The 72,089-nt window shown below is 39.3% G+C and overlaps 2 protein-coding genes across 2 annotated transcripts; both read right to left on the reverse strand.

Annotated features, from left to right (window-relative positions):
- Window positions 1-1,028: 1,028 nt before the first annotated feature.
- Window positions 1,029-2,126, reverse strand: LOC143880700 (AT-hook motif nuclear-localized protein 20-like; the record flags this gene model as incomplete). Its single annotated transcript, XM_077383674.1, has 1 exon — window positions 1,029-2,126. A coding segment is annotated over one exon (885 nt), but the record flags the coding sequence as incomplete, so codon positions are not given.
- Window positions 2,127-9,650: 7,524 nt separating this feature from the next.
- LOC143882329 (bet1-like SNARE 1-1) lies at window positions 9,651-31,141 on the reverse strand. The gene is made up of 5 exons (XM_077385868.1): window positions 30,985-31,141; window positions 27,064-27,214; window positions 10,255-10,311; window positions 10,094-10,153; window positions 9,651-10,006 (listed from the first exon to the last, which is right to left on the reverse strand). The coding sequence occupies exons 1-5, from the start codon at window positions 31,074-31,076 to the stop codon at window positions 9,917-9,919; spliced, it is 450 nt and encodes a 149-aa protein (XP_077241983.1). The 5' UTR covers window positions 31,077-31,141; the 3' UTR covers window positions 9,651-9,916.
- Window positions 31,142-72,089: the final 40,948 nt, after the last annotated feature.

Consider the following 72,089-nt stretch of genomic DNA (forward strand, 5'->3'; position numbering starts at 1 on the left):
AGCGGACCAGCCGTCGTTTTTGACTCATTTTAACTTCTCTCCCTTCTTTCCATCAGCAAGAGAGTAAAAGATCCTCCCATTTTCCTAGTTTTAGAAATCTCAGGTTGCGGGAGAGATTTTTAAAACCTGATTTTCTTGCTTAAAATCTAAAAAACACTGCCAGGACAGCACACAGCAGCCTGATCATGAACCCTCTTTTACACTGATTTCAAACTAAAAACCTGATTTCTAAAATCCGTGTATCCAAACGGCCCCTTAATATCTGGATTGGTACTATCCAAGCATTCTAAGTGGGTTATGATACATACAAGGAAAAGAGGCTACAGATATTCTGGCTAAGCAGGTAGAAGAGTCAAGACTCAGCAAATAGTGGGAAGAACACTATATATAATTACTAAATGAGTTCCCCCAATCACCATTAATTCCAAATAGAAAAAACCCATCTCAAAATATATAAAAAAAGATAAAATAGCTTAAACCCTCACTTCAAATAGGACAAACCCATCTCAAAATACCCACAAAGAAAAACAAACAAACGGATAAGAAAAAAATATAAATATGGATTATATAGCTTAAACCAATGTAATTCTTTATTTTCCCCCCAAATCCGCAGTCTTGATTACTGTCTTTTCTTTATTTTATTTTATATATAGTAATTTAAAAAAGAAAAAAGAAAGAACCCAATGGAGAAAACAACAAGAAAAAAACCTCACCATCCGCTTGTATTCCAAAACAAAAATAAGCATAATATCTCAACAAGGTTTATATGTAGAATCCATGCTTCTTTGTTCCCCCCCAAATCCTAGGTCTTGATTACTATCTTTTTGTTATTTTATATAGTAATTTAAAAAAAAAAAAACCAATAGGAAAAAGAAGAAAAAAACTCACCAGCTTGTATTCCAAAATAAAAATAACCAAAATTTTTCAACAAGTAAGATTTACATCAAGAATCCATGCTGATCTCCTCTTCTCTTCTATTATCCTCTCCTTCAATAGCATAGAAGAGAAGTTATAGAAGAGAAGATATATAAGATTTACTGTCTTTTGATTATTTTATTTAATACTTCATAATTTAAAAAAAAAAAACCCTTCCAATAAACATAAAAAAAACTCACCAGCTTGTATTCCAGAATAAAAATAAGCATAATATTTCAACAAGTAAGATTTACATGTAGACTCCATGCTCCTTCCTCCTCTTCCTCATCCTCCAAATAATTCTTCTTCTTTCTTCTTTCTTTCTTTCAATAAGGTGGGCGAGCATGAGCCCACCCATAAGCATCATGGCTCAGCTGCCCACCATTAGGAAGCAAATTCGGCGGCAGATTATAAACAGGCATCGAAGGGTCAGCCAGCCCCTGGGGCTGCCCTCCACCCCCACCCCCAATCCCCTCCCCACCACTCAAATTCCCTTGCACTCCTCCTCCACTACTCCCTGCCTCTTCCCTCTCCTCCAAAGGCAACCTCTCATATGTCGCATTCGCAAAAGTCGCCGCCACCACCATCACCGGCCCCGCCGCTATTAGCGTCCCCACCACACTCCCTCCCACCACCTGCCCCTGCCCTCCCGCCAAATAAACCGTTAACCCGGTCGACCCAGGTGGGGCCGGTCCAGGCAAGAACGAACCAGTCAATGACAAAATCTCAAACCTGCCATGTAAAGCCACCACCGCACCCGGAGCGGCCGGTTGCCGGAGCGTAACATTCGCCACCGATCCACTCCCACTCAAAACACAAACTCCACGTTGCCTTCGCCGCGCGAATTGGGCCACACACTCCGCCACATCAGCGCCTCCGGCCACCTCCATGACGTGACTACGTAGAGCGTTAGGGCTATCCCGGGTCACGAAGATCGGCGGTTTTGGTTTGTTCTTTGAACCGGGCGGTCGACCCCTAGGCCGACGGGTTCCAACCTCGACCGCACCCTCTCTCGGCTCGTCCCCGTTATCTCTCTCTTCATCTTCATCCCCACCACCGCTACCGCTGTTGGATTCACGCTCGCGTTTATTTAAGGAGGAGCCGGAGGCCGGGTCGACGACTCCCGGTAGCCCCACATGGCCGGTCCACCACCGGTTAGCCAGTTTTCCGGTCGAATTTTGATCACTAGAGATGAAAATACTAACAACCCACAAAATTTGTCAACTTGTTTGTGTCTAGGGACTTGTCTTTGTAATGGAATAGATAAGAAAACTAAGAAAACAAAACGCAATATCAAAGGAAAAAGAGGAGAGTGAGATGGGTTTTATGATCCAAATAGGAGAGATTGAGAGAAGATAGGAAAGAGGAAAAACAGGAAGAGAGTTCCTAGGTTGAAAGGATTTCTTTCTTTCTTTCTCTCTCTTTGTTTTACTTTCTCTTTGAAATTAGGGTTTTGTGGGGTCGAGTGCGCGTGAGCAGGTGGAGAGCACGACGTTTTTCTCGCGCCCCAACATATCAACGAATGCCGAGAGAGTAAGCGGAGAAATAATTATAAACTATACAAATAATAAATTATTCGAAGCATAGTGGGGTGAATGTCACACGACCAAGTTGTTTATAATGACACTCCTTTCTTTATTTTATGTTTTTTCTTGAGATTTGCTAGCGAGCATCGCAGAAAGCATTTCACGGGCCAGCAGTTGCATGTGAGAGCAGATGAATGCGAACACAACTCGGACTATTGTCTTTGACCCCACATGAATGAGATGATCCTAGCACCTTCATCCACAAAACCTCATTTAGAGTTCAGCAAAGAAAATCTTAACCGTTAATTTTTTCTAGGAGTTAACGAAGCGATTTGATGTGTCTGCTCGCATGGGATCAAATTCATGTGGATTGGCTCTTGATTGACTTATTGTCTACATGACCAATTGTCCTAATTTCACATTTATGTTATGGGCTCAAAAACGATCTTGGCCGTCAAAACTTGTTTACAATTTCTCAATGTGACGTGAGGAATAAAAATAAAGGAAGTGATATATTTGCTCCCTTTTTTCTACCTCAGGCCACCCCCTACTCTTTTGCACTATCATTTCCCTAAAATAAAGAGTACCATTATTGAAATAAGAGTGGGGTTATCAAGTCTCTCCTTTTGAACGTGAAGGATTAATTTTTTGTTTTTGACCCTACATCTTAACCACCACCTCCTTCATGCCTCCTTTGCTTCACAGCGACATGCAGGGGCGGAACTACGTATAGCTTTGGGGGGGCCACGGCCCCCCCAAAGATTTGCAAAATCATTAAAAAAATCAATTGTTTCCCACTTTCCCCATCTCCCTATGTTAAAAAAAATCCCAAGGGGTGAAAATATCAATTCCCCATCTCCCTGTGTTAAAAAACAAAGATTTGCAAAATCATTAAAAAAATCAATTGTTTCCCACTTTCCCCATCTCCCTATGTTAAAAAAAATCCCAAGGGGTGAAAATATCAATTCCCCATCTCCCTGTGTTAAAAAACAAAGATTTGCAAAATCATTAAAAAAATCAATTGTTTCCCACTTTCCCCATCTCCCTATGTTAAAAAAAATCCCAAGGGGTGAAAATATCAATTCCCCATCTCCCTGTGTTAAAAAAAAATCCTGTAGAAAGCTTCCTTTTTGGTTTGACGAAACCCTACCTGCAAAAAAAAAAATTTTACAACTAGTCCGGCCCCCCCGGGTGTAAATTCCTGGTTCCGCCCCTGGCGACATGTACTTAAAGAGGTTGGCCTGTTGTTTACTAACCTTCACCAATATGGCCTTTGGAACTCAATTCATGCTAGAGAAATAATACACTGTCTGTCCTTATTTTATACAAGAAAAATAAAGCAAAGAGTACTGGTGCGAAGTAGTTTTGCAATGATCTAAACCATTCATCTGTTGGTTTCCGTCATAGATGGGTAGACCCACAAAAATCTTCTCGAGTAGATGATCCTAACCTTTATAGTTGTAGGGTGTAAAATGAACGGTTCATATTAAAAAATCAACAGTATAAAGTTTTTAATATAAAAAATGGGCGAGGAGTTAGGATTGTCGATGGAGGAGACATTTTGTCCATGATTCATTAATTGTAGGAAGACTTCCCTGCTTGTTTTGGATTTTGAGAAATGATTTTGAGTCCAAAACTGATTATTTGACTCAATTTTGAACGTGATTTTGAGGTCAATAATCAGTTTTGGACGCAAATTTAAACTCAATTTTGAATCCAATAATCAGTTTGGATTCAAAATCCAAAACGAACAGGGCTTGTTTTGGATTTTCAGAACCGACTATGACTCCAAAACTGTTTATTAGTTTGCCCTAATGCTTGATTGCAATAGGTCACCCACTCGGACACACAATGGATGGCCTACTTTGATTTTTTTTCAATTGGAATTTGACCATATCTTAAGAGGTGTGGCCACAGTATGAACCTTTGCTTAACCAATGAGCCACCCCTTTGTCTACTCTCAAAGAGTTGCATACATGTCACGTAAGTTCATGTGTCTCCTTGCTTTAGAACATAATATCAATTCTCTTTCTTTAAGGAAAAAAAAAAACTAAAACAAATTCAAGGTGATGTGATATGGGTCAGTTTCCAAATGATTGATATAAAAATAATCGAGTTTGACAAGGATTTTTTAGTCTTGATGCAAAATAAATTACTGGTTTTGATGTTGAATGGATGTGATTCCATGTAATTAGGGTTGGATTTCATAACCTTTTAACGCTTTTGTCTTTTAGTATATTTTTTTTATTTGAATCAAATTTAAATTTTAGAAAGTGTTTCATGCTCCTAATTGATTTCTACTCTTAATACATTTTTCAATACTACTTCTAACGTTTTATATTTTTAATGTATTTATCTTTATGTTTTCATGCAAACCACCTTTGCTAAGTTTGAGATTCCTTCCCAAACTTTTATGGAATGTGTCAAACACATAAGGAACTGTTTGTATCAGTTTTGGAGTGTTTGGATTAATGGATTTCAGTTTTCAATAGGCCTAAGCTGTTTGTACTCAGTTTCATCTACAGACTCTAGGCTCTTGTAAAATGATTCAGGTTTTCCATTAAGGCAATCCTATCGATCCAAAACTTTTACAGTAAAGTTTATAACTGCCTAAATTATTTTAAATATGAATTTAAAGTATTATTGTTTTAGTTGTTTAATTTGTATGTTTCTTTAAATTCAGTCTCTTTTATTTTATGCAATTCCTTTAGTTTTATTGAATGTTTGCAATCAAGTAATTATGCCCCATACAGTAAAATTGTTGTACTATGACATAAAGATCAGTCATACACCCATAGATACCATCATAAAGAGGTATTTGATTAGCCTGAGAGGGGTCAAAGCATCTTATGGCTATGGGGATACCTGTGATAAGTGGTGCAGTAACAATTAGATTTGTTTAAAAGTTTTTTTTTTAAGTCAATTTTAAAAATGTTGTTTTGCTTACTCTTTCCTTACCCACACATTCCACTGACGATCCTATAAAATACTCGAACATTAGCAGCTCTCTTGCTCTATCTTATTCCTTAAATTAGAAATACTCCATATATGAGTCTATTTTTATGAAGAAAACATTGATTAATAAAAGGATTACAAGCAGGGGCGGAGGCACATATAGCATCCCCCAGTGAATTGCAAAATTCCTTTTAGATGCATGGCTGTACATGCATGCTTCGCCATGCCCCCCCAGATGACTAAATGCAGGCAAGTGTTAATTAGTCCGGCCCCCCAAGTGTAAATTCCTGCCTTCGCCCCTTATTACAAGTGCAAATCAGAGGGCAAAGATCGTCCCAAGAAGAACGAGACTCGAGATACACCCAATTTGGCAAGACGATCAGCCCAATCATTAGTCTATCAGTCTATGCTCACTCTCCAAGCTTGTAAACATGCTCGGCTACACGGAAAAAAATACGGAAAATATTCTTTTTATAAAAATTTCCAAGAAAATAAAACACATATATCTTGGGTCACTTTTTCAAGGCTTTTTTGGCTCTCTTTCTTTCAATGCAAAATGATCATAAAACAAATTTTAGCCCAATTTTTAAGCGAAAAAATGGTCGTTAAATTTGTTTTACGCCCATTTTATGTTCAAAGAAACAGAGCCTTCATCAAAAATTTACTTGAAAAACATCTTACCTTAAAAAGATGGGTTACAAAACATGCGTATCTCCTTGATCGCAACTAACCAAACGAACAATCAGACATCTAATGGTATCATTTCTCCATTGCTAATAGATTAGAATAGACTTAAATTTTAAAATTAGAGCTGGTATTCTTACCCATAATAATTCCACATTCAGACTAAGTTTCTTGTCATTTTCTGATACAACAAGGTGGGAGCAGGTAAATCATTTAAAATGTAAACTAGATAAAAGACATCAACAGAAGTTTCTAAACGAGATCTCTCTTAGGAAGATAAGTTCCATGGTCTCTTATGGTTATGGGATTTGCTAGGGTCCAATGCAAAAGGCATTTTGCAGCTGGTCTGTCGCATGTCCGACCGCCCACCTCTTGAATGAAGACAACCCTTTTGTCTCCATTCACGAGCTGGCTGGTCTGACATGCGACAGACCAGCCGTGAAATGCCTTTTACGATGGACGCTAGCAATTTCGTATTTTAAAACAGTGGGGTTTTATTTATTTTTTTGGTTGAAAAAAAAAATGTGTTCTGTAGGTTCTTCATTTAAAACTTTTACATAAAAAAAAAAGAAGGAAAACATTCAAAACCCCATTTTCAATGTATTAAACACATATTTTGCCAACTTTCCAACTTTACCCCACTCCATATTTTAAATGGCAAAATTTTAAACATATTAAATGTGTTTTTTTGTGTTTTCAGTTATTTCACCTTTTTTTTACTATGTTTTAGTGAACCAATACCGTAGTAATGAACTCGAATTTTTCCCATCTCATTTTTTTGCCAAATAACGTTTTGCTAACTATGGTACAGAGTGTTCATTCTTTGGGCAGTGTTCGGCAACAACTATTTAATGGGAATCTTCCATTTTTCTAGGTGTAGATATGAGAAAAGCAAAAAATCCCAAAAATCCTATTCAACTACCTGACCCACTAAGCCCATTTTGCAATTTTAAACTTTTGTTTTGACTAACACATGAGATTCTTCGGAGCAACTCGGAGTCGCTTCCAAAGATTCTCATCAATCCATGTCCCCCTGCTTAATCGAGCAAGAATGAAAAACATTTCCCTCCCTTAGTCGTTGTTAAAGTATAAAAGATTAAATAGCGCCTTCTCTAACAGCTTAAGCTTTTGGAGTAACTGGTAGTTTCCCATGGTATCAAAGCCAAAGGTCCTGAGTTCAAATCTCCTTGATAGCAAAAATCGACATGCAATGGCCAAACCCAAAAGAGGGGCCACATTTGCCACATGTAGGCCAGCCCTAAAAAGCAGGGCCACACGTGAGGGGGAGTGTTAAAGTATAAAATAAATAAATAACGCCAACTCTAATAGCTTAAGCTTTGGGAGCTACTGGTTGTTTTACATCGTATCAGAGCCCCAGGTCCTGGGTTCAAATCTCAGAACTCCCTGATATTAAAAAGTCCACATGTAAAGTCAACCCCCAAAAAAAATAAAGAGGGGCCATGTGTAGGCCAACCCTAGAAAAGAGGGGCCACATGTGAGGGAGAGTGTTAGAGTGTAAAAGATTAAATAATGCCTTCTCTAACAGCTTAAGCTTTTGAAGTAACTGGTAGTTTCACATTTTATCAGAGCCAAAGGTACAGAGTTCAAACCTCCTTGAGAGCAAAAATCCACATGCAATGGCCAAACCCAAAAGAGGAGCCACATGTTCCACGTGTAAGCCAACCTAAAATGAGGGGCCACACATGAGGGGGAGTCTTAAAGTATAAAAAGATTAAATAACGCCTTCTACAACAGCTTAAGCTTTCGTTTCAGTTGTCTTAGTTTTAGTTTTCTTTTGGAGTCTTGTTTAGCTGTGTTGGGATTGGCTTTGGTTTTTGGAAGTTTTTTAGAAGATAGTTTTGCTTTTAGAAAAATAGGTTAGTTTTGTTAGGACTTAGTTGGTTTATAAAATACTCATGTAAGAGGAATGAGTTCCACACCATTCAAAAAAAAGGGGGACGGGGGATCCTTTTTTTTCACTTTTATGAATGATTTTTTTTTTTTTTAATTTCTTTTTGAATGACAAGAAGTAAACTGTTTTTACTTGTGGATTCAAAGTTTTTTTAAGGGAAAAAATACACTTAGATCCCCTGTGGTTTCTGAAACATTAAGCGTAAATATCACTTCCCTTAAAAAAATTAATCAATGATTGTGGCAGAGTTTGAAGCATTTCAATGGGAGAAACAACGCACTATGCGGAAGATGCATGCTACTATTTTTCAATTGACTTAAGGGTTTAAACCACAGTCGAGTCTTAAACATTGAAAGTGGCACACCCTATGGTTACATTTTGTGTAGAGAAAAGATCAAAATTGTTGACAACCCAATAAGGGTGGGTCTAGTGATGAGGAGAGAGAAGAGAATTTTCATATGAAAGTGGATATCATTTCAATAACCAATTTCGTATATTGAAGACTTTTTTGAATGACTTTTTGGCGGGAGGAGCTTTCACTTTCACTAACCCATCAGATGAAAGAACGAATGCGGACTCGAGATGATGAAACAGTTGTTGTGACTTGTGACTTTGTGAGCACTGTTCATGTCGGCAGATTATGATTTGATGTTGTTTCAACAATGCCAACATATCTCCAAGGAAATTGTACAATGTGAGATCATGTGAAGAGTTTTACCACGTATCTGCATTAAATGACTTGGGCACTTTTCGTTTGAGATTATGACAACTGATTGTGAGTCGAGAGCCGGTTATTAGACTCAAAATTAGAGTTAATTTTCAGTCTTGTAACCCGTGAATCATCTGCTAGGATGATCTGAATCCTCCCATCTATACTATAATGTGCAGTCCCTCTACAGATAGGAGGGTTAGATCATCTTATGTAGAAGATTTACTGGGCATAGCCTGTTTATATTGTGGCCAAGCAAATGAACGGTGTGGATCATTCTATGAATTGGGCCCCACAGTACTTTTTAAAAAAATACTGGACTTCACACGGGCACACCTTATAGTCTTAAACAATCTCTGGTGTCACATACCTGTTTACACAAAATGGATTTCCAAAAACCTTTAAAGAATGACGCAAGATCGTACCTTCGAATGGATTCTGAAGGTAAATCATGAAAAAAAAATGAAGATCAGGCTTGGTAGTGCGAGCCTGTTGCAATGATCTGTTTGGTTCCACAATACTTCTGCTTTCATAGGGATTTTCTGTGATTTTTGGCTGCCACGTCAGCAAAATACTCCATTTGGTTGCATGAAGAATTTGAAAATCATGTGACTTATTTGGACTGTCTCCTCCTTGTCTGTCCACATGGCATACCAGCAAACGACTAGCAAAATTCAAGCAAAAAACTAACAAGAAATCTTGGGATTTATACATTTAATGATGTCTCTCTCTCTCTTCTCTCTATATTGGGAATGACACCCCCTACCACTACCCTACGAGGTTGACTATCAAATATGACTTAGCACTACTCCACGGGGTCTCTACAAGGAGACTACTTGGCTTGTCTCCCCCTGTTGACTACTTAAGCTTTAACTCACCACTGCTCTACGAGGTAACTATGTGCAATCATCCAACACCAGGGCAGCCATGGTCGCGAAGAAAAACAACATCGAAAGAATCTGAGTGCAAACTATGCAATAGAAGATACAAAAGAAAAACAAACATGCAGATTTTGTAGGCAACAGATAACTGCAATCCAGAAATCCAAATCTCCGTACAAAGAGGTCCTATATATCGACATGTATGTAGACTCAAACCAAGAATTTTATACAGGGCGGACTAGTATGATAAGGATCTTAGTGGCGAGAAGAAGAAAACAAGTCTTTTGCACCTTGTGAACCCCAACATCTGCATTTGAGTAAATGTCTATGATTTCTACTTGGTCAAGTAATATATGAGAAGGAAGAGGACTACAAAGGATGCCACCAGGGTAGCCATTCTCCGACTTGATTTGGTCTCAAACACCTGCAATAGAGAGATTGTCATAACTAGAAACAAATTAAAGAAAGGAAACTAGATACAACAAAAGATTTGAAATTCTCACTCATTTACCATTTTGAATCGATCCATAGTTCCAGAAAGGACTCCTCTTGATGCATCCATATCATTGCCCTGAATTCAAACCCAGTGAAAGAAGGCTAAGCAACTGTTCTCAATGAATAGAAAAGTGGGTATTGACAGAAATTTAACAGCTATCATCACAAAGTACACACCATTCGATCTAATACACTGTTATGACTCTCCACCTCTTCATGTATGTCGCCAGTCAACTGTTAAAAGACAAGAATCCCATTAAGATACATCATTCAAAACTAAACACCAACAGAAGTGCCCATTGGATGCAAGAAGCTGAAAAGGTGCTCTAATTGAAGAGAGGTTAGGCAATAAGAGAGAGGAAATGAAAGCTAAATCTCTATAAATGTATTAATCGATAAGAAATAATTAAAATTGAACCAACATCAACCAATGTCTAACACTCAACTTTGTTTTTAAATGTCAGCATGTACAAAAAAAATCGGTGTGTTTTCCAACAAATGAAGCAAGAAAAAAGTGGGGTGGCAATCAAACCTGTTCAATCCTTCTAACCCGATTTTGGATATCGATCTTTTTAGCTAAACTGCTGAGAGAGAAAAAAAAAAGGGTGATTTCTTCTCCGCCCCTCCCTAGGTCGATGGAAACCCTAGGGAGGGAGGCAATCTCTCTCTCTCTCTCTCTCTCTCTCTCTCTCTCTCTCTCTCCTGATCTCTCTCTTTCTCTCCCTATCTCCTTTTCTTTCATTTTTCTAATCTCTCCCTTATCTCTCTCTTTCTACTTTTTATATTCCCCCCTCTTTCTATCTCTTTGGTCTCTCTTTCTCCTAGATCTATCTCTTCTACTTTCTAATATCTCCCTTTCTCTCCCTTGACGGGCAAGGGAGGTGTTGGTGGCCGGATGATGCCCGAAGTTGGGCAAATCTCACAGGGGATGCGGCAATGGTGGCTAGAGGTGCAGAATGGCTAGATCTGGGCCCGAGTGGGCCGGATTTAATGGGGAAAGGATCGGAACTGGGGTGGATGGAGAAAGTGGGCTGGTGAGTCGAAAGTGGTGGACGTGGCAAGAGTACGAAAAAGGGTGTCCGGATTCAGAGGAAAAAAGAAAAAGGTTGGATGTGGAGGTGATGGTGGTGGTGGTGGTGGTGGAGAAAAAGTATGATGGAGGATGCGGACAACGGTACTAAGACGGCCGGTTATTCCAAACCCTCATCTCTGTGGGATTTCGGAAATGGTACGGCGGATGACCGGCAAAGGGCTTTGGAAAGCCGTGGGTCGCCGTATCTGGGGGCCGTGTTGAGTGGCGGAGGCGATGGATAGCCGGAGATAGCGTTGGGGTTGTCGTCTGGAGTTTGCGATGTAAAAGACGGGTTTAATCGAGGTGCAAGGTTGGGGCTAGAAGGGCAGGGGTGTTAGGTTAGGATAGTTGTTTTGGGTTGCAGGTAGTTAGCTGGAGTGGTGACAGGCAGTGGCTGGAGAGGTAGTGGTTCAGGAAGGAGGTAAGAATAGGGTTAGGTGGAAAGTAGGGTAGGGTTAGGGATTTAGGATTTGGTGGACGTGAAGAGGAAGAATGTTAGGATGAACAATGGTGATCTCTAGAATTCAGTGGAAGGAAGGGTAGGGTTAGGGTTTTAAGTTCTGGTGAAGGTGAAGAGGGAGAGGAAGAAGTTAGGGTGAACAATGGTGGTCTCTAGGGGCCTAGGGTTTTTAGCTTGGTGGTTTAAAGGGGATTCCCCGGGGCAGGCGGTGGCGCAAGGTGGAGGCCACCGAAGATCGAATTTGATTGGTTGGCTATTGTGCACGGGGCGCACAATAGCTTCAGGCCTTTGAGCGGGATTTTTAAAAATCGAATTCGCCAGTTAGAAAGTGGTGGAGAAGTCTGTGTGACGTGGAAAGTCACACATATGACCTGATGGGGCCCACAAATATGGCACTTTTTGTTGGATTCGATTCAACTGAGAACATTGCGCAGTGTAAAGGAAAGGAAGGGGGAATGGTGAAGGCACTCTAGGCTGCGGTAGTAGATGAAGAATTAGAAAGGAAAGTGAAATAGTTATTTGGCATGGTGGCAGCGCATGGAAGTGTGGACCTCACTGTAGCGCTTGACCCAGAAGATCACTTATTTGATTTTTACTGGCCTAAGAGCATGCTCCTGGCCGCCCTTAATTGATTCTATGTAATGCAAGTAGGGACCAGGATCGTGGCAGCACATGGAAGTGTGGACCTCACAGTAGCGGTTGACCCAGAAGATCACTTATTTGATTTTTACTGGCCTAGGAGTCTGCTCCTGGCCTCCCTTAATTGATTCTATGTAATGCAAGTAGGGACTCCTGGTCCCCAATGTAATCTTCATAGTATCAATGAAATTGTCAATTTTCAAAACAAAAAAAAAGCAAGAAAAAAGTGAGGGAATTTAATTTGAGAATTAAGTTTACAATCGGGGAGGAGAAGGGCCTTAGGTTTTGGGGAGATTTTTGATTAGGCATCACTTTCTTCCATACATATCAGCGACTCTTAGGAGAAATTTAAGGATGAGGAATTTGAATGTCTAATATCTTCTATTGCTTCTTAGAATGCTAGAAACTGCATGTCTTTCTTGGAAAGGGTGCGGGAATGGACCAGCAATGGATCTCTCTTGAGTGAAGTCATTTTCTCAATATCTTGAGAAAGAAGAGGATTCTTAGACCAGCAAATATGAGTGTTTCATTTTTTTTTCAATGATTGTAAAGTGGCTGCTACGGTTTGGTCTCGTCTCCTTAGTTGCTTTGAGATCTCTTGGGAATTCCTGGCATTCATGTTTGGAAATTCCACCGAGGGGAAAAGGTCATTTTTTTAGTCTGTTCTACTGGGGTAAATACTAGGGGGTAAACCATTTTCGGAGTAATTTGTTCACCCTGCACTGGTTTACCGTTTACCCTTGAATTAATTTTTGTTGTCCCAACGTGCAGGCTAGACGGGATGGGAGGTGGAGGAGTTATTTGATTTCCATTGTTCCAGCGACAACATGCCATAGGGGGTAACTGTATAACTTTTCTGAACCATTTATGTTACACCAAGCAGAACAGAGTTCTAGGATGATCTTCTTGAGAAGATTTTTGTGCCACGGACTATTTAAGGCAGGACCACTAAATGAATGGTTTGGATCATCGGAGTAAGTAGGACCTCTTGCATGATCCATTTCACAGTAATATTTAGGATAATTTGGGTTATTAAATTATTTTTGAACTTCCTTGGGATGTATGTTAGCAACAAATAGGTAACAGGGCTGTTTTCTCGATAAGATGACCAAATAACCCTGTATCAGAGGGAATAACCAAAATACCCAATCATTCAAAAAAATACCGTATAAATACCCATATAAACACCCATATCTCATTGAAAATGACCAAAGTGCCTTTCTCATATAAAATCATCAAAATAACTCTATCTCATGGAAAGTCGAATAGGTGTACTTCGGTAATTTCCCATGAGATATTGGTATTTTTTTCATTTTCCATTAGATAGGCACATGTTTTTCACTGCATATTCCTACTTAATTTTTATTTCAATCTTTTTTCAATATGTTGTTCACTTAAGCAAATATTAATATTTCTATTATTTTAATGTAATTTATAATGTATCTAGTATGTTGGCGAGTCTGTCGCGCATGTATTGTCTAACGCTGCCAATTTTTATATCTGCAACTAGAACTAGAATTCTAGAAGCAACTGAACAGCTAATGGCATTAACATTATAGACAAGGATGGCGTACATTTGTTATTAAGAAAAAAAATACATGTAAACAGGTGAGTAAAAATAAAAATAGAAACAAAAAATGATTAATGAAAAGGAAAAGGAAAAAATGCCCAGTTCCTTGTATATGCACATTATATCATGCTTCAACATGATACAATATATTTAGGGAAATGTTATCAGCACTACAGTATTTTGATGATCGCACTCCTCACTTTATTAAAAGTACGGTACGGCCTACACCATAGGATGATCCAAACAGTCCATTAGATGGGCCACAGCCTAAATAGGTTGTGCCCCAAAAATTATTTCGATAGGTTGATCCTAACCCTCCGATCTATAGAGAGTTAGAATCAACACTCTTAACCATAGTTGTCAACCCGTGACTCGACTCATGACTCGACTCGACTCGTGACTCGTAAGAGTTTTTGAAAAGAGTAGAAATGTAGTTGAAAAAAATATCATTATATCTCAAAAGTTGAAACATATAAAAAAAATATAACCCAATTGCACATAGATAAAGCATTAAGCCAAAAATATCCATCCATAATATATACTAGGCACATAACTTTCCAAATGTCATTCACCTTTTCCAGAAAAAGTTTTTTCTAGAAAGTATTTTCCCCTACATCATGTTTTGATCTTTTGATTGGGTGGGGTGGGGCCCATATTCTATACCCAAGAATAGCATGGGTAGGGTCCACTATTTTACCCTTGATCTGATGAGCCCACCAACTCTATCCAAACCCATGCATACATCGTGGGACCAACTTTTTTTTTGAATGGTTTGGACTAATTATTTTACACCTCGTGCTATGATGGGGTGGGGCCCAATATTTAATGACCATGCCTAAGATTGGTGGGGCCCACTGTCTCTACATAAACCAATGCAGAAAGTGAGGCCTACCATTTTACTCCTAATGTCATTGACAAGGTGGTGTCCACCGTCCCTACCCAAACCTATGCATTTGACTGGAGCCCGCCATTTTACATCTCATGTTTTGATGGCGTGGGGCCCACCATTTACTAGTAAATAACTACATGTAACTTGCATGAACAAAAATAATTAAGTTTTAAGTTCCTACTTCCAAGTTTTCAACCATCAAAGCAAGAAAGCCTAGGCCCAACGACTCGATTCGACTCGTAAGAGTCATGGTTTTTTTACTCGACTCGGAGCGACTCGTAAGAGTCACCAAATGACTCGTAAGAGTTTTCGACAAAGGCGACTCTCATGGGCAACTCGACTCGAAAGCCCAGCGACACGACTCGACTCGAGAGTTGACTTGTACGACTCGTAAGAGTTTGACAACTATGCTCTTAACATTCAGATCGGAGGGTTAGGATCAACCTATGAAAATGATTTTTTGGGCACAACCTATTTAGGCTGTGGCCGATCTAATTGACTGTTTGGATCATCCTATGGTGAGGGCCATACCGTACTTTTAATAAAGTGAGGAGTGTGATCATCAAAATACAGTAATGCTGATAACATTTTCCTATATTTAATTTTCAAAAAAAAAATGATACAATACACATATTCTTCTACATACTTCATGCATACTTTTTTGTCAGATTATCTGGCATGCATTAAATATGATGTTGCTGTCAAATTAGCCCCCAAGTTTCTTGTCCATTAATATTGTGTATTTGCTTTCAACATGATACAATACCTTATTCTTCCAAATACTTCATGGATACCTTTTTGTCAAATTATCTGGCATGCATTAAATATGACGACGTCAAATTAGACACCATGTTTATTGTTCATTAATATTGCATATTTGCAAATTAAATTTTGACTAACCGGTTAATATGGATGTTATAATCAATATATCATTAACTAGTTTTTCTATGTTAAATCTAAGAACAATTTCTAATTTTCTTCTACAGATATATCATGACATATCACATGCTATGTGATACTAGTATCCTACCCATATCCTAGATTTTGGAAGTCAAGTCATACATCTATCTACTCCCATATCTTCCTTTACCACTATCTACATTCTACCATCATATGTCCCCTATCCCCCCATCCCCAGTGGTTTGAAACCTAGCAACAAATTGACATGTTTTTTGCATATTTTAGACACGATAAATAATTAATGCACTGTGGAAACATCCTGGAGATTGACAAGTCCATATAACTGGCCTAGTTTCTCTTCAAATATATGCACGCAAGAAAATCTTTTCCAATGGGGACTGACTTCCTTTTTATATTGATTTGTTCAAATAGCTGAACTAGCATTCGGAAGTTAGAACAGATACAGTACGAGTGAATAAATATACTTGAAACTATTGTCACTGTGACCAATCAATCAGTGAATGGCTATTGTAAAGAACCTCCAGCTAAAGTTGCAGTATGGACAATGTTAATGCAGAAACTCTTTCATTAAATTAAATTTCAGTGCACCACCACTCTGGAATTCCTCTAATAGTGCACTTTATTTGCCAGTTTAAGGCAGTAGCATTTGTGTAGTGGCACTGTCATAACCAATCAAACAGCGAAAGCCAAAGCGGGAAGCAAATACGAGAAGCAAACCATGAAGCGGAAGCGGAAGCGGATTGAGGGTCTAAAAAGGAGAATGACAAGGAAGCAATGGATTTGATTAAAAAAAAAAACAAGGAAGCAATGGGAAAATTAAAGAGTAAACCTTCGGATCAAACAAATAATAAAGAGTAAACGTGTGGGAAGAATCTTGGGAAGTAAAAATTAAGCATGTAATAAACCTCATTGGAAGCGAATGAGAAGCGTATAGAAAGAGATAGGCTAATAGTAAGTCAGGAAGGAAGAGTTACTGTAAGTTAGGGTTACATGACATTAAAGAAGACTTCATGATTTATTAGAATCACAAGTCTTATGGATTAATAGATTTAGAGGCTTATAATTACAAGGGTTAAAGTAGGTTAGGGTTAGAAGTAGAATTACAAATCTTGGGGATTTGTAGTTTTACAAGATTGGTGTTTATTATTTAGATTTAATGTTAATTTTTTGAAGAAAAAAATGTCTATGTTTAATTTGAAACATTATTGAATAATCATTTCTAAGTACACTCATTTGGCATTACCAAAAGCGGAAAACCTCTTGTAGGTAAAAATGATCACCAAAACAGGAAGTGTACTCTTAATTAGGAAGACACATATTGGAAATGCACTTCTGCGCTAAATTTGGAAAAAAAAAATTCCGCTTCTGAAGCAGCCTTATGTGGAAGTAAGCTTTTGATCCAAATAGGGGATTGGTGGTAACTAGGGTCATAACTATAATTTTTTCACACATCTTCTACTTGCACAACTACAGAGTCTTCCCCGATGATTATTATCTCCATCCATGTAATGGTTCTCTCATTTCTCAACTATTGGAATTTATATATTGATCTATAAATTCAAATCCATGACATCATAATTCAGCGTTAATCCCACCAATCTTATGTGGTCGTAGTCTCGTAGAAGCATTAGAGAATTTACTGCAAATTCTTGCTATGTGACCGCTGAACATCTGCCACATCACTAACACATCATCGCCCAATGCAATAAACCACAAAACCAGTATGAAGCAGCCAAGCAACATCCAAACATGTCTGTTTCCATTTATTTGTTGTTAGTTGTTAAGTTTTTTTTTTTCGTTGTTAAGGTTATTATTGTGTTTCTAGTCCATGATGTACATACATCTCCCAAACGTGTTACATTTATTTCCTTAAAATTGAAAAGATCATTAACTCCATAGGAATTATGAACATCCATCTCTCAATCAATATATTATAGTAGCATCTGCACAGCAGATGTGATTTAGTCATCTTAGCATCCATTAGATTTATTTTTTTCCTCTTAGACTATTCGACATATATTATTCTTTTATTGGCATTTTATTTGGATTATTGGCATTTATTTAGCGTATATGTGGGGATGTCCACCTCATTTATGGTGCACCATACCTTTTTTCCCATGGCCCACCACCTTCTACATTTTTTTCCTAAGGCCTATCATTGCTTAAGTCTAAGCAAACATATCATCCATTAAAAATACCCCTCAACTTTGTGTAAAAGACCTAAAGGAGGAAGCCCTAGAAGTCTTGAAAATCGTGGAAAACTCCCCCCTCGGCCGCAAGGTATCTCCTCACCTCTCTTTCTTCTCCCTCCTTCCTTTGTCCCCTTCTCACCTCCCCACTTCTACTATCTCATAAGGAATTGCCAGAAACAGTGTCAGACCGGTTGCACATGTCGGAATTCACCCAAATGCTTGTGCTTATGCATCCTTGACTGTCTCGCAGATTCACATTTGGCTGCCCTCTCCTCCGTTTACATCCATTACAAGATGCAGATCCTATTTTGGTCCAGAATTCTGCAGCAAGGTAGATCCAAAAGAAGCCCGAATAAAAGAAGCCATGATATATTAACCCTAAAATTATTAGACTTGGGGATGTATTATACTCGGATTACATGTAGTGAAATGAAACATCAGGACCCAGATATCAGTTATTTCAAGCTAATTTATGGAACACTACTTTCGACCAGAACTAAAGAAAATAAACAGGATCCCAAACTTACTATTAGTTTCTCAAAGCTTATCCATGAAAAAAAAAAAAAAAACAGTTAAAGTGAAACAACTGGAAACAACTCAACTAAATGGGTTGTGCACCAAAGTGGAATTATCATAAAACCCAAGAGAGATTAGACTAAGACTTGGAGACATAAATCAGAAACATCAAGAATAAGAAATTAATAGTAAAAGAATAAGAATCTGGACCGAGCAAAAACACCTATTCTATGATGGAGGTGATGCAAGCAAATGACTACTCATAGTAAAACCCTTGTCGATTGATTCCGGCAAGAGTGCCGGAATCCGACCAACTCCATTAGATCCGGCCCCTTTCTCCATCACCTCTATTCTCGACACCCCCCCCCCCCCCCCCCCCCCCATCTTCTTTGTTACAGCCATTACCCCCATTTTCCCAAACCCCATTTCTAGCCTCTTCCTTCCATTAAAACCCTAGATCCGTCCACCTCCTCCACTTGCCTCCCTTGCAACCTCCACCTCCAAGATCAAACCCATTTCCCAACCTAGTCCATCTTCATTTGCAAGAGAAATCAGAGGAAGAAAATCAGAGATTGAGATTGCCTAAAGCTGAAGCTGCCTAGTTAAATATTGTCTAAAGCTCCACCTAACAGGGCTTTCAGGGGATGGGGTTAGACTAAGAAGCACGGGTACGGGTACGGGTACGGGTACGACACGACACGGGTACGTGATTTTCCAAAAAACCCGGGTGCGGGTACGTTCCTGAACGTTAAATATAATAATATTTTTTATTATTTTATTATATATTTATAAAAATTGAAAACAATTAAAGAACAATCAAATTACAATTAACATCACCAAAATAGCAAAATCTAATATTACTCCATATTTCATAAGTTCCAACTTTAAGTACAAGATGTTACGATCGAATCATTCATTAGATACAATGTCCGTCGCCTCATCTCCAATAACATCATCTACATCATCGGTAAAAACAACGGCTTCCAAATCCGGCTCATCGAGTGAAAGGCTAGCAACTTCAAGCACCCCAACATCCTCAAAAGAGTCAAATGAATCTCCACCTATGTCCCACATTCTCGTCTCTCCCTGTGCATACTGTGGAGATCGTCTTGATAGAAGACGAAGATTACTATGAACAAAAACCAAGTCCTGAGCCCGTTGTGGAGTTATCTTGTTCCTTCTCAAAGAATGCACAAAGGAGTAAGTGCTCCAATTCCTCTCGGCACAAGATGAAGACGAAGGCTGCATAAGAAGCCTCAAAGCTAAGCTTTGAAGCATAGGAGCACACGTACCGTGGACAGCCCACCAATCATGAGGCTCTAAAGTAGCTCAGTCATTGATGGAATCAACGTCATTGAATAATCCAGACTTCATAAAGAAGTGGGCAAACTCCACATTAGCCTTCGTGCGATCTGCTGAATTGGGAAAGTAGCTTTTGAGGCACTTTACCCTCTCTGCATAAATCTCTGTATCCTTATGTGGAGGAACACGATTTGAACCGGCACTAAGCCATTCTTCGCTGTAATACCTTCAAGAATAGAAAAAATAATTTAGTTTCATGTTAAAAGTAAGAAATAAAGTTCACAATGAACATAACTATTAATCTAAATAAAATTTGAAGTCACTTAACCTTGGATTCAATGAATTAGCCAAGCAATGAAGCGAAGTGTTGCTCTTGTTCCAACGATCAAAAAGAATTTCTTGCACCACTTCATAAAAGCTAGACTCTTCTTCTTTTCTCTTTGCTTCCTTCCTATAGATTGCCGTCTTCACTTTCTCAATCATCGTGTCCCACATATCATAAACCAAATGAAGACAAGGCTTATCCGTGTCACACTCTCTTAGCATGTCATACATAAGAGATGTAAAAGAGAGTATGTAATCGATAGAATCCCACCAAATGTCATCCAACACCTTCTCTTTCACAAACTTTGCTTTTCCTACATCATCATCTCGATAGCAATTCCATTTGTCACTAATCACCATCGATTGTAAACCTTGCTTTAAGAGTTTAAATCTCTTAAGCATCACAATAACACTCGCAAAGCGAGTCTCGGCAACGGAAAGCAACTTCAAACTATTGAAGTCGTTGAATATGGCCAATCTCATCGAATGATTCATGATGAAATTCTTCACTAGCATGACATCTCCCGCAATATCCGAGATCCAACTACATTCTCCATAGGCAATTTGATTTACTTCCACATTCTTTGCCGCACAAATGTTCTTCAAAGCAAGATTGAGTGTGTGCACCACACATGGGGTCCAAAATATGGAAGGAAATTGAGCTTCAATAAGTTGTCCGGCCGCCTTGCAATTTGGAGCATTATCGGTAACTACCTGGACAACCTTATCATGTCCAACCTCATTAATGACTTCCTTCAATAAGTTAGCAATGAAATGTTTGTCTTTTGTCTCCCCCGAACAATCTATCGCCTTTAAGAAACATAGCTCTACCTTCCGATATCGCCATGAAGTTAATGAGAGGTCTCCTCTGTGAGTCGCTCCATCCATCACTAACAATGCTCACGCCTTTCTCCCTCCACGTGTCTCTAATAGGTTGCAACAACCTATCAATATTAGCGCCCTCTCTCTTTGAAGTAGAGTTGTCCTAAGCAAGTTGTACCCCGGAGGCAAATACCCCGAAAGTGCATTGTTGGCGGCAAAAGTGTAGGAACTAACATAGTATGGGTTTCTTGCTAGGTGAAAGGGCAAGCCACCGGAGTAAAACATCCTAGCAATCTCGGCATGTAGTTGATCACGGGCCGCCATGTTGAAAGCTTTTTCAAGTGCACTCACATTTCCACTTGTCTTTCTCTTCTTCAAATCATAACTTGGAGCCACAAACATACTTGTGCAACCCAATGATCCAGTACTCGACGATGGCGGCAATGGCACTTTTTTGGAAGCATTTTGCTTCATAATCTCTTTGCATTCTTCCTCAAACCTTTGCATTGCAAGTAGATCACTTGCTTTCACTTTAGGACATGGTCCGATTCCTTGTCCCGCTATCTTCAACAAGTGCGCCCTAACCCTTGTGTAGGAGCTACTGAAACTCTTACTGCAAAAATTGCATTGCCACCTCACATTCCCTCCACCCTTAGGATCTTTATCAAATCTAGAGACATGCTTCCATAAAGGCTTCGACAAATCTTCATCAGTAGAAGACGTATGTGCGGCTTGGGCGGCGCTACTAGCACCGGATGAAGACATTCTAAAATCTATTAAACAACAAAAACAATTTTAGTACGCAACGTTGCAACCCAAAAAAACAAGGGACTCTAATTCTCAATTACACAAATTGAAACAAACAAGGTTACAACTTACAAGGCAACACCAATTGTAAATTTGTATACACAACCAAACATACCCATGTAAATTAAACAATTGTATACACAACCAAACATACCCATATAAATTCAAAAGGCAAGTGGCAAATGGCAAATGGCAAATGGCAAATAGCAAATGGCAAATGGCAATCCAATGCAATGCAATTATAAATTTATAATGAAGCAATTTTAGACTCTCAAGTCTCAAGTCTCAACACTCAGGTATTGGCGTATTGCATCCAAAAATCAATTTTGGACTCTCAAGTCTCAACAGAGTAACAGACAACAGGTATTTGCACCCAAAAATAAGTTTTGAACTCTCAACAGCCAACAGGTATTGCACCCAAAACTCAGTTTAGGACTCTCAACAGCCAACATGTATTGCACCCAAAAATCAGATTTGGATTTTGAGAACAGATTGTGAGTCCGAAGCTGATTCTTGGACTCAAAATTAGATTCAACAGATTGTGAGTCCAAAAATCTGTCTTTGGATTCACAATCTGTTCTCAAAATCCAAAAGTCAAAACAAACAGGGCCCAATAATCATTAATCTGTTTTGGACTCAAAATCGATTGACAAAATCCAAAAAATGTTCTCAAAATCCAAAACAAACAGGGCCCAATAATCTGTTTTGGGCTCAAAATCGATTGACAAAATCCAAAAAATGTTCTCAAAATCCAAAACAGATTAATGATTATTGGGCCCTGTTTGTTTTGACTTTTGGATTTTGAGAACAGATTGTGAATCCAAAGCAGATTTTTGGACTCAATAATCTGTTTTGGACTCAAAATCGATTGACAAAATCCAAAAAAAAAAACAGAGAGAGAAAGAGATACAGAGGGAGAGAGAGAAACACAGAGAGGAGAGAGGCTGAGAGGCTGAGAGAGAGAGAGAGAGAGAGAGATAGAGGCACAGAGAGAGAGGGAAACAGAGAGAGAGAGTAACAGAGAGAGAGAGAGGAGAGAGAGAGAGCACGGGGAGAGAGAGAGAGAGAATCACAGAGAGAGAGAGGAGAGAGAGAGAGAGCACGGGGAGAGAGAGAGAGAATCACAGAGAGAGAGAGAGTAACAGAGAGAGAGAGAGATAGAGGCTGAGAGAGAGAGGAGAGAGAGAGCACGGGGAGAGAGAGAGAGAGAATCACACAGAGAGAGAGAGAGAATCAGAGAGAGAGAGGGTTACCTTTAATGGCCGTCGGAGGGGAGGGATTCGCCGGAGTGGAGAGACCTCGTCGGATCACCGGAGAAGATGGGTTAGGTAGGGTTTTGAGAGAGGAAGAGAGGATTTGGGTATTTCAGAAAATCGATCGTTTTTTTTCCTTTTATTTGTTTTCAAAACAACCCCCCCCCCCCAATATGTTATAAAGCCAGCCCCCCTGTTTAATTCAAAACCCGCCTTTTTAATTCAAACACCCCCCTTTTTATTTTAAAACTCACCCAAACGTGTCGGGCACGCGTGGGTGCGCACCCACGACGCACCCGACACGCACCCACAACAGAAAATTTTGGTTTTTTTTTTTTTAAAAAGAGGGGTGCGCACCCGGGGCGTACCCGCACCCCATACGTGTGGCGTACCCGCACCCCATACGTGTGGGGTACGGGTACGGACCCCCGGGAGAGTACCCGTGCTTCGGAGACCTTCAAGGATATTGCCAGGGGATTGGATTTGTGATAAATGTGGTTACCATAATTTTAGATGGCGAAAATATTGCAGGTGGTGTCCGGCAGTAGCACCAACGCCCTCTTCGTCATCACTCCTGCAGACCCCGAAGAAACCATCCATGGATGAGATTGGGGCTGGTCTGATTCAGGGGAGACCGCAACCAGCTTTGAGGAAGGATTTCCGGTCATTTCTGTATATATGGAAAGGAAGTGGACGAGCGTACACAAATTCTAAATGCTTGTTTAATTGGAAGGATAAAAATGCAAGATTGGAACCTAGATGATCTGTGGAAATGGGCAAGATGGTTCTGGGACATTCCTACCCTTGCCATGCCCAACATTCTTGCAAAGAATGAGGTGCTTTTCATGTTTGAAAATGTGGAGTCGGCTTCGAGAATTCTGAAGATGGGGGGGAAGGCCTATGGCAATTACCTCCTCTCTCTATCCGCGTGGAATCTAGAATACCAACAAGGGGCAAAGGCATTTTAGGTTAAATTTTTTGGGATTCCTCTTCACGCGTGGGCAACGTCGACCGTGGAAGCTTTGGGGAGAATTTTTGGACCTATTCTGGAAGTAAAGATGGAAGGAGATCATGGTGAATGTATGAGCTATGTATCAGCAAAAATATACACAACAGAATGGCAGCTATCCAAGCCCTTTGTCCTCTTCAGGTACAAAATAGTAGATTCAAAATAGGCATTGAAATTCATGATCCTTCGGCATTGGAGAGTATGACGTCTCCGATTTCTGCAAAAAATATTAGGGAAGCATCCCTTAGAGCGGCAAGGCTCCCGGCGCCACGGGCGTCGATTTCGGGGTTGTCATTGGCCAGCTCTAACATAAGTCGGCCCAATTCTCTGCAGAGGCGCGCGACGGATCCTGGCCGTTCCTTTGTCATCCATGATGACAGGGTGGATGACGGTGGGAAATCCGTTGATCATTTTGACAATTGGCCCCCTACACTTCATCGATCAGTCCATTCGGATCCTGGTAATCCTTGGGGGTCCCACAGGACGAGTTTAAATCCCAAACCCTAAACTTTGGGCGGAACTCCCAAGACATGGCTGGCAGGTGCAGAAAAAGTATTTGTTGCTGGTAAAACTCAAAGGGAGGATATGGATAGCTTTTTACCTAACCAGTCGGTTCCACCCCTTAGAGGATCATCCAACGGACAAGTGGAACAATCTTGGAAAAACAAATCGAGACGCCGCAAACCGAAATTATTGACCCATGCTACATCGACACTAGAGGATAAAGTGAAACGAGCTCTGGGTATCCTGAAAAAACACACAAAAGGGTCTTCCCCTAATGGAATGATCATCAAAGCCCCATCCTCAAATCGAAATGCTACGAGGAAACGGAAGTTTCTTCGTCGGATAATTGGGACCAGTTTCGGGAGAGGGCCCTAGGAAAGTTTAGTCTCGGGAATGAAGGAGCAAGTCGAACTAAAAGACATCGCCCGTCTGATCGGCCCAAGAAAAGAGTGGTTGAGTCGGAACCTGGAAGGATTTCCCCTCCTCTCAACCCCCCCCCCAAAAAAACTGTGTTGGGGTTTCTTGAGGTTGTTTGAGAAGGACGATAGATGTAGGTTGGAATGATCGTAGCGCAGGGCAGATGGTTGGGCATGGTCGGGGAAAGCTTATTTTTGGATTGATTGTAGAGTAAGAGCCGCACATGGCATGGTGCAGGAAGAAAGGACCCAGATTTTCGTTGTTTTTGTTCCGTCCTTATGGTTCAGGGTATGCCCTGGCCAGCTTTACTTGAATACCATGTAATGCCAGTAGGGACTCCTAGTCCCTAACGTACCCTTTCATAGTATCAATGAAAATACGTCATCTTTCAAAAAAAAGAAATTAATAATATGGAAATGAACAGACAACTAATAGAAGCAAATGTGGGCTGGGCGCTGGCTGTAAAAGTATCAAGACTGCAATGATGCCTAAGAGTTTGGCTTTCTGAGATACAAACCAAACCCACCAAGAAACTTGATATATAAATAGAGTATTTAGAAAGATAAGGAGACTGGGTCTTCAAAGAGACGTTTGGTATAATGAGGAGCATCGAGTGTCTATTCTCTTGTATTCACACGAAAGGAAACACTTCCGCATGTTGGCTAATTTTGGCTCAGAATTGATGTTGTGATTACTTTTGTTTTCCATTTTCTTCCCATGCCTCTGCCAGCTTCAGCTAGATTGGTTTTTTCTTGACTAATAAAGTTCACCTGTTCAGGAAAATAAAAAGGAAACCCCACTGGATCCAGCAAAGGGGTTTTCAATACAACATCGGAAGCAGAAGCCCCAAGAACACCAAAAGAAACCACCCCCAAATCAAAAGAAGCCCCGGGGAATAGAACCCGAATCCCCAACCAAAGGTTTAGAACTTCACACCTATAAATGATATAAAAGGGGGAAGGAAAGGGAAAGGAAATCGGCAAGATCTATAAGGAAGATAAGAGAAAGGTAGAGGTTTGTGAGCTTGCAAGGGTCAAAATAGATGATTTGCAATGGTTTAAAGCTGAGGAGGACACAATTTTTTGCCACGGTGACTCGCAATGTCTTGTTGTATGCATGTGATGACTTGTGCAGTAATAGTGTATATAGCCAACCCCATTACCAGGGGCTCGACTACTGTGCCGAATCATATAAACACAGAAATCATGTATATGGGTTCTGTTTAAGATCAGTTACGAATACAGGGTAGCACTAATGCATATGCTTCCAAAAATTTGAGTGAGGTGGCAACGTTCAAGCTAGGCACGAATGCATGCATATTGATAGGAAATTTCCCACATTTTCTTGGAGAGGCATTCATTAATGTATTATTGGATGGATCTCTTCCCTGGAAAACTTAAGATCACAGTTGTCTTTTCTTGATGACTGCAGATTGTAGTTTGAATGCCGGAGAACTCATCTTTCTTGTCTTTTCATTGAACATGGAGAGATTGAACGAACAGACTTATTTTTGGGTTTTTAAATAAGCGTATATAGGAAACTAAATTAAGGGTATTTTGTAATTAAAAATGGTTAGCTTCATAATGACACAAAAAACCAAACTAAAATTAATCATTTTTCCAACAAATGGGGAGTAATTCAAATCCATTATTTATTTATTTATTTTGAACTTCCTAACCTCATCTGCACAATCTGTGGGGTACTCCACCAAAGAATATATTTGAGACCAGAGGCGACCTATTATGACCTTGTAAACCTTGAAGGATAAAGATCCCGGCGGAAATCAATAGTACAATTTTCCTGATTCCTGGTTGTTTAAGACATCTAACGTTGGAACACCAAAATGAAATTTAGTGATATATCATCATAATGAAAAGTTATCATATAAAAGACCAAGTATTAAAACAATAAGTGTGCAAGTGAAAAATCTGTAACATTGACTTCTTTATTACCCTATTACTGCAAGGTGCGAGCCAGTTTGTAATGAATACCCCAAACACCCCCAACATCCAAAAACTAATAAAACAGATATTAAAAGTTCACGTGCAGTAAAAACCAGCATGCAGGGGGATGGGCCTGTAGCTCAATGGTTGAGAAGCGGTTTCAAACCTTGAGGTTGCGGGTTTGATCCTAGCTTACCTACCAACAAAAAAACCAGCAGGGGAAATTTATTTTATACAAATGTGTGTGTGTGTGTGTGTGTGTGTGTGTGTGAAATTTTACTAGCATGAACAGCACAGGGCCTACAGAGGTTGCAAATAGACAGTTAGTAGCAAAGAAAAAATTTACCCTCTTAAGTATATTGACTCTATCTTCCAATCCATCAAGAGCCCTGTCATTCTCATGTTCATCAATCTCATGGGAGGCGTAGGATGAAGAAGCTCTGATCCCACCCTCTTCAATGCCATCAAACAGAGCAGCTCTATTGCCACGGTAATCTCTGCACATAAAGAGATATCAACATAAGTGACCAAATTAGGAGGAGACTCCAATATGACAAGGAATGTTTGATTCTTTTAACAGTAAACACAAAATCTGATGAAATAAACAGGAACTTCTGGAACAGCACATAGTTGGATGAGAAAATAAATCAAGCCAAACAAAATAATTAACATGACAAGTGAGAAATTGGTATATCAAACACTCCTCATCCACAATGTATCAGATGTCATAATTAATTATCCTGAGTTTAGCGGATTCAAAAACAAAGATTAAATTCGTGTAAGCACAATAAAACAAATATAACTCATTAACAGATTGACAACCTTCAAAATGTCATTTGTCTGGCAGGAAAGAGAACTATACTAAAGGCTACCATGCAAGATTCTATTAGTCAGCACTTCCCTATTAGAAATGAAATTTTGGATAGCAATGCCAAACCATGCCATCATTGCTCTTTATGGGAGTCTAAAAGATTCAGTGTTAATTATTACACAGATTTATAAAAGCAAAGTGAAAAAAACATTTATATCAAGGATAATCAGAACTATCGATATGGTTCTGAAACGTAGCCTTGTCAAATCAGTTTAGAGAAAAGAAGACTCAGCGGGCATGATCAATAGAAGTTTAAGGCTACAGTTTCTCCAACACTTGACCTTGCGAGACTGTTGCTCAAAATCCAGAAAATGTCCAGCACTCAAATAACTCAGCCTTGACCAAGTCTGAGGAAAGCAACAGAATTACTTTGTAAAATGTGAGAAACATATGTTCCATGTTTAATTTGTCGCTCAAAAGTAGATAATTGTTGGTCATATGCATACTAGATGTACATACATACATATAATATGGGAAGTATTTGGTGCTAGCATTTTTTTTCCCATATTTGGTGCTGGTATTTTTCTTTTGGCATTAGTGAGTCTTAATAATAAAAAAATTTTTGGTGAGTCTTAATTTGGGGCTAGCGAATCTTAATCTGGCACACATAGCATATGTATGTGATCGCTGGAACATTTATTTGGAAAGGCCCATTGTTGATGGACCATATGCCAAAAACCACAGCAGTTGGATGGAGTAAACACATATACTGGATTAAAATCAGAAGCACCAAAAATAGAAAGTGTCTAGACCAGAAAATGTCTCATTAAATATTGCTGAAGTGTTCAATTGACCAATGTTAATATGTAGCATGATTACATATTATACTTGCGCAACTTGCGTTCAGAGCTAGAGAAATGAAGCAGAACTGGAGATGGAATTCCTGCCGGCCAAGGAAAAGAATGAATCTGAGGCATGAGAAATGGAGTTGAAGGGCACGCGCACAAATCTCATTTAAGATGTCACAAAACGCTAGTGATGAACACAGAAACCCTCTATGTCACCATTGCAGCCCTAGAAAAGGAGAAAATATATAAAAAGAAACAGACAGTTTTTTATGCTCTGCCCACTAAGCCGTAGTAAAATTCAGAACCCAGGAAAGCCTTCTAATGCATTGCTTAAAAACTCCCCGAGTCGAGTCCTTTTTTTGCTTGGTTGAGATTTAGTCCTAGTCCGAGTTTTGTGCTACCACGTCAACCAAAAACTGCTTTTACTCGCCCGATTTAAAGAAAAATTGATCATGTAAATCATTGGCTTGCTCGAGTCGACTCCTTTTTACTCTAGCAGAAATCTCATCCAGGTCCAAGTTTATTTAAACATTTGTCTAGTGATTTCTTGTTTCTTCTACATCTTGAATTTCCTATTCTCAGCCCATAGAGGAGATGAGAAGAAAACAAGAAAATTTAGGTTAGGCCTTTAAGCTTCACTATCTGTTTCATTTGAGGAGATTGAAAACCCACTTTTCGTTAAGTACTTGATCTAGGACGTTTCAAGGAAAGGGATGCACAAAGGGTTGAGACGGAAAGGAGATGGCCTTGGCATTCAATGGATTGGATCTACAAGTTGGTTGAATGGTTGAGAGAGAGATGGGGTGCACATCAATAGAAGGTATGCATAAAGAAATAAAAAAATGAAGTTGGAGGGGGAGAGGAGAAAAGGATAGAGGAGGAAGTAGATGGTAAATAATTACCTGGAATCACAGAAAGTTCTAAGCTTCGCACTTGGATTTCGAAGGCTTCACACCTAAAGAGAAGGTTTCACACCAACTCAAGAAAATAATATTAATTCCTGAATTGTCCATTTTTACTGCCAAAATAATGTACAAAGAACCCATTTTAAGAAAAGGGGGGAATTGGGTATAAACACCTGAGTGGCACATGGCAAGAGGGAGAGATGAGAATAACTACTTGGGTGATATATGACATGAGAGAAGGAGAGATGAGTATACCTACTTGGGTAACTCATGGCAAGAGAAAAGGAGAGATGGGTATAACTACTTGGGTGCTCTCTTTTAATTATAAGGTTAAGGAGAAACAATAAAATAAAAGTACACAAGATAAAATAAAAGTAAAAAAGGGCCACTTTGAATCTTGGATGCCTTCTTGTTGTGGATGGTCCCCCATTAGTATTATTTCTCCTGTGGATGCCTAAATGCCTTGAACTTGTGAAAATAAGAACTAATAATAACACTTTTCTCATTCCTCAGAATCTGTGTTTTCACAAAATAAGAAAGACATTGGATTTTAAGCAACCATCCTGGTTCTCACCCAAAACCAGTTTTAATAAAGAAAAGGGACTGAATGATGGAGACCGTCAAGCAAGAAAGATAAAATGCTAAAACAGAACCTGTGTTTTAGTCATTCTTTCTTGAAATCATATCGTACAACAGCAAGGCAACCACATACCTTACGCAAATTTACCTAAAACACTAAAGAAAATTAGGAACCGAAGTTTAACTTGAAAAAAAACAACCACAATATGTTTCTATAATAAAATAGAAAAAGTACCAAATAAATATTTATGACATCAAACCAAATTCTGCCAGCATTGAACAATCTATACAGAGCAAAAAAGTAAGCACCATATGGCAAAAGAAAAACAGTCGCACTGCCTTGAATGGAAGAATATCTACACCTAAAATTCAAACCTTTTATCTGCGACTAAGATAAAATTAACAATTATCAGATGTTATTAATCATGAACATGAGATCCGACAATGTCATCAAGATTTCAAGGGAATGAAAAAAAAAAAGAAGAAGAAGAAGAAGAGATTCCACTTAATCGTGGATGAAAATTAGGGTTTCTCGAGAGGAAAAAAGAGTTACTCTGCTAACTCTGCTAAATCCACAATAAATTACGAATTCGTGGATGAAAATTAGGGTTTCACGAGAGGAAAATAGAGGTACTCTGCTAAATCTGTTAAATCCACATTGAAATACGAATTCATGGATGAAATTAGGGTTTTCTAGAGAGGAAAAAAGAGGTACTCTGCTAAATCTGCTAAATCCATAATAAATTACGAATTTATAGATGAAATTAGTGATTCTCGAGAGGAAAAAAGAGGTACTCTGCTAAATCCACAATAAATTACGAATCCGTTGCTAAAAATTAGGGTTTCTAGAGAGGATAAAAGAGGTGATCTGCTAAATCTGCTAAATCCACAATAAATTACGAATCCGGCATCAAAACATAACCGAAATACATTTCAAATACCAGATCTTCGCAAAAAATCGCATCGATTTCAAAAGAAACAAGGGATTCAAACTATAAAAAAACGTAACCCTCGCACGGATCTTGAATTATCAGAAGATGAACACGAAATTCGAACAGTAAAATGCGAATCCAATAGAGTTTTTGGAATTAAAAAGAAGATATGGAGCGAGATGAGAGACGAACCTTCTGGAATTCATGGATGGCGAGAGGAAGAAAGGGTTTTGGGGGGTTTTTGCTTCGCTTGTAGGACAAGAAAATGCAGGCTTAGGTTTCATATAAAACCACTTGCGTAATGAAATGAGAGGAAAGGGGAGATGATTTCTTCGCCCCTACTGTAGGATTATTCGCCCCTCATGATCTGACATCAAAATGCGCTCAAGTCTGCCCACAAGTTACGTTACATAGGGGGGCGTATAATCCTACAGTGCGGGCGAAAACATTATTGCCCAAAATAAAAGAGGCTTCGCTAATTTGCGCCGGAAGCGTCTCGCGCTCAAAAAAATTTCGTTTTATCGAGTTAACCTCGATTCCTCGAAACGCTATTCAAAATTGTATGACCTGATTTTGAGTGGGACACACTCTGTATGATCTGAACCGTCCATTAGGTAGGACCCAATACAGTATTGAAACTGAATGGCCAATCCTATTTGATTTATTCAATTAGGCCTTGTTTCGATTGCATGATTTTTCTGGAAAATTTTGAAACTCAAAAATATTTATAGATTTTGTGACTCTTTTTACGGCCCTTCCTCTCAAATCAAGAGGAAAAGGTGTAAAGAAATGGGAATTTATATGGTGGACGTGCAACCACCAGTGGAGCCCACATTGTTTAGGTCATCCTAACCATTCAATTGTTTTACCCTCACGTAGATTAGGTGTGCCCGGAGAAACTTCTTCATAGGATGATCCTAACCCTTTGATCTTTGGTGGTTTCTGTTCTGTGCGGTCAATTTTAAACCTCTGCAAATTGGAGGTTTGGATAATCCAATGGAGAAAATTTTCTGGGCACAGCCTATCTACGTTAGGGCCCAACAAATGAACAGTTTGATCACCCAAACAATGTGGGCCCTACTGTTGTTTTGTGCTGCACCGTTCACCATTTAATATATCTTATTTCCATTCACATCTACCTCATACATTCAAGAGAATTTATATGGTGTGAGCCCTTATGGTCCCTTATGTTTCAAAAAGTACTACCGTAGGGGACCACACTATAGGATGATACAAACCGTCCATGTGATGGGCCACAGGTTGTGCCTAAAAAATCATTTCTATAGGATGATCCTAGCCCTCCGATCGATAGAGAAACTGCATATTATGAAAACCTCTATAGATCGAAGGGCTAGGATCATCCAATTGAAATTATTTTTTTGGGAACAACCTATTTACGTTGTGGCCCATCCCATGGAAAGTTTGGATCATCCTATAGTGTTGTCCATAGAGTACTTTTTTTAAAAAGAGAAAATTGTCAATTAGTGACACAAAAATGACAAAATAGTGGATGGATGACACCCTTTTGAAAGCTTGTGAACGGAGGTCAAAACACATTTTACGTACGTGGCATTTTACCTAAATACCCCTCAGGAAGAAAAAACCCATCGTTTTAACTTCTCATCGTTTTTAACTGTTTGGAAGCTTTTTTTCACTTTTTCTCTCTCCTTTTTCATTTTAAACCACCTGCAACCCATCTTCTCCGGTGTGAGGTGGTGACCGGCATGAAGATCAACCCATTTTCTCTGGCGTGGGGCGGTTTCTTACACTAATCTGAACCTCTCTTCTTCGTAGTGGACCGTACTCCGGCGAGGGTGTCATTTTTTCCGGTGTCTTCCCCATTGTCTCAGGTATGGTAGGGTATCATGTTTCGTTTTTTTTTTTAACTTTTATTTTCCTTCTATTAAGTTACCTTTGTGGTTTAGGGTTTTATTTTCACTATTGGGAAGCCTTTACACATATAGGATTTCATTTTTATTTTTTCCCTAGTAAGTTGGCTTTGATGAGAAAACGTTGGCATCTACTGTTTCATTTTCAATGTGGAGAACCCCTTTTTGATAATCTCCCATTTTCAGTGTTGAGAACCCCCTTTTGAGAGTGATAATCCCCCACTTCCATTGTTGATAACCCCATTTTCATAGTTGACAACCCCCTTTGAAATTGCTAATCTCCCTTTTCCAGTGTTGAGAATCCCCTCTATGTAGTTCATAATCCCCCCATTTCCAGTGTTGAGAACCTCCTGTTGAGGTTGATAATCCCCCATTTCCAGTGTTGAAAACCCCATCTAAGTAGTTGATAAGCCACATATTTGCAGTGTTGAGAAGCCCATCTAGGTAGCTATAATAACCCCCATGTAGAGTGTTTTGTTTGAACCCCCCATTCAGTGTTATGAAGAGTGTGATATGGAAACCTTTTATTGTTCATTTTAAGTTACAGGTTTTGATGATCATGGTAAAAACTGTGTTTTTTCATGGAGATTGGTAGAAACTATGGGAGGGGACATGTATGCATTTTTTAAATGGCAGGAGAACTTATTTGTGAATGGGGCAACTTGTTTGTGAATGGCAGGGGAACTTGTTTGTGAATGGCTGGGGAACTTGTAAATTTTAAACTGGTTTTATGGTGTATGTTTGTGTTTGTGTTTCAATTTGAACAGAGGAACTTGTTTCTGAATGGGTGGAGAACTTGTAAATTTAAACAGGTTTTATGAAAGTGTGTTTGTGTTTGTGTTTCGATTTGAACAAGGGAACTTGTTTGTGAATGTTGGAAAACTTGTAAATTTAAACAGGTTTTATGGTGTCTGTTTGTGTTTGTGTTTCAATTTGAACAGAGGAACTTGTTCCTGAATGGGTGGAGAACTTGTAAATTTAAACAGATTTTAGACAAGTGTGTTTGTGTTTGTGTTTCAAGTTGAACAGGGAAACTTGTTTGTGAATGGCTTAGGAACTTGTAAATTTATATGGTTGGTGGCCCCATTTTATGGGTTGATAACCCACTTTATCTACTTAATAAAATGGTTGGTGACCCATTTATTAGGTTGATAACCCACTTTATAATGTCAATCACCCAAAAAATTGGAAGGTTGGTAAGCCTAATTTCCAATTCCAATAACTTTATTTACGCAGGTAATTTGTTGGTAACCCAATTTTTAGGTTGATAACCCACTCTGCATTGTCAGTCACCCCATAAGGTGGGAGGTTGATAAGACGGTTGCCAAATTCCAGTAGCTTTATCAACACTGGAAATTGGTTGATAACCCATTTTATTAGTCGGTGACCCACTTCCAAATGTTGGTAACCTTGTTTTGAAGTAGCCGATAACCCAGAATCACTCATTCCAGTAGCTTTAATACCCACTGAATGGGTTAGTAACCCAAAAAATTAGAAGTCGATAACCCGGTTTGTAAATTCCAGTACTTTTATCAACACAGGGATTGGATTGATGACCCAATTTGTGTGTCGATAACCCACTACCGAATGTTGGTAACCCAATTTTGAGGGCGTCGATAACCCGAATTGTGAATTCCAGTGACTTTATCAACCCAGGTATGAGTTGGTAATCCAAATTGTGCGTTGGTAACGCATTTCCGAATATTGGTAACCCCGTTTTCAAGGAGTGGATAACCTAGATTTTGAATTCCAGTAGCTTTATCAACCTAGTGAATGGGTTGATGATCCCATTTTGTATACTGGTAACCCTATTTCTGAATGGTTGATAACCTATTTTGAAGGAGTTGATAACCTGAATTCCAACATCTAGTAGCTTTGTCAACCAAGAGAATGGGTTGATGATCCCATTCTGTGTGTTGGTAACCTCACTTCTGATTGGTTGATGACCTATTTTGAAGGAGTTGATAACCTGAATTCCAACATCCAATAGCTTTATCAACCTACAGAATGGGTTGATAATCCAATTGTGTGTGCTGGTAACCCAATTCCTACTGTTGAGAAGTCCCTTTTCAGGGTGTACATGCAAGAGAGCAACAACTAAATAGAGCTTGGCAAGAATGGTTGTCATTGGAACATAAAACTCAGTAGGTACGCTCGACCTACTGAGTTTTATGTTCCAATGACAACCATTCTTTACAAAATATCAAAAAGAAGTCATCACAATATCTGAGTACATTCAAAAAACTCAATTACACCCTTACACGAAGAAGGAAGCTTGGCAAGGTACGCCTGACCTACTGAGTATGGGTGCAGAAGGCCCAATAGCAGTTTGGTCAACTTATTGTCTTACCACGGGTAGTTCTTTGCAAATTCTTCTATTGTGGCCAAGTTGTCGACATCTTGTGCATTTGTAATGTAATCCACCTTTCAATTCACCCATGGCATGTCCGCACGGGAGTCCAAATGTTTGGAATGCACGATAACTGAACGTGCGAAGTTGCAAGTTTACGGCATCTGTATGTTCAAGGGACTGTACTTCATATTCATGAACCCCAACCCGATAAACTGTAAACTGGCGGCTCTCTTCCCCCGCTATTGTCATACGTTCTTCTGCGTAATGAGTCAACTTAGTTTGCAAACTACGACTCAATTTCTGACGCTTTTGAATGAAGTTAGTAGTTTGATGTCTAGTGTGCTCTACCAATGATGCAATCGGCAATCTTCTTGCATCCTAGCCCAGTGTTCCTTCGCAATGTCACTTATCACTTGTGTGCACGTTCATTCCTCACCTTAATCTTCTCCATTGTTTCTCTGAACACACTCTCTCAAAGTTCGTGCGGCTTTCCAAAATAATCTCTCGAGTAGAACATCTTTGAACTCGGATAGCAAATTGGCGGTGAGGTGACGCATGCAATAACTATGATGAGAATTGAGAAATATATTAGGCACTGTGCAACAACCCCTTCTGTCGATCGGATCATATGGTGAATACGTTCATCTCCGCTGCCAATACGTACTACCTCAGCAACATAAAAAACCACCCCCAACTATCTTCGTTCTCCGGTCGGAACCGATCAAGAACCCCCTCTGATAGGAGAATCTGCACTGATAGGCTGAGCGCATGGACTAACACCGATCTTTCCATGATCGTCATCCTCCTCCTCTTCCTCCTCATCATCATCGTAATCATCATCACTACTATCATCATTATCATCATCATTTATTTCTTCTTCTAAATCTAAACCCCTCACACAGAAACCATCTTCAAAAATATTACTGAAGTCCACTTCAACATCTCCCACATTTTGGAAGTCATCGATACCTACAGTAACATGGTTGGCATGCAAACCAATTGCCAATGTTTCATTTAAGTCAATTTGAGACCTGCATAGTTCGGCAATATATAATCAGTTTCAATCCATAAGATTAATTTATAAATTGAAATATGGAAGTCTTGAAAGATTGCGAAATAACTACAATACCTTACGCTGGATTTTGCTGGAGCACCTCCCATCTCTTCACTTATATATCTCCCATCAAATTCACTTTCGTAGTCTTTTTGCAAGTCCACTTCAGAACGTAACGTTTTTGGGACGGAATCGAAATAGAAGAAATGCTACGATTAAGAGAGGGTCTACTAGTACAAATATTATTTGGGGGAAGCATTAACTAATTCAAAGAATTAATACCATTGTCAATTATGCTCTTCGTTATGTATATCGTCACAAAATTGAACATGTATCTGTCAAACATCCTCAACATTGTTTGGATGACATCATCGTCATCGACGTTAATTAAAGTGACTATATATGGATCGACAACATATCAACATTTTATCGATAGTGAAAACCTGCCTTTTTGTGACACCAATTCTTCTTTGGATTGTAGCTTCAAATTTGTCGAAATTAATTCCATGGCTGACCGATAATAATGTCTTCTTCCCCCTGACATATTCTCAAGAAACATCATCTTTCAAATCCCCATCAAAGTGTAAAAGAAGAGAAACCATTGTTTCAGACATTTTTCTAAAATTGTGAATGTGGACCCCGATCTGAGAGAATCAGTGCCGAGGGACGCGAGATCCCCCTGCAATTCTCAAAGATCTCCACAACGTGAAGGAGAGCTCTACCAAGGAACTCTTGAAACGGATGTCACCCTCACTTTATAGCATGAGTGGCGATACAAAATGAATGAGAGAGATCCATCTTGATCCAAAGATAAATCCTCAAACCAAGACGTACCTGAAATAACTCAGAGTCGCCATCCATGGATACGCCATGGAACCAAAAACAAATGCTCTGTGTGCAATGGATAACCAGAAATATATATGGGCTCGTGCCTGGTGACGAATGGAGAAGGTCCGAAGAGCACCCCCAATTCGCCCGAGTGCGAACACTTGGTCTCTTATGCCATTTATTTATTAACTTTGAAGAGTTTTGGGTGAAAATCATGTGAAATTGGAACGAATATCCCCGAGGAAAATGTCTACCTAAACATGCATGACCCGGGGATAATAAGCACATACAAAATAAATAAAAGAAGTGTATCGCCTAAGCATTGCTAGGTTATGAGTGTCATGCCTAATAGGTGTCTAAATTCTGATAGGTAAACACATGCATGCTACAGCTAAAGGTATAAGGTTTGCACAGGATGAGAAATCTAAAACTAGCAGTTAATCACGAAATGGATTAAGATACAGTAAACGAAATAAAGAATAAACAAAAATACAGGCAGATAAAGGAATAAGCATGTGAGAAAGCAAAGAAATGAACACACGCTATCATGATCCTATGCAAAAACCATCATCAATATACAAACACAAGCCCTAAAGTGCTAACAACAGACCCTAAGACTTTAATGCTTAAGCCCGAGTCTTTAGATGATCTGATGTTCATCCAAAAAAGCCTACGTATCCCCACCTCCACGAGAATCAAGGCAACGTAGTTCTTTGCACCTATTCTAAGCTATGATGCCTAAGACATCTAGACCTCTATCCTAGACCCAACCTAAAAGACCGGACTAGTTATTAAAGCTTCTTATGCAATTATTTAAATCCCAGTGGATTGTGGATTTTAAGACACCTTATATGCCCTAACTAAGCGCAGGTTAGCCCTAAACTAATGCAGGTGGTTCCTATAACTTATGTGTAACCAGGCTGTGTGTCCTAAGGAAACAATGGGATCACTAACGCATCCTAGACCTAGTCATCAGTCGGCGATGTGAATCGCCAACTGCCCGGATGGAGGCACTCCTAGCTAGGACAAGCTCCTAACTCTAAAGCAAACGCACAACAAGCATACAACAAATCAAGGACAAACTCCTGACTCTAAAACTCCTAACTCTAGAGGAAGAGCTTTTTGAAAACAAGATTTTAAAGTTGTTTATTCAAAAAAAGATTTAAAATACTATTTACAAAAGTTTGGCTGGATTTGGGATAAAGATCCCAAGCTGCACTACTGTGGACCCCGATCCAAGAGAGGCGGGGAACGTGCCCCCACGTGCTAAGTCTTACTGGGTCATCCACGTGAATGGAGAGCTCTACCAAGGAACTCTCGAAAGAATGTGCCCCTCTGTGGGACACGATCCCGCGAGAGGGGCGTGGGGCGCGATCTGCCGCGCGCTCTCCTTTGGTCTCTCGTTCCCACGCGATTGGCGTGTGCATTTTAATATTGATTTGAATTCGTCTTTCCTGTGGACTTGGGATCACTAAGGCAATCCGAATTCCACACGAAAGAGACTGACAGAGTCGCCACCTAGATGTGGGATCTAGGACCCATAATTAACCAGAAATCTAGACTTGCTACCTGGTTACGAGAATGGAAGGTATGGGGAGTTATCCACCACATGCACCATTCTTGTCCGATAATCGGTCTTCGATTCCAAAAGCTAACTCTTTTAAATTTATTTTAAATGGCTCATTCAACTCTATGTTAATGTGCGAACTAAGTGACATGCATCCTAGAATCTAATTTCAATGTGAATCCTAGATGTGTATCTTGATTTATTAATTTGTCTGGATTCATTCTAAGTGAAAGTTCTCCTAGAATTCTAATTTCATGGAAAACCCTAACTGATTTGATTAAGTATTTACAAGAAAATTAATATACAAAACACCACAATTTGTTGTGGTGCCGACTCGCGGGTGGTATGCCGTCAGACATCCAAGCTGCCTACGTACCCAAGCCTCACTGGGATCAGAGTCGACGTAGTTCGGTGCACCTAAGCTAAGCTACTTATGCCTAACTCAACTAGGACACCGACTTAAACGGATTTGACTGTTTCAACAGTTTTAAAAGTAGTTATTTAATTCAAGTTGAGGATTTTATTATCTTAGGATTTCATCTAAGATGCTGTATGATTCTTATCTAAATGCAAGTTGTTCCTTAGACTAATGCAAGTTTGCCTACATCCTAGTTTACTAGGCTTGTCTTAAGGAAAGATTGGGTGACTAGTGTAACTAGACCTATGGTACGGTTGCTATTCATAGCAAGCGTCCGTGATGAGGCTGGACTCCTAACTCTAGGACTCCCTAAAACCTAGGACACGGCACGACACCAGTGTTCCTAAATTGGGCTCTAATGGTTCTTAGATTGGAAACCATAATCCAATGGTTCCGAAAGACACAAGATAAATCGATTTAAGTTCTCGAGGTTAATGAGTTTCAGATTTCGAAGATTTTCAGTTTCTAGACATTTAAGGATTACCAATGGTTCTAGGGTTCACCAATTTCGGCCTTGAATGGCATCCAAAGGAGGGAATCGTGCGCTCTTTCCTTGTGCAATTTAATACTTAGGTTATAGCATCTTATTGCCTGGCAGAATCTCAGGATTTCCGTGGACAATAACCTCGGAGCCAACAACATGCTATAACTTAAATATTCAAATTGTCAAAGATCAAGTTGCAATTGGGATACGATTATGGATGCACTGGCCATTTTTCCAGGAAAATCTAAAGATCCTAAAATTTCTGTTTTAATGGATTAAGGAGTGAACATGTGACAGAATTTTAAAGTTCTTTAGGAATTTTTATATGATTTTCAATTAATTTCGAATTTTCCATGGATTTTATCAATTTTAAGCATATGAGCGGTTTTACAAGTGAAATTGTTGCAAATAAATTCGAAATGATTTGAAATTTCTACAGCAGCAAGATGAAAATGTATGTAGCTTACAGGATGAGTTTTGCATATTTTTACATTAAATTCACATTTAATCTTGATTAATCCATTAAATGTCCAGATTGCACAATTAACACATAAACTAGTAGAAATACAACTCTAAATTCTATGAAATTTCTACAGAAATACTATATGAATCAAAATAGCATGCAGTGAGATTTTCATGAATTTTAGAAATTATTTACTACCAATTTCGGATTTTACAATTTCCAGACCAGATTATAAATTAACACTACATCCCATATTAAAACAGATCCAAATAACACGAAAATTTTACAGTAACAAGTAATATGGAAGATAAGACTACTGTAAAAATTTTATGAATTTTAATGATGATCTGATGTTAGTAAAAAGTCTCCTAAAATCTGATAAGTTTCAAAGAAAATATTAAATAATATACCAAATAAACTCCAAAAATCTTTATAAATTCATGGTAAAATGAATCAGTAACATATTATTTTCCCACGAAATTCCATTAATTTTAGAATCTGTTTGGTATATAATTTAATTTTTCTTCGTCAAAAGATGTTTTTTGAAGAGTTTTCCATTTTTAAAACACAATTTGCGGAAAAAATCAGAAAAATTCGGAAAAATACAGAAATATTTTGAGAACAATGCACCTACCTGTGGTGAAGATCTCCGCCCAATCCAAAAAAATATAAAAAATCCTGCCGCCGCCGATCCGCTCCGCCGTCTTTCGCTTTCTCTGGAGTGTTTAGAGGGAGTGATTGAGGGAGTGAAGAGATAATGGAAGAAGAATATTAGGGAGAGGGATGGAAGAATATATTGAGGAAAGGGATTGGAGGGAGTGATTAGAAGAGATAATGGAAGAGAAAGAGATAATGGAAGATAAATTTCTCTTTTTTTCTTTTATGGATGGGAAGGAAGATATATATAGGGAGAGAAAGAGAGAGAGAGAGATATGTTGGTGGAGAGCTCATCATGTTGTCCCTCTTAGTGGAGAATCCATCATTATTGTTCTTAGTGGAGGGCCCATCATGTTTCTTAGTGGAGAATCCATCATTATTGTTCTTAGTGGAGGGCCCATCATGTTGTCTTAATGGAGAGCTACCATCATTGCTCTTCATAAGAGGCCTCACAAGAGGCCCCATTGAGGCCCCACAACGCGGGCCCCACAACGCGGGCCCCACAACGTGGGCCCCACAACGCGGGCCCCACAACGTGGGCCCCACACTGTGGGCCCCCGGTTGATTCAATTTTAAACAAATGTTCAATGCGGGCCCACCAAACGGGTACAAATTCTCCCTTGCTCGGATTCTCACGAATAACCCTTCTCCGCACTTTAGCGGAAAAAATCAGAACAATGCAGAAATGACCAGAAAGATTTGAGAAAGCGTAAGGGACGAACACCGGAATAGAAAACATTGAAAAATTGATAGCGAAACCCTAATTTCTTTTTTAATCAAAGCAGAGCAAAATGGGGTGTCTACAGATGCCCCTCTTTGGCAGAGATGACGTAGTCATCGAATACCAAAGTCAAAATGACAGAACCATTTTGCGTAGCTTTAATCGACAAAAGACTTTACGGAACCTAGACGCAAGCATTTACTACCTAATGTAAAACCCAAAACGAAGTCCTAGAATTGGAATGTAGTAAAAAAATCCCGCTGCGGTGCCGCTCGACATCACATTTATATGATGTTCAAAGAGAAAAGACCATTTTTGAATGGACTCAGAATGAAATACCATATTTTTACGGCTTCCAAGGAAATGAGACATCACATTTGTATGATGCTCAAAGAGAGTAAGAGACCATAGTTGTATGGACCTGAAGAGAATGGAACACCGTATTTTTTACGGAGTTCCAAGGAAATGAGGTATCATATTTGTATGATGCTCAAAGAGAATAAGAGAACATTTTTGAATGGACTCAGAAGAGAATGGAATACCGTATTTTTACGGAGTTCCAAAGAAATGAGGTATCATATTTGTATGATGCTCAAAGAGAATAAGAGAACATTTTTGAATGGACTCAGAAGAGAATGGAATACCGTATTTTTTACGGAGTTCCAAGGAAATGAGGTATCATATTTGTATGATGCTCAAAGAGAATAAGAGAACATTTTTGAATGGACTCAGAAGAGAATGGAATACCGTATTTTTTACGGAGTTCCAAGGAAATGAGGTATCATATTTGTATGATGCTCAAAGAGAATAAGAGAACATTTTTGAATGGACTTAGAAGAGAATGGAATACCGTATTTTTACGGAGTTCCAAGGAAATGAGGTATCATATTTGTATGATGCTCAAAGGGAATAAGAGAACATTTTTTAATGGACTCAGAATGAAATACCGTATTTTTACGGCTTCAATCTTCGGTTGAGATTAATGAATTTGGAGGTTTTTTTATGAATTTGAATTTGACGTAAAATTGGATTTGATGAATTTGGGGAATTTGAATTTGACGTAGGATTGGAGTTGATGAATTTTGGGATTTTGAATTTTGACGTAGAATTGGACTTGATGAATTTTGGGAATTTGATTTTAACGTAGAATTGGATTTGATGAATTACGGAATTCCAAGGAAATGAGGTATCATATTTGTATGATGCTCAAAGAGAATAAGAGAACATTTTTGAATGGGCTTAGAAGAAAATGGAATACCGTATTTTTACGGAGTTCCAAGGAAATGAGATATCATATTTGTATGATGTTCAAAGAAAGAAGACCACTTTCAAATGGACTCAGAGAGTATATGATAACAGAGATTATCAGGAAAGGGGGAACTGGAATCTCCAATTAACAATTTTGGAAGCAAATGATTCAATACCACCATGCAGCAAAGGTCTTTCAAGGCTTGAATATGAGATGCCACTTTATTAGCAACCTGCCCCAGTTTAAGGCCTTCTAACCTTCTTCTATTCATTGACCAGAGATCATTCTTGCAACGATTTTTCACCATTCGTGACAGTCGCACCTTTTCCAAGTTTCTCGGAATCCGTTAATGAACCTGCCTTCAGAGTGATTGCACCCTACAACAATTCTTTAAAATAGCATTTGTAAATTTTTCTAAAAATAGAACCACAGACATTGGTAATAAAAAGACAAAATAAGAAAGATTACTCAAGTGATCTCGTGATGCTTCTGACTTATCAGTATTTTCTTTTGGGTTAGGTTAGCCTCTTTTAAAGAATGTTTCTCCACTGATAAACATCTTCACTTATTTTTTAAGACAGTGATACTTCATATATCCTTCTATCAACTTTCGGATTGTTTTGAAATTAATGCCCTTAGTTTCGGGAATCATTGTTATTTTTGCCTGACCTACTGAGAGTTCAGAGGTCGATGTAATTCTTCTGGCGTGAACCCCATCTTACCACGACCAAGTATTCCTTTTTAGATTTTCAACTTGGCGGACCGTTCAACCTTAACTTTTGCCTGAATCGCCTTTTAGGTTTTCAACTCAGCAGGCTACCCCCTTAACTTTTGCCTAAGCTGCCTTTTCAGGTTTTCAACTTAGCAGAGGAATGATCCTGAATTTTGCCTAGATCGCCTTTTCAGGTTTTCAATCTAGCGGATTTTCAAGCTCCATTTTTTATTTTTATTTTTATTTTTTTATTTTTTTTTTTTTAACACCAAAAGGACTTTACAGGTGAGGTAGAGCTTTTCAAAGAATGGCTTAAGGTTTTGCAAGAGTTTCGACCGAACCTGTGAACAGGTTGCCTACGTATCCCAGTGTAGGAATCAGGTCATGCGTAGTTCAGGGGAATGCCCCTAGTACATTGGGTTTTGAAGGAAAATTTTATGTAGGCTCGAAAGGGTTTGCAAAAGGATTTTTTGATTTTGGGTTATGAATTTGGGTTTTATTCGGCCAAAAGACGGCCTTCTGGTGTTCAAGCATAGAACCTCTTGAGTTGATCAAGATTTGTTGGTTCCGGCAATATTTCTCCATTTAAATTACGGAGCTTGACGGCTTTTCCGGGTAAGATTTGGTCCACGATGTATGGCCCTGACCAATTAGGCTTGAATTTGCCTCTTGGGTCAAGCACTGGTGCTCGATTTTCTTTTAGAACAAGATTGCCTTCTTCGAGATCTCTGATTTTAACCTTTTTATTAAAAGCCCGGGCTATTCTGCGCTGATAACCCTGCACATGGTAAAGTGCTTTTAACCTCTTTTCATCTAGCATGTTCAGCTCTTTATATCTGGCGTCTGCCCATTCATTTTCTGGCAACTTGACTTCAGTCAATACTCGGAGCGAAGGTACACGGATCTCCACAGGTAGCACTGCTTCCATACCATAAACAAGAGAGTAAGGGGTTGCCCCAGTTGAAGCTCTAATTGATGTTCTGTAAGCCCACAATGCGTACGGCAACTTATTCGACCAATCCTTATAAGTTTCTGACATCTTGCTAATGATAGTCTTGACATTTTTGTTTGCAGCTTCCACCGCTCCATTTGTCTGCGGCCGATAAGGTGAAGATTTATGATGCTTAATCTTGAACTCTTCGCAAAGAGTGATAACTTCTTTCTTGAAATGAGATCCGTTATCTGAGATAAGTTCATGGGGAATTCCATATCTGCATATGATGTTGGTTCGTATGAATTTAGCAACTGATGCGGATGTAAGCTTTGCATAAGAAGCGGCCTCAACCCACTTAGTGAAGTAGTCAATTGCAACGAGTATGTACTCGTGACCACTAGATGACTTAGGGGAAATTTTGCCAATAATGTCAATTCCCCAAACCGAAAACGGCCAAGGAGAAGTAAGAGAATGCAATTCGGTAGGTGGTACATGGATGAGATTCGCATGTATCTGACATTTATAGCATTTCTTCACAAATGTGTGACAATCTGCTTCCAATGTTGGCCAATAGTACCCCAGACGTAGGATCTTCTTTGACAACATCTTCCCATTCATATGAGGTCCACACACCCCTTCATGAACATCTGTGAGAATTTCTTCTGCCTGATCTTCAGTGACACATAAGAGTTGAATTCCGTCGAAGGACCGTCGATACAGCTCTCCTCCACAAATGACAAAGTTAGCCGCCAATCTCTGCAAAGTCCTTATCTCCTTATTCGACGCCTCATTGGGATGCCCCTGGCCCGAGATGTAGTTCTTTATGTCCGTATACCATGGTTTACCATCGGGACATCTTGCAGCTATCTCTATAGCATCAACATATGCAGGAGCCCATTGCTCTTGAACCGTGATGGGCCTCATTTTCATATTGTGAGGTATGTCAATCATAGAAGCTAACGTCGCTAAGGCATCGGCGAATCTATTCTTCAACCTTGGCAAATAACTGAAAGTGATGTGCTGGAATTGCTTAGCGAGAATATCCAAGTATTCATGATATGGCAGCAACTTTTCTTCTTTGGTTCTCCATTCTCCTTGGGTTTGGCAAATGATTAACATTGAATCTCCATATACGTCAAGATTCTCTATGCCTAAGGCCAATGTTGCCTCAAGCCCAACAATGCATGCTTCATACTCTGCCATATTGTTGGTGCAATTGAATTGTAACTTAACTGCAAGGGGAACATGCTCATTTCGGGGTGACACAAGCAATGCCCCTACTCCTTGCCCTGTTTGGTTTGCTGCTCCATCAAAATAGAGGGTCCAACCAGTTTCTGGATATTCATCTTCTACCATCATGATCTCTTCATCTGGGAACATCGTCTTGAAAGGCTGATTTTCTTCTCGGGGTGCTTCTGCCAATTGTTCAGCAATGACTCGGCCCTTTACTGATTTTTGGGTTACATGGGTGATGTCAAACTCAGACAACAACAATAACCATCTGGCAGTCCTGCCTGTCAAGGCTGGTTTTTCAAAGAGATATTTCAGAGGATCCATCCTTGACAGGAGCAAGACCTTATGTGATAAAATGTAATGCCTGAGTCGCTGAGTAGCCCAAACCAAGGCTAAGCAGGTTTTTTCTAGGACAGTATACTTCTGTTCATACTCCAACATCTTCTTGCTAAGATAATACACAGCCTTTTCATGCTTGGTTTCTGGATCTTGCTGCGCTAACATACAACCCATTGTGGTTTCTGTTACTGACAAATAAAGCAGCAATGGATGTCCCGGTATCACTGGTGCTACTATCGGTGGTTCAGACAAACTTTGCTTTATCTTTTCAAAGGCCTGCTGACATTCCTCTGTCCATTCTTTGGAAGAGTTCTTCTTTAAGAGCTTAAAGATAGGTTCACAAGTTGATGTCAGATGAGCGATGAATCGCCTTAGGAACTGTATCCTTCCTAGGAATCCCCGAATTTCCTTCTCGGTTCTAGGCGGCGGCATCTCCTGGATAGCCTTAATCTTCTGAGGATCTACCTCTATACCCCTTTGACTCACCATGAATCCTAACAACTTACCAGAGGTAACCCCGAATACACACTTGCTAGGATTCAGGCGAAGCTGGTATTTGAGTATTCTTTCAAAGAACTTCTTGAGGTTCGGGATGTGATCCCTCCTTTCCCTAGCTTTTACAATCATATCATCGACATAAACTTCGACTTCTCTATGTATCATGTCATGGAGTAAGGCTGTAGCTGCTCTTTGATACGTCGCACCAGCATTCTTAAGACCAAATGGCATTACCCGATAGCAATATGTCCCCCATTGTGTAATGAACGAGGTCTTAGCCATGTCCTCGGGTGCCATCTTAATTTGATTGTAGCCCGAGAAACCATCCATGAAAGATAGTAATTCATGCCCGGCCGTATTGTCCACCAAGATATCGATATGTGGTAGAGGGAAATCATCTTTTGGACTTGCCTTGTTCAAATCCCTAAAATCTACACACATTCTCACCTTTCCATCTTTCTTTGGTACAGGTACTATATTTGCGAGCCATTCTGGATATTCCACCACTTGCAGAAATCCAGTATTCAACTGCTTAGTAACCTCTTCTTCTACTTTCAGGACCCACTCAGGCTTCATTCTCCTTAGCTTCTGCTTTTTAGGTTTAATCCCAGGCAACAAAGGTAGCTTGTGTTGAACAATGTCTTCGCTCAACCCGGGCATATCTTTGTAGGACCAGGCAAAAACTTCTTTATATTCCTTAAGTAGGTTTATTAATTCATCGCGCTCTTCAGATGATAGAGTATTTCCAATTCGTATTTCCTGTATTAAATCTTCTGTTCCGATGTTTATAATTTCGATTTCATCTTTAAGAGGCTGGGCTCGGCGCTCCTCCTCTTGTTTGAGCATATGCTGTAATTCAAAGGGAGTTTCGTCGATCCCCTCTTCCTCGTCTGAGGAGGGAGTGTTATCATTATTATTAAAGTCAGAAGCAAACACAGAGACATACTGAGAATCAGATTTCATTGAATTGAAAGAAGTTACATCATTATCATTGGACTCATCCTGAACAGGCTCAGGATTCACATAGTAAATAAACTCAGAAAATGACTCGCCTGGACTAGGCACTGACACCGATTCACTCGACTTGACTAGACTTGACTTAGCAATATAATAAGGTGGAAAAACATCAGAACTCCAGTTTGAAAGATTTTCTGTTGCAGGTGCAATCTGACTCTGAGGTTCAGTAAAGGTATCATTACTCTGAATAACTGCCACCAGCACATCTTCACAGTCAGTCTCTTCTTGCTTTTTAGAATGATCTAAAACGGGCAACTCCTGACAAACAACATCAGGCACATCTTCTTCGAACAAAGACCCCAACATATCTGGCTCAAGGCAGACTATCCAATCCTCAACAGTTTTTTCAACACAATATACCGGCGGTTCTGTTTCTGGGAGAGCAAGGCCACTGAATATTTCAAAACCTGGTATCATGATCCCTGTTACTGAGTCATACCATGGTTCAGAAAACCCATAGTATGGAGAAGTCTCACCTTCTTTGATAAAGTGACCATTCATTGATAAGGAATATGGAGTCATCGGGAGTATCCTTCCAGTGCGGCGGATTTCTTCCTTCAATTTCAACAATTCTTTCATGGATTCCTCCTCCTCCTCAGTAGGTATATACCCAAGACCGAAAGCTCCAGAGTTTGCTTTGATTGGGCGCCAGTGAGACGCTTTGCTTGGATCACGGCCTAAATTCATACCCGGAAAGTAGTTCATTTTTCTCATCATCTTGGCAACCACAGGACTGATGGCAAAAGGCAAATACAACTCCTCCCGAGAGGCATCTTCATAGGAAATAGCAGTAACATCGAATGCGAAACCATTCAAGTTGTAATCATCTGCTTTTGTAACTGGAAGAATCCGAGTTTCTCCTGTTATCTGCCCTATTTCTGGCTCTTCGTCGCCTCTGACAGTGATCAATTTTCCTTCTTTAATGAACTTCAGTTTTTGATGAAGGGTTGAGGCAACAACACCTTCCTTATGCAACCAGGGTCGTCCCAGAAGTATATTGAACGAGGCCTTGATATCAATAACTTGAAATTCCACCTCAAATTCTTGACCGCCTATAACGATCCTGGTGGTAAGGACTCCGACCACATTTCTGCGGGTATTGTCATATGCGAGGATACCAAGGGTTGATTCGGCAAAATCAGTGGGACCGAAACCCAAGGTAATGGCAGTTCTTAATGGACATACATTCAACGCGGATCCATTATCTACCAGCACAGACGGTACTTTCTTGCCTTCGCAAACAACAGTGACATGAAGAGCTCTAGCATGATTCCGACCTTGAGGAGGCAGCTCCTGGTCTGAGAAACTAATGGCCCTGGTGGCGTGTGTCAGAGCGACAACTTCAGCTAGTTGCTCTGGAGATATTTCTGAGGACACCTGTGTGGTATTCAGTTCTTTCAACACAGCCTCTCTGTGTTTCTTCGATGCTATCAACAACCCCCAAACAGATATGACAGCCTGAGTTTTCTTCAACTGCTGAACAACTTCATCATCTGGGTCCTTCACGTATTGCGGCTCCTCTCCTCGAGCCAATGCCCCTGGATTTTCGACTCTTAATTCAGCAGGTTTGAAAATTCTTCCACCTCTTGTCACATGTCTGACTTCATCCAATTCTGGCTCACCATAGGTGATAATTTGAGGGACTTGTGGCTCATAGGTGATTACCAAGGGAGGTACAGACTCCCTCAGGTATGATTCATCACAGAAGATGATTTCGGGTTCAGAAATGGGTTCTAAAGCACATATGAGGGTGAGAGGGTCAAACTCAGGATCTCCTATGGTTATGGCATTAACGGCAGCGGGAGGATTAGCATGACCAGGTAGCGGGTTTTGGGTAACATTGGGTCTTGGTTGGAATGCAATGACTTTCTCATCAATAAGTTTCTGGATTCTGAATTTCAAGGCGATGCAATTGTCTGTAAGATGACCAGGACCCCTGTGATACTCACAGTGTAGGTCGGCTCGCCAATTGGCAGGTAAAGGATTGGGGGGAGGCCGGGTGGCAGGTAGGGTTATGCGACCTGAAGCCAGACACTGCTTAAGCACCTCCGAAGATGGAATGGGAAGAGGAGTAAATTCTACCCGGGCTTGTTGCCGAGGTGCGGTCGCAGGTTGAGCATAGTCCATTACTAGAGGTTCCTGGGATTTAGAGGATTGAGCATTGGAATGGGAGATACTACTGACTTGGGCTGGTGGGGATTTTTTGAAATCTCTAGGATTTGGGTTGCTACGGTTGAATACACCTTGAGCCATAGCCTCCTCTATCTGGGTGCCAGCCACAATGAAGTGTTTGAAGTCTGGATAGTATTGCAATGACATGTGATACTGGAGCTGGGGGGAAATATTTTTCATGATTATCTGGACTTGCTCCTCCTCAGACGGGCGCTCCATCATCTGAGCTGCTATTCTCCTCCATCTTTTCACAAAAATCAGAAAGGATTCTCTCGAGTCTTGTTTTGTTCTCTCTAAATCCTTTCTGGTGATTTCTGTCCCATCATCATATTTGAACTGCCTGATGAATTGCTCGCCGATATCCTTCCATGTCCTGTAACGAGTCTTGTCCAAGACCATGAACCATCTCCTAGCAACCTTGGTTAGGGAAACTGGGAACAATTGAGCCATTTGCTCAGGAGATAAGCCTTGAGGCTGACACATGATGGTGAACATTTGTAAATGTGTGATTGGACAACCCACACCATCATATTTGTCGAAATCGGGCATTTGAAAATTAGCAGGAAGGCGGATTTCGGGAAATAGAGTAAGATCACTGGGATTGAAACTACCCTGGTCTTGAAACTGAATGTCTTGAACTTTTCTGGTAAGAGTCTCTAATTTCTCCATAACAGACTTATCAACCATGGACTGAGAAGGTCTACTGCGATTCTCGCTATACTGCTCTTTTTCCAAATCTTCTTCGGTTTTATCATGGATATTGATGAACACTGGCTGGACAGGTGCTGCTGAAGTAGCTGCTTGGTGCACAGGCCCTTTATCCTTGGACAACGATTGTCCGAACTTCTCAGAAAGTTGAGCCTTGATAACTTGGTTCTCTTCCTTGAGTTCTTGAAGCTGCCGGAGAATCAAGGTAAGAGTATCGGTGATAGCAGCGAGTGGAGGACTGTCCTGGTTTTCTGCCATTGGTGAGGATGAGGACGGGAAAGAATGAGATGCTGGGGTTCTCAGAGAAGGTGGCGGGGATACAGATTTCCTCTGTAATCGAGAAGAGACCCGAACCCAAGGAGTATTAGGGTTAGCTATGGTGTCTACGGCCCTGTAATATTTGAAAGACATATTTAAAATCAGAAAGAAGTAGACACTGATGTATGCATAGACGAAGATACTGAAAGAAAAAGGTGAACTTTTATTGATAGATCATTAAAGCTTGAGTACATGGTTCGATCTTTCAAAGATAGACTGATAAGAGAAAACATGACATTAAGCACTCTTTCTAGACTTCTTCTTTGGACGACTATCTTCCTCAACTGACTCCTTGAAAGATTTGATGACTCGAACATCCCAAGCAGATGAAACGGCTTTGACAATCTTGGGCTTGAGATCCTCAGGCGGATAGAAATGACGAAGGGGAGGCACAATGGATTGCTCCCTTCCATACTGACGCTGAATCCTGGCAGGAATATAAAAGGAAGTCTTTTTGAGGCCAAGAAGGCGAACGTAGTTAGCTTCTCCAGTATTGAAGACAGCTTCTTGGATTCCAGGGATTTGCCAATAAATCTGATCTTCATGGCGAGAACTCAACCACTCAGCCCAATCGCCTTTATGATTGAAAGAAACATCATGACGCCATTCACTGAAGGTGTATAACGTATGATCAAAATGCACAGGAGCTGCAATTTTTAGCTTGTGGCATAACCACACGTGAAGTAATGCAGGACATCCTGAGAAGGACCCAACAAAAGATCGAACATAAGAGCCTGGACCTGAGCTGGCACGAAGACGAGCCATCTCATCCAATCCATTGAAGGTTTCTGCAAGCATAGTAGGAATTGGATTGGCGCCACGATCCATCTGATCAACGAGGTCCAAGAGAACAGCTGACGCACAGCGAGAAGGCTGGACAGTGAGGAACCTAGCAAAGGAGCAGAATCTCAGAGCGCGACCTCGGGCTTTTTGAATATCAACAGCACCAATATGCCCAACAGGAGGGTAAATGTCAATCAGTTGTTGCATGGACACTTCCTGGTCTTTGATGAAAGAGTTCATGGATTCATCTGGATTATTCATCAAGCGAAGGAACAAAGGACGATAATCCGACACGTAAGATGGCTTCACCAGAGGGCCATCTACAGGATATTCCAATAAGGCACACCATTCTTCAAAGGTGGGACACATTTCTTGGTTGCCAAAACGGAAGACATGATGATCGGGATCCCAACACTCTGATGCAGCATAGAGTAATCCCCAATCGAGCTTGATGGTGGCCACGTAACCGAAGAGATTTTTCTCTTGCTCACTTATGGCATAGATATGGGATTCTCTTAATGTACCACGGATCCAATCAAGAATTGTACGAGTAGACATGGTGTCTGTAAGCCAGGAGAAAGGATACAGGGATAATCAGGATTACATGAACATGAGATTAGGATGAGTTCCTACCAATATAAAGGAAGTATGGATACTCGATCGAATCAGATAATATAAGATTAAAAATCGTACGATCGAGATGAGATGAGATAGCATAAGATTGCTTTCAACGGATGGATCATGAATGACTAATCCTATGAGATCTTTGGAAATGAATGGGATTTAAATCCTAACCCCAAAGGGAAAGTTTTTTAATCTTTGCACATTTTATCAGTGTTACCTGAAGGCATCAACCCTAATCCTAATCTAGCGGAGTGGAGAGAGGATCTCGACTCATGACTTTGTTTGTGTACCTAGGACCGATCGTAGCCATTAGAAGATGGTCTACGGCCTAATCTAGACACAAATAGGTAGGATATCCTAAACTAGGCTCACACACGTGATGCACATGTGTTCGTATACTACATGCATGTGTGGGTTAATCTAGGGGTAAGGCCAAGAGTTCCCTTAGCGCGAATCCCTGTTCGATATACTGTACCAGTGTCCGGCGTATCAGTACGTGAACAAGAGATCCGTTTACGTACCATAAAGGTACTAGGCTAAGGGTGGAATGCTTCTCTAGCACAGAGGCACCAGGTGATGAAATCCCAGTCAACCATGCTAGATAACACTCCGGGTTCCTAAAATAGGACGTGTGTGCATGTGAGATGCAGGGGTTTAGATGAAAGTGATGTAAGTGTGTGCAATAAGTTCGCGCAATCTATGATGCCTTCAGGTTTTGTTAGATTAAGTTTGAGTATATGTGATGAGAAAATAAAGCATACAAACTAATCTAACAAGCATAAAAGAGATAGAGTTTTCATGAGCCAGTTAAAATAGATTCAAATGAGTTATCCTTTGGAATTGTAATGAAGTTAGGTGGTCCCCAGCAGAGTCGCCAGACTGTGGGACACGATCCCGCGAGAGGGGCGTGGGGCGCGATCTGCCGCGCGCTCTCCTTTGGTCTCTCGTTCCCACGCGATTGGCGTGTGCATTTTAATATTGATTTGAATTCGTCTTTCCTGTGGACTTGGGATCACTAAGGCAATCCGAATTCCACACGAAAGAGACTGACAGAGTCGCCACCTAGATGTGGGATCTAGGACCCATAATTAACCAGAAATCTAGACTTGCTACCTGGTTACGAGAATGGAAGGTATGGGGAGTTATCCACCACATGCACCATTCTTGTCCGATAATCGGTCTTCGATTCCAAAAGCTAACTCTTTTAAATTTATTTTAAATGGCTCATTCAACTCTATGTTAATGTGCGAACTAAGTGACATGCATCCTAGAATCTAATTTCAATGTGAATCCTAGATGTGTATCTTGATTTATTAATTTGTCTGGATTCATTCTAAGTGAAAGTTCTCCTAGAATTCTAATTTCATGGAAAACCCTAACTGATTTGATTAAGTATTTACAAGAAAATTAATATACAAAACACCACAATTTGTTGTGGTGCCGACTCGCGGGTGGTATGCCGTCAGACATCCAAGCTGCCTACGTACCCAAGCCTCACTGGGATCAGAGTCGACGTAGTTCGGTGCACCTAAGCTAAGCTACTTATGCCTAACTCAACTAGGACACCGACTTAAACGGATTTGACTGTTTCAACAGTTTTAAAAGTAGTTATTTAATTCAAGTTGAGGATTTTATTATCTTAGGATTTCATCTAAGATGCTGTATGATTCTTATCTAAATGCAAGTTGTTCCTTAGACTAATGCAGGTTTGCCTACATCCTAGTTTACTAGGCTTGTCTTAAGGAAAGATTGGGTGACTAGTGTAACTAGACCTATGGTACGGTTGCTATTCATAGCAAGCGTCCGTGATGAGGCTGGACTCCTAACTCTAGGACTCCCTAAAACCTAGGACACGGCACGACACCAGTGTTCCTAAATTGGGCTCTAATGGTTCTTAGATTGGAAACCATAATCCAATGGTTCCGAAAGACACAAGATAAATCGATTTAAGTTCTCGAGGTTAATGAGTTTCAGATTTCGAAGATTTTCAGTTTCTAGACATTTAAGGATTACCAATGGTTCTAGGGTTCACCAATTTCGGCCTTGAATGGCATCCAAAGGAGGGAATCGTGCGCTCTTTCCTTGTGCAATTTAATACTTAGGTTATAGCATCTTATTGCCTGGCAGAATCTCAGGATTTCCGTGGACAATAACCTCGGAGCCAACAACATGCTATAACTTAAATATTCAAATTGTCAAAGATCAAGTTGCAATTGGGATACGATTATGGATGCACTGGCCATTTTTCCAGGAAAATCTAAAGATCCTAAAATTTCTGTTTTAATGGATTAAGGAGTGAACATGTGACAGAATTTTAAAGTTCTTTAGGAATTTTTATATGATTTTCAATTAATTTCGAATTTTCCATGGATTTTATCAATTTTAAGCATATGAGCGGTTTTACAAGTGAAATTGTTGCAAATAAATTCGAAATGATTTGAAATTTCTACAGCAGCAAGATGAAAATGTATGTAGCTTACAGGATGAGTTTTGCATATTTTTACATTAAATTCACATTTAATCTTGATTAATCCATTAAATGTCCAGATTGCACAATTAACACATAAACTAGTAGAAATACAACTCTAAATTCTATGAAATTTCTACAGAAATACTATATGAATCAAAATAGCATGCAGTGAGATTTTCATGAATTTTAGAAATTATTTACTACCAATTTCGGATTTTACAATTTCCAGACCAGATTATAAATTAACACTACATCCCATATTAAAACAGATCCAAATAACACGAAAATTTTACAGTAACAAGTAATATGGAAGATAAGACTACTGTAAAAATTTTATGAATTTTAATGATGATCTGATGTTAGTAAAAAGTCTCCTAAAATCTGATAAGTTTCAAAGAAAATATTAAATAATATACCAAATAAACTCCAAAAATCTTTATAAATTCATGGTAAAATGAATCAGTAACATATTATTTTCCCACGAAATTCCATTAATTTTAGAATCTGTTTGGTATATAATTTAATTTTTCTTCGTCAAAAGATGTTTTTTGAAGAGTTTTCCATTTTTAAAACACAATTTGCGGAAAAAATCAGAAAAATTCGGAAAAATACAGAAATATTTTGAGAACAATGCACCTACCTGTGGTGAAGATCTCCGCCCAATCCAAAAAAATATAAAAAATCCTGCCGCCGCCGATCCGCTCCGCCGTCTTTCGCTTTCTCTGGAGTGTTTAGAGGGAGTGATTGAGGGAGTGAAGAGATAATGGAAGAAGAATATTAGGGAGAGGGATGGAAGAATATATTGAGGAAAGGGATTGGAGGGAGTGATTAGAAGAGATAATGGAAGAGAAAGAGATAATGGAAGATAAATTTCTCTTTTTTTCTTTTATGGATGGGAAGGAAGATATATATAGGGAGAGAAAGAGAGAGAGAGAGATATGTTGGTGGAGAGCTCATCATGTTGTCCCTCTTAGTGGAGAATCCATCATTATTGTTCTTAGTGGAGGGCCCATCATGTTTCTTAGTGGAGAATCCATCATTATTGTTCTTAGTGGAGGGCCCATCATGTTGTCTTAATGGAGAGCTACCATCATTGCTCTTCATAAGAGGCCTCACAAGAGGCCCCATTGAGGCCCCACAACGCGGGCCCCACAACGCGGGCCCCACAACGTGGGCCCCACAACGCGGGCCCCACAACGTGGGCCCCACACTGTGGGCCCCCGGTTGATTCAATTTTAAACAAATGTTCAATGCGGGCCCACCAAACGGGTACAAATTCTCCCTTGCTCGGATTCTCACGAATAACCCTTCTCCGCACTTTAGCGGAAAAAATCAGAACAATGCAGAAATGACCAGAAAGATTTGAGAAAGCGTAAGGGACGAACACCGGAATAGAAAACATTGAAAAATTGATAGCGAAACCCTAATTTCTTTTTTAATCAAAGCAGAGCAAAATGGGGTGTCTACACCCTCACAGCATGAGTGGCGATAAAAGGTAAGATACCTCTCGATTCGAGGACTAGCCCAGATTCGAGGCGTACCTTAAACAAAGAAGAGTCGCCATCCAAGGAAGTGGGCTAAGGATCCCATACTATGCTCTGTTGCAACGGATAACCAGAGATTATAAAAGAAAGGTTCGTGCCTAGTTACGAATTTGGAAGGTCTAAAGAGCACCTCGTCCCCCCAAGTGCAAGTTCCTGGTCTCTTATGCCATTTATTATTGATTTTGAAGAGTTTTGGGTGAAAGTCATATGAAATAGGAACGAATATCTCCGAGAAGACGTCTATCTGATCATGCATGTCTCGGAGATGAAAAATAAGCACACATAAAAAGAAATGAAAGAAGTGTCGCCTAAGAATAACTAGGTTATGAGTGTCATACCTAATTGGTGTCTAAGTTCTGGTGTGCAAACACATGCATGCTACAGTTAAAGGTATAGAATCTGTACATGAAAGTAAGAAAACACAGCAAAACACACAACACAATTCAATTCTATACATGACTGGACAAAATGAGTCCTAACTCTAATGCGACCTGACTCGGACCAAGATGGCCGTCCATCCCAGCTACTCTACGTATCCCGGCCTCGGGAAGAATCGGAGTCAACGTAGTTCGATACCCTATTCTAAACTACTATGCCTAACCATCTAGAACCGTTATCCTAGACTCGATCCACTAGACTCGACTGATTTTTGAAGATTTTTTGTACAATTGCTTAAGTTCATGTGAATTGTAATTTTTAGGACTCTCTATATGCCCTAACTAATGCAAGTTGATTAGCCTTAAGCTAATGCAGGTGGGCCCTACATCCTATGTGTAACTAGGCTGTGCAACCTAAGAAAAATCATGGGCTGACTATATGCTTCCTAGTCTAGCCATCGGTTCGACTGAATGTCTAACCGATCAACTTGAGGCCTCCTAACTCTAGGGACACTCACACGACAGGATACACCATATCAACAAATCAGGACAGACTCCTAACTCTAAAACATCCTAAATGTCTAGGACATAATCCTAACTCTAGGAGAAGATCTTTTTGAAAAAGGTTTTGAAGAGTTTTTTGTATTTTTTTTTGAAAGTTTGAAATGTTTATTTTTAAAGGTTTGGCTGGACCTATGATGTGAATCCCAAGCTGCACTACGTACCCTATTGAAAGGGATCAAACCAACGTAGTTCGAAAACAGAATTCCTAACTACTACTAAAGACTCAAGACTTTTGAGATCTTCGGTTTTTTTTTTTAGATGTTTTTGAATTTTCAAGTTTTTTTTTTAATTTTTGACACAAGAGGATAGAATCCTATCATCATAAGGGTACAGACTCCTGATATCCCGCAACGGTTGGACAGCATCCAATGCTTTGCAGGGGGAATGAACAGAATAACAACTCTGCAAGGGTTGGACAGCATCCTATACCTTGCAAGAGCGGATAAAATCACATGATTTGGTGAGAGGTTGGGCAGAATCCTAACCCCTATGATGATAGGACAGACTCCCGAAAGAATGACTGACTCTCTAGCTAAGGATAGACTCCAAGGCTAATGGAAAGACTTTCTAAACTGATAACTATATGAGAGGGTGCTATCTAGACAAAGCATGTCTATTTAGATAAAGGGGAGACAAGGAAAGGTGCTAATGAGACTAGGCAAGTCTCCTAAAAGAGAGGTGGGTTCCAAATATCCTTGTCATTGCCCTAGCAATGATGCAAGGAGAGGCAACTAATAGACCAAGTTGGTCTTCTAGTAAGGGTACTACAGCTTGAGAGATTCAGGCAGTCTCTAATATGCGACTCACTAATGAGACAAAGCTTATCTCCAAAAGGTTTGATTTTCTGCCGAGACATAGCTTGTCTCCTAAAAGAGGGCTCTAGATGACTCCTTCATCGCCTTTGCAATGAAAAGGACCTAATGGTTTCAGGGTTCTTGTCTAAAAGACTGGGCTAGTCTCATAACAAAAAGAGGGGAGTGCTATTCAAACTGTGCAAGTCCCCTAAGGATGGGCTTGGGCTAACACCTTCATCGCCCTTGCAATGAAAAGACGAATTCTAAAGGTTTCTAATGACTATGCAAGTCTATAGAGAGAGAAGAAGAAAGAAGGGGGTACTACCACAACCGGATAAATCCCTCTAAAGATGGGCTTGGGCTAGCGCCTTCATTGCCCTGGCGATGAATAAGGGAAACTAAGGTCTTAAGGGATATATATCTAAAAGACTATCTAAAAGACTTGAGCAAGTCTTTTAAATGAGAGAGAGGAGTGCTACTTGGACTGAGCAAGTCCCCTAATAATGGGCTTTTCTATTGAGACATAGCTTGTCTCCTAAAAGGGGTAACTTTGTGAGACTTTGATAGTCTCCTATGTGTGACTCACTGATGAGACAAAGCTTGTCTCTAAATGATTTGACTTTCTGATGAGGCATAGTGTGTCTCCAAAAGGGGGCTCTAGATGAATGAGTTAAAGTTTAAAAGACTTAGTCAAATGAAAATTTCTTGAAACTAATTTTCCAACATCCAATGCTCTTCAACGAATACCGAGCATAATAGAAACAAGTAGTACAGATATCTTAATACCGGATATACATCTAAGCACTTAATAGACTTTGACATTACATATATTAGCACCTAATAGACTTTGAGCAAGTCTTATTAAAGTATGATTAAATTATCACTTTTCACATATATTAGCTAAAATGGGTCGAAAATGTTTCATATGAATCATGGTATTAATTAGATTAATGTTATTTCTCATATACAAAATGAGCTGAATTGATAATTGATAATCTTAATTACAATAATAGCAAACAACAAACTAGTGCGAAAAGATACTAATTTCGAATGGCATGAACTTCTTATACAACTGAGAGCCAAAGTTACACTAGCTATAGAAAATAATGTCCAGATCATATGTTCAAACACCTAAAAAAAAGTGACCATGATGATCTTTACAAATTCCTTACTAATTATACTACAACTGAATGACCCTTGGGTTACTACTCAGGTATGTAAAAAAAGAATATCTTAGATAATTTTGTAATTTCCTCAATAACCAGGATTTATACATGAAATATATGTATCTCTAGTTATTTTAACAGAATGTAAAATGCCCTGAGTTTATGTGCTACATAGTGAAATAATCCTGACTGTATGCCCCAACTTATGATAATATCAATATGAGATAAAACACAATAACCCATTCAAGGTAATGTCAATAACCTATACAATAATCAAGATACAATGGTCAATAGAAAATACAATAACCTCATGCCAAGGTTAGACTTGGTATTACTTCCTTAGTGAATTTCAAAAAATCAACCCATACTACTTATTTATACCCACTGTCCAACATCCACAGCTGATGAGTTACATGTAAAAAGTGAGGAAAACAGAGGAAATAATGGCTAAAATGGTAGCAATAGAGTGGAAATAACAGGGCTATAATTATCAAGGAAGAGGACTGTGCACATTAGAATGGGGTATGAGAGTTTTTATTGCATTCTAATAAAATCAATCTATACAAGGGAACATTCATATGAATTTATTGCACTTCAAACTATAAATCAAAATAAATAAAATGAATTGACTTTTAAACCAACCCACACAATCTGAGACAAACCACAATTAGAAAATCCTATTATGAAAGGTCAATTTGGACCAACAAGAATAAGCTCAATTGAAATAGTAGTCCGACATCTTCTCAACATTTCCATAAGAGTAAGATTTCAGCCCTCCCTTCAACCATTAAGTCATCTGAATTACTCATGCATAATAACAGAATTAGGCTAGTCTCTTTGGATACCAAAATATATGTGATACCCAGGGAATTTCAACAAAATTTCAGAAATTTCTGTCCTCTTGCGTTAATGAACAAAATTTCAGAAATCTCAACCAAAAATGCAAGAAGTTAATGAACAAATTTTTGGGAAAAATAATGGGACCAATTTTTTTTTTTAAGGAATACTCTTCTCGACTATCATACATATACACTTACATTCATGACCTGCAGATTTATTCTCAAGAAACATATAATAGCACAATCTTCAGCATTTCTAAGTGGATAAATAAATAAATAAATAAAAACTTGATCTTATACAACAAAATAGGACATTTCAAATGAAACTTCGTGTAAATAGCAAATCCATAATGCTGCAGGCCATAACTAAAAGGGAAAATGATCCAAAATTACACTATATCTCTATTCAATATGTTTTTAGTCAAAGCTTATACACATCCTAGATTACATTGAATACACAGTGTGTAACCTTGTAGCATCAAGGACACTAGCTAAGATAAAGTATAAAGCAAGATATCATCATACTCACTGATGTTTATAAAAATCAGATGAAACTTTATAAAGCAAAATATCATATGATTACACCCCCTTTCGGTACTGTACAAAAAATTTCACCATAGTGTTTTTTCCAACAGTTCACTTTGAAATCCAAATGAAATAAGGAGTTGAAAACCGATTCTAACTAATGAATCAAAATAAATGAGAAAATATCAGAAATTATCATTATGATTCTGCTTTATATATAGATTATAAGAACAAGTGAATAATGAACCTGACAGGCAAATGACTTCTAATATTGACTAAAACATGGAGCTTAAGCTACAGATTCATACAAAAATACCTATAAACTTAAAAATTCTAAATCATTTGAGCAGATCAATAAACTTACTACTGACAAAATAAGCTATCTGAAACTTCGATCGCCTTCGAAAACCTTTGTTCACAAAGAAAATAACCGCAAATCCTCCAAAAATGAACGAACAACCTTTTGTTTTGAAATATACACTTCGAAACAGCAACAAAAGCTAACGGAGTTTTTGCCGGAATCCATCAGGATTCGTCGGAAAGGATGAGAGTATGAGTTAGGGTTTCAAGCAAAGATCCTTTCTCATTCTTTCTCTCTCTGCAAATTTCCCTCTTTTCTAGGATTTTTAGGACAGATCTAGGGTTCAAAAGCTTGAAAAGAACAGAATTAAAGAAAAAAGAACACTAAATGATTCAGAGAGAAACGAATTAGCAAGAATTAAATCGGATCTCCGGGAGAATCGATTGGAGAAGATGATCGGAGGGATTAGGGTTCCAAGTTTAGAAATCAAAAATTTTAAGACTTCTAAAGCAGATCTGAGAGGGCAAGATAGTGAAGTGAACAAAATAGAAATGGAGGAGAGTAGATCTGAGGTTTCTCAAAATGAAAATAGAAGATGACTGGCTAGGGAGTGAAATTCTACCGGAGAAGATGATCGTTGACTGGAGAAGAAGGAGAATGGCTATGGTGATGGCCGGCCGGAGTATTGCCGGGGAAGATCGGAGAAGAAATGGCAAAACAAAACTAGGGTTTCGCACGAGATCTACTTCTTCTCTCTAGAAAAATTCGAGAGCTTCTCTCTCTAAAAAAAAACAAAATATGAAAATGAAAATATCTCTTTCTTTCTTTTTTAAAAGAGGGATAGTTTTCTATTTATATGAAAACAAAGGTTGTTGATATCCACACTCCAATTTGATAGGCGCACAGTTGTGCTGAAAAATTGATAAGCGCGCGGTTGAGCGCGTCCTATATGGCCAAGTTCAACCCTCTCCAGGATAAACTCGCCCCCCTATCCGGATAAAGTCACCCCCCTTCCTGATTTACACTATAGGCATTCTTCCATCTCGTTCGCTAGGCAAATGCGCTCGAAATTCGATGAAATTTTGCGGGGACCTTGGTGGGACCCTAAGCTAGCTAAGGGTGAAGTTTGGGACCCTAATTCATTCATTTGATGGGGGGTTTTGTACAAATTGAAAGGGTTTAGGGTACGGTCAAAATGGGGTGTCTACAACTACGTACCTCGTGAAAGAGGATCAAGCCAACGTAGTTCAAAACAAGATTTTCCTAACCACTCTCCTAATATCTTTTTTGAAGTTTTCTGATGCTTTTGATGTTTTATTGATGTTTTGAAGTGTTTTTATATTTTTGGTGTTTAAAAGTGTGTTAACACCCTTCAGCTAAAGGGAATCCGATAGAAGAGCCTCTATACCCACCATATCATGGCAGGGTATTAAAGAGGAAAACAGGGTCTCTAAAGCCTAGGGGAAAGAAAACAAATGAGGGAACTAAAATTCCAAAACGAGTAAACAATCTCAAAGAGATGACCAAAAGCTGACGAGACTTAGCCAGTCTCTAAAATAGAGGATATCTAACTTATGGAGTAAAACCCCTAAACAAATGACAGATGAAAAGCTTCTAACCCTAAGGGTAGACTTCTAACCAATGACGCTAAAAAAGGGGATCGACAAGACAAATGGTGTCTAACAACTCTAGAGATGGGCAAATAAATCAAAGACTCGACTCCTAAAAGGATGGGAGGCTCTGACATGAGGCTAGGTAAGCCTCCAAAAGGGGAAATTCTCTAAATGAGACAAGGCTTGTCTCTCTAAATGGCGAGCTCTAGACAACAAGGCTTGTCTCCATGAGAGAGCTGCCTTAATGAGACAGAGTATGTCTCCTAGTGGAGGAATATCTAATGAGACAAGAATATGTCTCCTAAAAGGGGATATCTAATGAGACAAGAGTATGTCTCCTAAAAGGGAAGGCTCCGGCTAGCGCCCTCATCGCCCTAACACTTCAAAGTAGAAAATCCGATGACATCGGATCACCTAACCTTCATTTCACTTTTATGACCTCCCTAATATAAATTTACAATCTCAATGGTAAAATATGCCCAAAACAAATTAACCAAACCAGGAAACCTATGAATAGATATGAAGGAATGATGCAATAATGTTTGATGGTCAAGCATGACAATTGCTCCTTAATGAATGATTAGCAAGGTAAACTCATATTGATTAACGATTCAAGCACTTTCAGCTTTCACCAATTATCACTACTGAACCAGGCCAATTTAAAATACTCAATACTTGAAACAATGGTAAGACTGCAAATGTAACATTATAATCAGAGAACAAGTGTCTCATTTCATACAACAATCTGAATTATACGTGTATGATCCTATTGAACCGATATGGAAATAACATACAAGCAAAGCGAGATCAAATGATTAAATGGTTCTGAAGCATATTTTTGTCAAAATAATTCCTTTGAAAGACCTACGAAGTTCTGAACTAAAAAACCAAATCAACAATGGAATTAATCAAATGAGATGACCAAAGCTAAAGTGAATTAGCTCAATAGGAGAATGAACCCAAAGCATGCCATCATTTTTATGTAGGATACTAGCTCTTCATCTCATCTGATGATCCAACTAAAAATACTGCTCATTAAAGGATACGAAGTTCACATGGATGACCAACACACACAGCCTTCCCAAATTATTTGATGAGTTAACCACTCATTTATTGACTTTCCAATTTTTCACTCGGAATCGAATGAAGAGCAGTTCAGAGCAGAACTCATCTTTATAAAAATTTCAAATCTTTTTTTCAGCAAAAACATGGCAGCTTAGAAAGATCTGTGATCTCTAGTGAACATATAGCCCAAAACCATGAAATAAAATTTACTGAGATTGCCATTTCTATCAGAATTCGTAACCCTACATTTAAGTAACAACATTAATCAAGCTCTAATATTCCAATCATGTGTGAATTCTAGAGGATTAGACTATAAGATCAAATATAATCAGCAGATGAAAGCCATATAATAAGAGTAAAATGGAAATAAGCACTTACAGGTGAGCCAAATGAGGGAATATGGTGTGCCTTTCATTTTTCTTGCTACTTCTACCAAATTCCAGGTCGATCATGAAGATGACAAATTAGAACAAAACTTACCAGAGCTTGGTGACCGGAGCACAAGTTTGTCAATGGCGGATCACCGGATTCCGGCCAACTTCCGGCATGATCATATTGAAAAATAGGAATAGGGTTTGGAGATGATAAAAGAAGGAGGTCTTAGGGTCTGATTTGTAGAGGAAAAGGAGGGGCCAGTTGCATAGATGATCTACGGCACCAAAGGATGCCCAAGAAAAGGTTCAGCTCCCTCTTTTCAAGAGATTTGGAAACCCTAGCTAAACTTCTTTTCTTTCCCTCCTTTCACACCAACAGGTTCACTGGAAAGCCACAAAATTCGAATCTCTGATTTTCTTTCAAATAAAATCAAGATCCCTTTCTCAATTCCTCCTTGATTTCTTTATAGATCTCACTCTCAACTCTCTCGATCCCTCTTTGCTCTTTTTCTCAATTTTTTCAACTCTCTCTCTCTCTCTACTCCCTCAGATTTCTCAACCCTTCTCTGCTAAAACCCCAAATAAAGAGAAGAAGATGAGAATCTCCTTTTGATGCTTCAAAATGAAATAGAGAAGAGGCTATGGTGGTCGGTTTTAATGGCAATCGGTCGGATTCCGGCTAGATTGCCGGAATCAATGGAGTTGGCCGAGGCAGGGGTCCTGGCCGAAGCTCGGTGATGGTGGCGGTGGGTGGAGCTTGAGCCTCCTCTGCAAACCCCCTCTTTCTTTTCTTTTTTTCTTCTCTCCCTTTAATCTCCTCTCCCCTGCAAGTCCCTCTCTTCTTATGCTCCCCCTGTTGGGAGCCGCAAATGGGGCTCCCCTGTTGGGAGAAGAAAAATGAAGTCTCCCTTTGGAAACCCTAATTCATGGGTTTTATGCAAGGGAAAATGATATATTTAGCCTCCTTTTCTCCCATGGGCAGCCCCTATCAGTGTATTTATCACTACTTTCTTATCATATGGAGGGTGGCTAGGCAAAGGGGAGGAGAGGGGCAAATATATCATTTCTCTTTTAGGACAAGGGATTGGTATTGGCACACATCCCTTGTCCAAAATAACCCCCCTTCTAGCCTTGTTTAACTAAGAAAATGATATGAGAACAACCATTTTTTGGTAAACGCACTCCCCCAGCTCGCCATTTCTCTTTTGGGTTAAAAATAATGGGAATTGACAAGGGAACATCCCCGCTTCGATAAGCCACACTCCTTCAACATTGAATGAAGGAAAATGATACCAGTACCTCTTTCCGGGTTTTCAAAATGTTTTTTTGTAAACAAGGGAACTTTGGATTTTCAGGCTCTTTCGCACTCAGGACTAGATTTTTTTTAGAAATTTCGAGATCGATTTTGAGAATTTGAAATTGACTCTGAATTCGGTTTTGAAACTCGGGTTTTGGGAACTTTATTCAATTTCGGACACTTTAGGGTCCGGTCAAAATGGGATGTCTACAGTAAACAGGGGTTTTAAACAGAGTTTATCAAGCCTCTGAAAGGGGTTATCAAGTTGTTGCTAAAGGGCCTTCTCATCTCTTCTTGAGGACTATTCAAGTGTACACAATGGGTTACCAAGTTCATAAATGGGGTTATGGACTCTAAAGAGGGATTTCACTACCTCAATGGGGGTTTGCAAGTTAATATAGAAGGTGTTCTAAGGGGATTATCAAGTCCCTAAGGGGGGTTTCAAGTAGTCAATTAGAGGTTTTCAACTCTCTACACAAGGGGATTTTCAAGTACCTAAAGGGATTACCAAGTAAGTAGAAGGGGAATTATAAAGAATGTACAAGGGCTTTTCAACCCCCTCCAATGGGGTTACCAAGCCTCTCCGAGGTATGTCAAGTGTCAAAACAGGTTTATTAGGTAAATATATGGGATTTACCAACAGCAAATAAGGGATTATCAAGTGCAAAAAATTATGATTCATGTACAAAAGGGTTTACATAAACCATCTATATTCGGGTCATCATACACTAGTACCAACTTTATTAGTAGGGTACCAACTCTAGAAGTGATTCAACTCACTTGTAGAAACTCTATAAGAACGGTTTGAGAGATAATAGAAGCACAAGCCCTAAGTCACCATTTTAAAAGGGTTATAAGATAGGGTTATCAATCACAATAAAAATAGGGTTATCACACACAATACAGGCAAGGTTATTATCACACACTAAAGACAGGGCTCAAACGCATTAATAGAAGCACAAATTCTAAGAGAGTAGATAAGCTACTAACCTTCACTTACACTTTGTGGGTTTCAGGCGTTAATGGAGAAAACTGCAAGAGATTGGCGGTAAATTTTGGTAGGTGAAAAGTAAGAGAGAGAAAAAGCTACTCTAACGTGTTATTTTTGCCATGAGGGGTATTTGAGTAAAAGGCCATGTCAGAAAAAGGTGTTTCGACCTCCGTTCACAAGCTTTCAAAAGAGTGTCACCCACCCACTATTTTGGCATTTTTGTGTCACCAATTGACAATTTTTCCTTTAAAAAATAAGGGACTATGAGGTCTTACTCCGGGGTGTGCATTAGGTTTTAACCGAACCGTTTTTATCAAAACTAACCGAACAGATAAATTTCGGTTACCATAATACCGCAACTGAAATATGAGATAACCAAACCAAACAGAAACCGAGAAATGATTTCGATTGTTCGGTTAGAACCGAATAATGAGTAGCCGTTGAACCCAGAACAGAACCCAAAAGTCTCAAAGCTATTTTAAACCGGTCTCACTTACAGTTACAGCAGATACCAGACGGAGTTGAGGTGGCCGGAGGCGGAGCCGCGGAGGCAGAAGTGCAGAACCATGAAAACCCTAGCTGTTGTCGTCTCTCTCTCTCTCTCTCTCTTAGTCTTAGTATTTTTGGCCTTTTGCTAAAATGAAAAGAGAACCTAGGTTTTAAGTTCTAACTTTTTCACTTCGCCGCCTTTTTATTACTCCAGATAGATTCCCAAAAGCAGCTTTTTTGTTAATGATGAAAATAGCCTTTTATGTTTGTACAAAGGCTTGATACAGTTTGGGTAATTATGGGTACTTGACGGGGTGATTACTACGATGGGGCTCACATAGGTGAGAGCTCAAAACCCCATGTTAGAGGCTCCAGAGAGTTTTGATGTGGCTTTCTAGTCAAAGAGAAGTTGAACACAGCTTGCAAGCCTTGAATGGAGGAAAATAGGTTCTTTTTATTAAAAATAACAAAAAATTATTAAAAAAATGCAAAGTTTTGTCTAAATTGTGAATAAAGGCTAGTGATTTGAAATTTATAAAAAAAGTGTTGTCATGTGAGAAAAGATGGCTTTTAGGACAAATATACCTCTCCTACCTCTTTTTTCTCTCCACCTTTTTGCACCTATCCCTATGCACTTATTACCTTCTCACCTACCACCTTCTTCTTCCTCAAGACTTTTCTAACGTGGAAAACTCCATGGAAGGGTTTTGAAGGTTGTCATTTACAACAGGGTTTGGTATTCATGAGGGTTTATTCATGATAAACTTATCGAAGCAGTGTTACAAAATGCAAAGAAAATGAATTTTGAGCTTAAAACTGAATTTTGTTGTTTTCCCCATTTTCAAGATAAATCCATTTTCTTTGCAATTTTGGATTCTAAAACATCAAAACTAAGCTTCAATTTATGGTTGCCTGCATGATACTGTGGACCCCGATCCGAGAGAGGCGGGGGACGAGCCCCCACGAGTCTCAGGATCATCCACGTGAATGGAGAGCTTTTACCAAGGAACTCTCGAAAGAAGTGCCCCTCACAGTATGAGTGACGATAAAAGGTGAGATACCTCTCGATTCGGGGACTAGCCCAGATTCGAGGCGTATCTTAAACAAAGAAGAGTCGTCATCCAAGGAAGTGGGCCCTGGATCCCATACTATGCTCTGTTGCAACGGAAAACCAGAGATTATAAAAGAAAGGTTCGTGCCTGGTTACGAATTTGGAAGGTCCGAAGAGCACCTCATCCGCCCAAGTGCAAACACCTGGTCTCTTATGCCGTTTACTTATTGATTTTGAAGAGTTTTGGGCGAAAGTCATATGAAATGGGAACACATATCTCCTAGAAAACGTCTATCTGATCATGCATGTCTCGGGGGAATAATAAGCACACACAAAATAGATGAAAGTAGTGTCGCCTAAGAATAGCTAGGTTATGAGTGTCATACCTAATTGGTGTCTAAGTTATGGTGTGCAAACACATGCATGCTACAGATAAAGGTATAGGGTCTGTACATGAAAGTAAGAAAACACAGCAAAACACACGACACAATTCAATTCTAAACACGACTCGACAAAATAAATCCTAAAACTCTAATGCAGTACTTGACTCGGACCAGAATGGCCATCCACCCTGGCTGCTCTACGTATCCTGGCCTCGGGAAGAATCAGAGTCAACGTAGTTCGATGACCTATTCTAAACTATAATGCCTAACCATCTAGAACCGCTATCCTAGACCCGATCCACTAGACTCAACTGATTTTTAAAGCTTTTTGTACGATTGCTTAAATTCAAGTGAATTATAATTTTTAGGACTCTCTATATGCCTTAACTAATGCAAGTTGATTAGCCTTAAGCTAATGCAGGTGGGCCCTACATCCTATGTGTAACTAGGCTGTGCATCCTAAAGAAAACCACGGGCTGACTATATGCTTCCTAGTCTAGCCATCGGTTCGACTAAATGTCTAACCGATCAACTTGAGGCCTCCTAACTCTAGGGACACTCACACGACATGACATACCATAGCAATACAAATCAGGACAGCCTCCTAACTCTAAAACACCCCAAATATCTAGGACAGACTCCTAACTCTAGGGAAAGATCTTTTGAAAAAAAGGTTTTGAAGAATTTTTGTATTTTTTGAGGTTTTAAAATACTTATTTTGAAAGGTTTGGCTGGACTTGGGATATGAATCCCAAGCTGCATTACGTACCCTGTGGAAAGAGATCAAGCCAACGTAGTTCGGAACAAAATTTCCTAACTACTCCCCTAATGACTCAAGATTTTTGAGATGCTTTTATTTATTTATTTTTTTAGATGTTTTTGGATTTTGAATTTCCAAGTGTTTTTGTTGTTTTCGACTCATGAGGACAAATTCCTATCATCATAAGGGTATGACAGACTCCTGATATCTCGCAAAGGTTGGACAGTATCTTATGCTTTGCGAGGGAATTGGACAGAATCACGACTCTGCAAGGGTTGGACAACATCCTATACCTTGCAAGATTGGATAAAATCACATGACTGGATGAGAAGTTGGATAGAATCCTAATCCCTATGATGATAGGTCTGACTCCGGAAACCGAAGGACTGACTCCTATGCTAAGACTGACTCTCTTAGACTAATGACTCTAAGAGGGGGTGCTATCTAGACAAAGCATGCTTTTTAGAGAAAGAGGAGACGAGGAAAGGTGCTAATGAGACTAGGCAAGTCTCCTAAAAGAGAGGTGGGCTGCAAGTATCCTTTCCATTGCCCATGCAGTGACAAAAAGGGTACGGTATCTAACAGACCAAGTCGGTCTTCAACTAGAAAGGGGTACAACTACGTGTGGGACTTGAGTAGTCTCTTATGGATAAACTACTTTACTGGGACATAGCCTGTCTCCCTAAAGGGTTTGACTTATCTGCACGAGACATAGCTTGTCTCATAAAAGAAGGCTTTAGATGACTCTTTCATTGTCCTTGCAATGAATGGGTTTCTAATGTTCAAGGGTATACGTCTAAAAGACTGGGCAAATCTTTTAAATGAAAGAAATGAGTGCTACTTGGACTGAGCAAGTCCCCTAATAATGGGCTTGGACTAGCGCCTTCATCGCCCTTTGCAATGAAAGGAATAATTTCTAGAGAGATATCTAAAAGACCGGGAGAGGAAATAATGCATGTGATCCAAGTATACTTTCAAACATGAAAACACAACCTAAATGCATGGTGACAACTTCAACTGTACTCATAAAAAGGTTGACAAGCTGAACATTACAACCTATAAATTCTTGAATTCCAACTATTTGTCTAGTCAAAAATTTATTTAAGCACCTGTAGACACCCCATTTTGACCGTGCCCTAATCCCTTCATTTTGTGCAAAACCCCGACCAAATCAATGAGTTAGCATCCCAAATTTCATACTAAGCTAGCTTAAGATCCCATCTAGATCCCTACAAAATTTCGTCGAATTCCGAGCGCGTTTGCCTAGCGAACGAGATGGGAGAGTGTCCGTAGTGTAAACCAGAAAAGGGGTGTGAATTATCCTGGAACGGTGCAGAGCAGATTTTGAATAAGACACGATTTCAATGTGCGCTTATCAAATTTTCCGCCCAATGGTGCGCCCATCAACTGATAGTGCAAATATCAATCCCCAATAATGCCTTTAAATACTCATTCAAAGCCTCATTTTTGAGGAGGAGGGGTTTTCCTAATCTAAAAATCAGAGAAGCACGAGAGAGGAGAAAAAAGCTCAAAACCTAAACCCTATTTTTTTCCTCATTTTTCTGTCCATCTTCATCTTCTCCTCCGGCGAGTTGTGCCGGAATCCGGCCACCACAAGCCATTGCCATGTCTATCACATCTTCTTCACTTCTACATTCACCATAACCTTAGATCTACATCCTATAACCCTAGATCTACCTTCTTAAGCCCTAAATCTAACCCTAGTTCTTCATCTTCTCTGTGATACTTGACGGAATCCGGCGGATCTCCATGAAATCCGGCCATCCTCTCCATCAGCAGATCTAGCCGAATTTCAACCATATTTTTTTGCCGGCGGGAACTATAGATCCAGTTTGTTTTCACCTTAAAAATCCTTGGCCATAGTTCATCTTCATCTAGGTTTAGAAAATTCTCATTCTGCGATTCCGATCGGTGCAACCTCCGGTGAATTTTGGAAATCCGGTCACCTCCCTTGCTAGCCTCCATATTCTAACCTGGAAACCTTAATTGTAGAGAGAAAGAGGAATTTCTCCTCCGATCATCTTCTCCGGCAGAAACTCCGGCTGATTTCCGCCATTATTCCAGATAAATTTTCTCCTTCTTGCTTGACAATCTGTTTCTGTTATTAGCTTTCATCCTCGTGTTTTTCCCTAATTCGAAGAGAGAGAGAGAGAGAACGAGAGATCTCTATGCGAAACCCTAGACTTGCTGTTATTCCTCTTAAAAAATCCTAAGGCTATATAGTCCTCTTAAATTGAAGCTTTTTTCGAGGAAGATTAGATCATTTTCAGTTCAGATTTGTTTTTCTTCTTCTTCTCAATTTCTATTTGTCAAGTCACGAGAAGAAGATCGTTATTCTCAAAGTGAAAATCCCATAGAAGAGCAAGGATCAGAGTTTGAGAAAAAGCAAGGCAAAGAGTGTCATTTGGATTCAAAAGAGAAGGTAAAAAAAGAAAGACAGAAGGCAGAAAAGAGGTAAATGTTTTTGTTAATTTCAATATTTTTCATTTCTGTTATATCCTATAGTTATTTTCATGAAAAATTAGGTTATAGCATCGATTTATGCCACTGATTAAGTAGTTGAACTCAATTTTATCATTGATCTGTTGTGATAGACAAATTTATGTTTATTTAGCCATTTACTGTTTATAATCTTAGGGATCTGAGGTAATTTTATCATTTTTTCTGTTGATCTGATTTTTTATTGCTAATTTTAATGGTTGTGCAATCAAAGATTTAATGTAGGTTCTTAACTTCCTCTTAGATTTGAGTATATTTTTGAATAGAAATGAAAATTTGGTATGATTTTAATCTTAAAGTCCTATGTTTTTCCCCCACTCTAAATCTACTCTACAAAGATCCCTGTTTTTACCCGTTTTTCTTAAAACATTGGAAAAATAGTTTTTGTATGAATTGTACTCTGAAAATTTGAACAGAATTTAATACATGAGATCTAGATATGTGGTAAAAATTTCAGAGTACTTGGATAATAGGATTCGTCTGTAGAAATTTTGTTATGATCGATCCGCAGAATTCATTGAAATCTGATATCTGTGTAGTATTTCTATTATCGTAAATTCTGTGATTGATAAATGAAAATAATGTCTTCACAACATTTTTAGTACACGAAAATATCTTTGAAATGGCACCAATTTTATAACTTTTGGACACTATTTGCTATAGGTTCGACTCAACTCAAGTTTAAAGACAGAATCTGTTTTACTGTACAGTGCTAAAAATTGGTCCATATTCATTGAATTTCTGGTTTCTTTGTACAGTGAAGTTAAATCCCAAATTTTTATGTATGTATTATCAATATGTAATATATTTGTGGTTAATATTTGAGGTCATTTTGACGTCTATATGTTTCTGAAATATTTCAGATGTAGCTAATGGTCAGAAACTCCCTGTGTGGAACTGGAATTTGACTTTTATATAGTTTTACCCTCATTACTACTTGTGTAGTTATTATCAGAGAATGTCATAGCCCATAGTAAAGTTCATAATCATTTCCTATGATTGGGCATGTGAGTGATAAGTTTAGAGTTATTGAACATGGTCATTGGCCTATAATTTTTTTTATTTTTTTATTTTTTTACTTATAATTTCGGGAGTACTTTTACGCCTCTACATAAAGACTTGGATCCTGTATGTATCTTGGTTCGGACTATGA

This window comes from Tasmannia lanceolata, unplaced genomic scaffold (assembly GCF_043159265.1).
Source record: "Tasmannia lanceolata isolate RefF3 unplaced genomic scaffold, GAP_Taslan_0.1 ptg000007l, whole genome shotgun sequence".
Taxonomy (NCBI): domain Eukaryota; kingdom Viridiplantae; phylum Streptophyta; class Magnoliopsida; order Canellales; family Winteraceae; genus Tasmannia; species Tasmannia lanceolata.

What these genes read in the sequence shown, in the direction of transcription:
- LOC143882329 (XM_077385868.1), bottom strand. Translation starts at nt 31,076, where the DNA reads ATGAAACCTAAGCCTGCATTTTCTTGTCCTACAAGCGAAGCAAAAACC. An exon ending in CCATCCATGAATTCCAGAAG is followed by an intron (nt 27,215 to 30,984) that starts GTTCGTCTCTCA and finishes CTTTATGTGCAG; the next exon opens with AGATTACCGTGGCAATAGAG. An exon ending in CTATGGATCGATTCAAAATG is followed by an intron (nt 10,007 to 10,093) that starts GTAAATGAGTGA and finishes TCTCTATTGCAG; the next exon opens with GTGTTTGAGACCAAATCAAG.